The sequence below is a fragment of the Castor canadensis genome, chromosome X (assembly GCF_047511655.1).
Source record: "Castor canadensis chromosome X, mCasCan1.hap1v2, whole genome shotgun sequence".
Taxonomy (NCBI): Eukaryota; Metazoa; Chordata; class Mammalia; order Rodentia; family Castoridae; genus Castor; species Castor canadensis.
Window position 1 is genome coordinate 23,201,003 of NC_133405.1, and position 72,089 is coordinate 23,273,091.

The 72,089-nt window shown below is 38.4% G+C and overlaps 3 pseudogenes; 1 reads left to right on the forward strand and 2 right to left on the reverse strand.

The window, feature by feature from the left end:
- Positions 1 to 18,236: 18,236 nt before the first annotated feature.
- On the reverse strand, positions 18,237 to 18,753 carry LOC109680061 (ADP-ribosylation factor-like protein 5A pseudogene; annotated as a pseudogene).
- A 36,077-nt stretch (positions 18,754 to 54,830) lies between these two features.
- On the forward strand, positions 54,831 to 56,923 carry LOC141419419 (spermidine synthase pseudogene; annotated as a pseudogene).
- A 1,359-nt stretch (positions 56,924 to 58,282) lies between these two features.
- On the reverse strand, positions 58,283 to 58,381 carry LOC141420072 (U6 spliceosomal RNA; annotated as a pseudogene).
- Between the last annotated feature and the right edge of the window lie 13,708 nt (positions 58,382 to 72,089).

Below are 72,089 nucleotides of genomic sequence, written 5' to 3' on the forward strand. Positions count from 1 at the left end.
GAACATACGATTTTTGGTCTTTTGGGCCAGGCTAACCTCACTCAGAATGATGTTCTCCAATTCCATCCATTTACCAGTGAATGATAACATTTCGTTCTTCTTCATGGCTGCATAAAATTCCATTGTGTATAGATACCACATTTTCTTAATCCATTCATCAGTAGTGGGGCATCTTGGCTGTTTCCATAACTTGGCTATTGTGAACAGTGCCGCAATAAACATGGGTGTGCAGGTGCCTCTGGAGTAACCTGTGTCACATTCTTTTGGGTATATCCCCAAGAGCGGTATTGCTGGATCAAATGGTAGATCAATGTGTAGCTTTTTATGTAGCCTCCAAATTTTTTTCCAGAGTGGTTGTACTAGTTTACATTCCCACCAGCATTGTAAGAGGGTTCCTTTTTCCCCGCATCCTCGCCAACACCTGTTGTTGGTGGTGTTGCTAATGATGGCTATTCTAACAGGGGTGAGGTGGAATCTTAGTGTGGTTTTAATTTGCATTTCCTTTATTGCTAGAGAAGGTGAGCATTTTTTCATGTGTTTTCTGGCCATTTGAATTTCTTCTTTTGAGAAAGTTCTGTTTAGTTCACTTGCCCATTTCTTTCCAGGCAAAGACACCTCCAAGAAGGAGAACTATAGGCCAATCTCCTTAATGAACATTGACGCAAAAATCCTCAACAAAATAATGGCAAACCGAATTCAACAACACATCAAAAAGATTATTTACCACAACCAAGTAGGCTTCATCCCAGGGATGCAGGGGTGGTTCAAGATACAAAAATCAATAAATGTAATAAACTAAATTTAATTTTAAAAAGAGCCAACTCTTAAGTGGTTCTTATATTGACTTCACTCAGAATTTACTTTTATTTTTTGTGATTTCTCTTGAAAATTTTCCCATATCTATTTCTGATTCTGTTCTTATGTATGGCATATTTGTATATGTTTTTCTCTCTGAAATAGTTTATGAAATCAGAATTAAAGTAGAAATGCTTTTATGAGCATTAGTGTTCAAGCTTATAATCCTAGCTACTCAGGAGGCAGAGATCAGGAGGATTGTGGTTCAAAGCCAGCCCAGGCAAATAGTTCACGAGACCTTTACTTGAAAATGCCCAGCCCATAAAAGGGCTAGTGGACTGGCTCAAGTGGTAGAGAACCTGCAGTTCAAACCCCAGTACTGCTGGAAAAAAAAAAAGAGGGTCCAGATGGGGCACCTGTCAGTGTTCTGTGTGGGTAGTTTCATAGGGCCTCTGAAGGTCAACCTGCTCAAGGAAGGCTTTCCAGACACTTCCCAGGACCAAGGGAGAATGTACAGGGCGACTCAACTTCTTCTTAGGTCCTTAGTGGGTGAAGCTTATGAGAACAAGCTGCCTTGATACTTCTTGAGGCCACAGGAGGATGGGCATGGCTGCCTGCCTGTTTCCCTAGAGCCTTTGTCAGGTGAAGTTCTCAGGATAGGCTACTGAACTGCTTCCTAGGGTTGTGGGTGGGTGTTAGGGCTGTCTTACAGCTTCCTGGGCATTGTCAGACCAAATTACTTAGGGAAGGCTACCCAGATGCTTCCTGGGGTTGTGAGTGGGTAGACAGAGCTACCCACCTGCTTCTTGGAATCTCTGTGACCAGACCTACTCAAAGTAGGCTGCCCAATTACTTCCAAGGGCTGAAGGTAAATCAGCAAAGCTGCCTGTCTGATTCTCAGGACCACTATAGACTGAAACCACTAATGACTAGCTACTGGCTGGTCTGCCTCTTGGGAGCAAAGGTTGGTGGGCATTGATGTTTGCCTGTTCCTAGGACAGCAAGAGGGTGGACAGAGCCACATGACTCCTTCCTAGTGCCTCTACAGGCTTCCCAGGCATCTCTCAGGCAAACAACTTTTTACTATTATTATGAAAATAGTTTTAATCTTGTGAATTTCTTTAAAGAGTTTCATGTCAAGAACTGTTTTAGGTCTGTAGACCACACTTTTAGTACCACTACTCTAGGGTGACTACTAAAAGAATGGCAAAAAAATGTAAGATAACAAACAAGCTGATGGAGTGAAAAGAGGAAGAAAAATACACCCAAAGACAAGAAAGGAAAGAAAAGAAAAGTGCATATGTAGAACATAGTACATAGATTTACACCCTTCAAATGAGTTCAATCCTTGATCTTCCATGCAAATAGATCATGAGAAATACTCTTAGTCATTGTCTCTGTGTTCTCAGACAGACTTGAAGCCTGGAGCGAGCACAGTTTATCCTTAATCTGGGACTCATGCTTCAAGTGAATGATGGGAACTAACTAACATCATTCTTTAAAGTCATTTGAACAACAAGTTTAGAAAGAAATGTTATGGAAAATGAACAACTCCTACTTTTTTAAATGAAGACGGCAACTCACATCAATTTAGTTGAGAATGGAGATTCAATCCTGCAGGTGAAGATCTAAGATACACACAAAATGTGTTACAGAGAGAAAAAAATCATTTCAGTAGGCAGTGTGTCAAGTTTCAGAAGAATCTCCTGATTGTCATTTTCTTTCTATTTTAAAACAAATCAAAGGACAAACAAAAAGAGGTAAGGAAGCATCCTCTAAGTTACCTTTCTCCCAAGACAACCTGTCTAGTTCGCTGGACCAGGCAGAGCTGGGGTTCATCATGAGCATCTTCACCATCCATCTCCATTGCACAGGTGTGTCTGTCTCATTGATCGGTTGTCCATCAAATCTGAATCTAATCTATCTCACTGACAGGCTATGTCTCTCACAATATGCCTTCATTAGTTTTTTAAGAGGCGTTTGTCAGTTCACTTTGAGCTGAAGCATAGCTCCCTCATAGAATTATAACACAGTAGAGTTGGAAGTGACCTTTGCAGTCTTTTCTGCTAACTGCCTGCCTACCATAGAAGTGTCTTCTACAAAATCTGTCATAGTTCGGATATGAAGTGTCCTCCCCCAAAAAAGGTCATCTGATAAAGCTTTGGTCCCTAATGCAGCGTGTTCAGAGGCAGTGCTTTGGGGAAGTGATTGGATCAAGAGGGCTCTGACTTCATTAATGGATTCATACATTTAACGAATTTATCATTTGATGCATAATTAAGAGGTGGTGGAAGCTTTCAGAGATGGGGCCTAGTTGGAGAAAGTATGTCACTAGGGGCCTGTTCTTGGGGACTATATCTTGTTCCAGGCTCCTCTCTGTCCCCTGCTTTTGCTTCCTGGCTATCATGAAGTGAGATACCTTCTCTGCCACACACTCCCACCACAGGCCCATGGATATGGAGCAGGCCAACACAGTCCGAAACCTCTGAAACCATGTGTCAAAATAAATTTTCCTCCTTTTAAACTGTTTCTCTCTGGTATTTGTCATGATCTCTATGCCTAGGGTCATTCAGCAGGTTCTTAGATACCCTCACTATCTTGAGAAATAGGTCATTTCAATTATAACCTGCTCTATTTCATAGTAACTTCTCTTAAAGTTGAACCAGGATTCTGAATTTTCTTCTCCCTCTTGGTTCTTATTCTGATTGTCTACATCTTCACAAAGCAAGCTTACTCCCTTTTTATGTTAAGTGGCCAGCTACTTTGGGATTTATATAACAATTCTGTTTAACATCAGATATTTTGGGGAAACTAGGTACTGATACCTGGGAAGTGATCTCAAAGAGTCTATGGGGTGGGGTTGAAGAAGAAAGAAACACTTTTTTTTAAACATTATTTTAGTGGACATGGGTAAATGGTGACCTAACACCCATTGTCCCATTTCCTATTTTATAACAGACTTCTTATTTGATTCAGATGTTCATCATCCACTCCCCAGGCACAAAAACCCAATTGACCCAGGGGAAAGTAGACTTGTCATTAATACTAGGAGTGGGTCTTGAGTACCTTAGTCAATCAAGGCAATCCAAACCTTGCCAATGTTGGTTGAGAAGTGAAAATTAAGCTAATAAATGCATGACATACACCTAGAGAATTATCTTACAGTGGTAGACATGTGGCTTTGACCCAATTAGACTGAAGAGAAGTGGTTTTTATTTTATGACTTAGAGAAACATATTTCTCTGCTACTGAACATAAACAAGGAAGTATATTTCCTCAGTGAGTTTAGGCAGTCACCTCGTATGAAGGAAGCCATCCTAGCCCCGTGTGGTGGTACACGTCTGTAATCCTAGCACTCAGGAGGTTAAGATAGGAGAATTGAGAGTTCAAGACCAGTCTGAATGTTCCATTTTCTTGCAGTGTGAATTTTCTGCCATCCTCATCTTACTACACACCCCCATGGAGATAGATTATGAACATTCGGGGGCAGAGGTAGAAATTAGGGCTTCTTTTTTCATGTGAATTTCCAGAATGCAAAAATCTGCCCATCTGTTTCATGTCCAGACACCTATTGGCTGATCGATCTGGTTTCCTTACTCATCTATGAATTCTCTAATTAACCAAATAAGAATGGTTTTCTGTTTATATGTAATGTAGTTTTTAAAAATGGGGAAAACATTCAATGTTGTAATAGCTTTTATATTTAAGGGAATACCGAGATGAATGCTTTTGTTCTATTAATTTCTATCTAATATATACGAACCATGTTTTTTGTATGTGAGACAGAGTCCCTGGAAACCACTGTATTTTGCATTGAAATTAATAGGCTTAAATAGCTTTTAAAACTGAAGATTGAAAGTTGGTTGAAAATTTTTATTAATAAATTTTATTAATTTAGCAAAAAAAACCAATCTGAGCTACACAGTAAGTACAAGTCCAGACTGGCCTACATAGTAAGAGCCTGTCTTTAAAAAAAAGGAAGCCATCCTGAGACCATAGTGTCATACACAGAAGAGGGCTAAGCTAAAAGAATTAGAAAGAAATAGAGGCTGGACATGTAGCTCAAGTGGTAGACCATCTGCCTAGCACGTATGAAGCTCTGAGTTCAAACCCCAGTAGTGGCAGTAAATAAATAAAGAAAAGAAAAAAGAAAGAAATAGAATTGGTGACCTGATTGTACCATGCCCAGAACCTATACTATTTTTGAACTTCTAGTCATGTAGATAAAAATCACTATTTTTTCTTTATTTAAATGCTGATTTTTATTTATTGTGTTTATTATTTCATTAAGATACATATTTTGATTTTTGGCACACCTCCCCCCAGCCCTGCAATTTCGTACAAGGTGAATGCCTTATTTCCCTCTACCTGTTCAGGAAACTAGGAATAGAAGGGAAGCTGTCCTTGACAAAGGTTTATATATCAAGCCCACTACTAACATTGTACTTAATGGTGAAAAACTTAAAGCTTTTGCCTTACAATAAGGATCAGGGTGCGATATTCCATCTCACTACATCTATTCATCATTATGCTGGAGTTCTAACTAGTCTGATAAGGCAAGAAAAAGAAAGGAAACAATAAAACTGCGAGTTTAGTAACATTGCAAGATATAAGTTCAATGTATGAAAAAGAATTGCAAAAAATCACTATTTTTTAAAATTAGTTTGTTTGGCTTTTCTGTTCCTTGCAGTTCAAGGCATACCAACACAATCATCCCTTCCCTTAAGGTGAAATTTCCAACCATCATGCAGCATTGCAGGGGTTTTCCTTTACTGGGTTAGTGCAAGTGTACTAGAAGTTGAAGTAGGGGGATGGAGCCTGTTTGCAGAGGCATAGAGCCATTAAATTTGGACCTTGGCTATAACTCTGGATAACTAGCTTTGGCACAATATTAAGGAAGGAAATTATCATTTTGACTTCTTTTTATGTGCCAATCACTTTCCTATATTACAAGTCATTTAATGCTTATGGTGACCCTGTGACATAGGTACATGTTTTCAGTGTAGAAAGTAAGGTTTACTGAAGTTAAATAAGAATTGTTTAGGATTATGCAGTTAGTGGGTACTGGAGTCAATAATCAATCCAATTCTGGATGGCTCCAAATCCAGTGCTCTTTCCATTATATCCCTTGCAGATAATTCTTTCCTGACAATTCTACTTCCTAAAGAAAACTGTCCAGATCCTTAGAGCAAGACTTCTCTTCAGTAGTGCTATATTAGTGATTAAAAGCATGGAGCAGGAACTCACATGTACATTGGCTCAAATTCTGGTACCAATTATTCAGCTCTAGTTTTTAAATGAAGTTCTTTGCGCTGAGGCCAACCTACACCATTCTCTATCTTTTTGATCTTGAGTGAATTGCCCTCTCTGGGTTTCAATTTTTCTCCTTTGTAAAATGAAGATAATTACTTCACAGTGTTGTGAGAATTAATAAAATAATGCCTGTAAGGATCCTGGAGTATAGTGAGTGCAGAGTGAATCAAGTATGAGGTGGTAGAAGTGGTTTGCCATGAAATGGAAGAGTATCATAAATCAATTTGGTTTATGATATTTAGGTCATGGTGATAATAAAAGGCAAGCTGAGTTTATTCAGTATTACTTATTTTATATTCTGTATGCACAATTCATTCCTTTATTGTCAGCAGTGGGGGCAGACCACGCTGAAAACCCTGTTTTTAGGGCCTCTCTGTGTCTATATACCAAGTATTATTATATTTAAGGACCAAACAGGAAGAGTCTTGTAATAAGGATAGGAACTTTAAATAAATTTATTCTTTGCAGTTTGGATTAAAAGACAATTATTCCAGTGAGCATAGCCTTTGCCTTAGATTATTTGTTGGATTTTTAAAATAAAAATTATATAGCTGGTATAGTAGAAAGTGTTATATATCAGAATAACTATTACTTTCACTTCCAACCATGGGATTCTGGAGATGAAATTTGTTCAATATACTTTAATGCCTAGAGAATGTCTTTTTTATCTGTTTACAGGGGTAGCCCCATTACACAGAGCATAAAAAAATGGTCAAGCAGATTTATTTTGGGAGAGATGACTGCGTATGTGTTTTGGGGATGTGAGTTAAAGCAAGAAATTTTCTATATGGGTTAGCAACAGACTCTAAAAGCCAAAAGGACAAGCCAACACAAAATCCTTCCAAGAGAGCCGAGACTCAAAAACCAAGTCCCATAATCATAGTCATAAGGCAAGTTGGTACCTCCAGACTTTTAATTCTGCTTATGTTGTGTGATATTTCTTGACCACACCTGTTTCAACTACACACAGTTTCCATGATAAACATACACTCTGGCCAAATATTTTGCTCAGGAATTCTCACGTACAAATGGATGGCTGTTTGAATTATATTTGAAGAATCCATTTCTACTCAGTAAGGGCAAATTAAGTTAGGACAAGTCAAGAAGGTGAAATAGTTGAAGTGCATCTAGAGATAATGAAGTGCCTCAGTTGCTGCTGAAGTCCAAAAGATAAGCACATCTCCTAACTTATTTGGTATATGGGTGGGTGATCAGAAAAATTAGTGCAATAAAATAATAATTACTGCTCATTGGCTTATGATATGCACTTTTATATATAACACTCTATCTAATTCTCATGGTAGCCCTGTGAGGTAGTTATGATTCTACCTGATGGCTTTGTAAGAGACAGAGATGAGACAAAATCAAGTAAGAATGACTGGGAGAGCATGTGTGCCAAGGCCAGGAAGGGTAAGACCACTGCCGCAGAGGTCCCAGGGGGCAGAACATCAAGCCACAGAAGATCATTGTCAGGCCTTGAAATGCAACAGAATTTTTCCTACTATGTTGAGAATTTGTGTTAGACTAGTAATTCCTGTATTTCTTCCATTTTCTCGCTTTTAGGATGGCAATGTCTGTGCTATTCCTGTTATACCATTGTACTTTGGAAGTAGATAACTTGTTTTCTAGTTTCTTGATCTGTGGACAGTGAGAAGTTGTGTGCTAGGACAGACGAGATCCAGAGTCCCACTCATACCTGACTCAGTTGATGAGAATGGAATTTTCTTTGAGTTAATGATATTTAGATGCAATTATGGATTTAGACTTAAATTTAGAATAGATTAAGACTTTGGGGGTATGTTGAGATGGGGGAATAATTTTGTATGTGGGGAGAATATGAATTTGGGAGACCCAAAGGATAGAATATACTGGGGTAAATACGGTTCCCCAAAATTTATGTCTACCTGGAAACTGAATGTGACCTTATTTGGAAATACAATATTTGCAGATATAATCAAGTTAAGATAAGAGCTTAGACTAGGGTGGTTCCAAAGTCCAATATGACTAATATCCTTATAAGAGAGGAGTTTGAATACAGAGACACAGATTCATAGGGAAAGAAGGCATCTGAAATGAAAGCAGAGCTTGGAGTGGTGCATCTGCAAGCGAAAGAAAGTTAAGAATTGATGGCAACCACCAGAATTTAGAACAGGCAAGGATAGATTCATTCCTAGGGCCTTGGAAGAGAGTGTGGCCTTGATTTTGGACTTGTATCCTGCAGAGCTATAAGAGAATAAATTTCTATTATTTAGGACCTTCCAATTTGTGATGTTTTGTTATGGCAACTCAAAAAAGTTAGTCATAATTTTACCAAGTAGAGTTCTGGTAATTCAGAGAGGAAAGCTTTGTGTGGTTTGTCTAGGTAGAAGGAACCTTTGACATCTCACAGAGTTCTTTATGCATGGAAGTTGTAGAATGAGTTTCCTGAAAATGGAACTCACAAAGGATTTGGGGAAGCATTGTGTGTCTAAAAAGTTGTAAGCTTCAGATGGCAAAATAGTCTTCCATTCTCGATCATGGGAACAGAAAAATAATTGTCAAGCACTGGTCAGGAATAAACAAGCTGGATCTAGGAAGATTTCTCAGACAGGCAGACGGTTTAACAAAACTCGAATAACAAATGACAAAGGACCGCACACAACAATTAATATGTCAGTGATATCAGATAATACAGAGAAATAAGATTCCAGCCGTGCCTCCCATCCCATTGCCTTTGTAGTTTGCATACCCTTCCAAACTTAGATGTGAGCTTTTATGAAGTGTGGAAGACACTGCAAGTTCATTCACGCTTCTTCCCTACATGGGAAGGTTGCTTGAATGTGAGGAATGCTACAGTCCTGCATCCATTAGTTAGAGTTCTTGGTACAGTTGATTAGGTGTTAAGAAACAAAGATATTGTACTATTAAAATTCCAATTCATTGTTCCTGATTATTTATATGGAGTATAAATGAGTTGGATATGATGGAGCTTGGGGATGTGTAGATATAAGAAGTTGGGGGCTACATGTAATGAGGAGCTAAAAGTAGAATTATTACCTTGACTTAAAATGACTGGAGTTGGTACTTGAGTTTCCCACAGAGTCAAGTGAAGTGGATGTGACAAAGCCATCAGATTGGATCTCTTTCCTGGTGAAAAGTGTTTGAAATAGTTGGGTCTAATTCAAAGTCTCCCTGTGGATCATGTGGTTCTTCCAGATATAGACTATATGGGATGCCCCAGTGGTACTAGCTAGTGCAGAAAATGGAGGAGAAAAACTCACAATGACTGCAAAAAAGGGGGCTCCTTGTGGACAAGTACAGGAAAATTTCTCCACCCTTCAAGCAATTTATTTATGTACTTTTTTTTTTGGTACTGGGGTTTGAACTAAGGGTGTCATGCTTGTTGGGCAGGTGCTCGACCACTTGAGCCACTCTACCAGCCCTGTTTTTGTGTTGGGTATTTTTGAGATAGGTTTCGTGAACTATTTCTCTGGGCTGGCTTTGAACTGTGATCCTCCTGATCTCTGTCTCCTGAATAGACAGAATTACATGTGTGAGCCACTCGGTGCTTAGTTCAAGTAATATATTTAGTTCACATGCTTCCTTGGGGCATTGGTTTGAGGATTTGACATCATGGATATGTAGATCTGAATTTGGAGTGCCATTCAAGTATACCTTTAAGCCAGAATAATTCCATGTAATTCAACCTAGTGCAATCTCTCTCTGATCTAGGAAGAAATGGCATAAATATCCAAAGAATTTAAGAATTTAATGAGTATGTACTGACAGGACCCAAGGAAATCCAGGGAGGAGTACAGGGTTAAAAATCAGGTAGTAACAGAATATAAATTAGGAAAAGAAGAATTCATTGTCAGGGGGAACTCATCTATGCAGGGAAACATCTTAAGATGTTTTAACCTTATTCTAAACTTAAGAAAAGCCACAAAAATGGCACAGAAAATTTTCAGGTTCCCCCAGTATGAATATTTTCCTACATTTGCTTTATTAATCTCCCTCCCTCCCTCCAATTCCATTCTTTCCTCTTTCTTCCTATCCTTCTTTCTTCTTCTTTCTTCTACCACATATGTACTTATTAATAGTGTGAGAGCAACTTAGAGACATTATGCCCTTGAATACTAAATTCTTAATGTGTGTTTCCTAAAATCAAAGGCATTCTTATGCACCTACAACACAGATATCAAATTGAAGAAATTTAACATTAATTCAAATTTTAGCTTATCTATTGACTTTATTCAAAGTCCACCAATTGTCTAATTTTGTTCTTTTGAGGAAATAAAACTGCAAAAAAGTAGCAACTCACAAGAGTTGAATTCAGGTGTGATTCACACATGAATCTGCCACATGCCATAGTGTACTTTATTTGTGAATTCAAATTTAATGTTCTGGGAGGGATCCTAGAGCTGATCCAAATATTTACTTGAATGACTTTTTGAAGCTTTGCCATGCTGATTTGCTACCAAGGTAAAAAAGATGCCTGAACTTTCTTGAATAGTATTGAGAAAGTAAGCCCAGGCAGTTAGAATAGATTTACAATGTAAGACTTGAAAATCCTCCGAATGTCTCTATATGCTAGGAAGACCAGAGGCCACCCCTTTAATAAGGGAATTCACGAGTGATGGGAATACTAGTATCTTTGAGCTCTGTAGGCTATGGTTGATGCTATGAGATTCTGCCATGGAAATGGGCTCTATAATATCAAAATAGATAACGAGATTCTGGAATTACAGAGGGCAGAAGTTACTATTACTAATGTAATAAGTAGCAAGGACTAAATGGTGATTGCCTGCAGTGATCCACAGAAATCTATAGCAATTTAAATAGCTTATGGTGTTCCTAGATGGAAAGTCAGATAGGCTGTTTCTCAGTTTGCTTATAATAAGAAACAGAAAGCTGGAGATTTGAAGGTTGATGTCAGATATTACAGTGGAATATTGTACTTCTTCATACAGTTTCCAGAGCTAAGTTGTTCATAGACCCATTGATTTATAGTGATGTTGGGTCACCTCAAGTATAAACAGTAAATATTCCTTTGGTGTTTCTGCTCTTAGCCATTTCCCAGGAAATTGTTCTAATTGTTCTACTGGAGAAAGGAGAATAGGCACATTTTAGGACTGCACTCCTAGAATATATGGTTGAGCTGACACTGATGACAGAGAACCTAAAACACATTATGCTCTTCTGATTAGTATAGAGGCTCCAAGAGTCAGATATAAAACAGAATTTTGGCCCAAGCCCACCTCATAGTGGATCAAATGGGTCCACACACCCATACTGTGGTCTCTGGTCTCTGAGTATATAATTGGGACACACATACTTAGATGCCAAGAGTGGGAGACCTCTCCCATGGATTCTCTGATGTGTGGATTAAGGACCATGATAACAAGAAGGATTAAGTCAAAACCTCTCAACTTTCTGACACAAATTACAATAAAAAAAAATTCATATTCTTAGGGGCACTGTAGAAATTAGTGTCACTCTGATTAAAGTACAATATATTTACAGGTAAAATGCCAAGGCAAAACCCCACTGAAAAATGAATAGACACTTAAACAATGGAAGACAGGGATGTAATGCAGGTCATTTAAGGGGAGGGTAATAGCAAGAGGGGGAGGGTAAATGAAGAGGGTAAATGAGGGTGAATGTGGTTGAAGTACTTTCTATACATGTATGAATATGGAACATTGAAACCTGCCAAAGTCATTTTAAGAAGGGAGAGGGGGAAGAGGGAGAATAATGGAGGAGATGAACCAAATGGGGTACATTGTATGTATATATGGAAATGTCACAATGAAAACCCCTGTACAACTATTATATACTAATTAAAATGCAAAAATAGAATAAAATAAAATGGAACAAAAAAAATTAGTGTCACTGTCAAAGATGTAAAAGGTGCGATCTGTGCTCTCAATTTTCTTGTGTGATCTCTATAAAATCAGGTGGTTCCTGACCAATGACAGTGGTTACTGTACACTTAACCATATAGAAGTCCTGATTGTGGTTGGTGTGCTGGATGTAGTACCTTTCTGAAAGCAGATCAACTTAGTCTCCAGCACTTAGCATACAACTATGGAATCTGGAAGCGTGCTGTCATCTTTATGCCCACAAGCAGGGAAGATTGAAAGTAAGTCATGTTTATATGGTAAATACAGCAGCTCACAAACACTCTCTTGCCTCAGCACTAAGCTAATTCATGCTCTATGACCTAATATGGTCCATAGGAACCTTGATTATCTTGAAATTCTTGAGAAGCCATTCTTATCCACTTTGTATTAATTGGACCTGCTGAGCTGGAGGTGAAAGTGAGGTTCCTCAGTAAGACACTATATATAAAAAGGTCAGAGATAAATCTCATAAAGATTCATGGTCCTACCATATTGAGGAGGTTAGAAGAGGGTCTTAAAGCTGCTAAGACATTTTCCCAAGTAAAGGCAAATAGTTACACCTTGCATCTTATACCACCAAGAGAGGGAAACACTTGATTTGGCTCAAAGAGGAAAATAATAGTACAGATCTCTAGAGCTCTAGAGCAAGACCATGCTATTCATACCAGAAAAATGCTATTTCAGAATCATTTTCCAATATGTTCCTGGGTAAATTATACTTTCCAAACTAGATTCCCATCATGACCTGAGTGTTATCAGATCCACTATGTCATAAGTTTGAGTAGATATAACAGCTATCCATTTTACCCTCTGCACAATGAAGAATATATTTACACTCACCATAAATGGGTGCAGAAGGTACCAAAAAATACATGAATTAGTGTTTCAGATGCATATGGCACCTAAGTTTGTTGCATTACTGTCTTCAACTCTCATCAAGCAATGTTTAACCTGAAATTCAGGATAAAGAGGTCAGAGCTACCAATGAGAAGCAGATTTTGTTCAGTGCTGGGAATTGAACCCAGGGCCCTGTGCATGCTACACATGTGTGCATTCTACAACTGAGGTACACAACTATCCTTAAAAGCAGATTTTTAAGTTTCTGCCCTGCATAAGTATAGCACATGTCAGGGGACATTATTTATACCATAAGTATCTTGTCCTTTTGAATTTTTCCTATTTTTAAATAAAGTTGTTGACTCCAACGACAGGTAATTTGTATATTTATTACAATAATTGTCTACACACTGTGAAAAATGCCCTTGGCCTAACAAAATTATTATCTGTAGAAACAACTTTTCTACAGTTGGAAGCAAAGTATCTTTTTCTAATACGATGGACACACATGGTTCTTTAGAAAGTTACAATCAAGAGTCAAGTTTGATGACTCAAAAACTTGTTGACCATTAAATAAATTCTAAAATTTATTAATTTTAGAATTCCTTCTAAACTAGGAACTTGTAAATGAAATATAAAAATCTAGAATTCAAATCAAATATGTCATTTCAAATGATACCCACCTGAATTTATTTTCTCAGTAGTAACTGAAGAGTATGTTCTAAAGGCTGGTGGAATGACTCAAGTGGTAGAGTGCCTGCCTAGCAAGTGTGAGGCCCTGAGTTCAAGCCTCAGTACTGCAAAAAAGAAAAGAAAAAAAGAGTATGTTTTAAGTAAAATTAATATTATATTCTTTTTTATGGACACACTGAGGTTTGAATTCAGAGTCTCAAGCTTGCTAAGTTCCACTTGAGCCCCTCCACCAGGTAACATCATACAATTCTATGTCTATATTCCCTTGAAAGCATCAGAAAGAATAAGAAAATATTTCAAGAAAATGAAGGAATATTTTAATGAAATTATTCTTATAGCAAGCAAGTAGTAGTGTCTTCACATTTCTTCCAATTTCTTCAATAAAAGAAATATCAAATAAGAGGAAAGAAGTCTCATTTTGACCACAAATTCTACAATGAGCTCATTTATAATCCAAAAGTAAATGTCAAAATCAATTTCTGTTTTTAATAAATTAGATACAACATAGCATCTTTAGAACAAAAATATACAATAATGGACGATTATCAGTTTTTTCAGTGTTCTAAGTAAGTTACAAGCTGAATTTGATTATGAAAATGTGAACTATTGAAATTAAGTAAAAATTAGAATTAAAATAGACCAATGTATATTCTAAGGAATATTATATTGCTGGAAGATTATCATGTGAGGAACTAAATCTCTTACATTGTTTTCTAAAACTTAGTATGATTGTCCTACATTTTTTAGGCTCTCTGAATATATTTAATTTTCCAATAGTGGGCACCAGTGAAGTATATATAGCTCCTCAAAATTAGATTTTATTACAAATCAGGGTTGGGTATGTGTCTTAGTGGTAAAGCACTTGCCTAGCATGTGTGAGGGCCTGGGTTTGACCCTCCGCACCAAAAAAATTATTACAAATCAGGGGATACAATGTTATATGAAAGACTATAAACTATATTGGTCATGTCTACTGAAAACAAGATATTAGAGCAAATAAACTTTCAAAATCTCATACAATATTTAATTTTATGAAAACAAGAACATATAGCTATTTTTAAATAAATTTTTGTACCATAGAAAATTTGATTTTCTCCATAGCTATAACTAAAATTTCAAATTTACATAAAATCTCTACTGTTTGGGCTATTGGTGACCTTGACCTTTTGTGAAGCAGTTAGGGGGACTGAATACAGGAGAATATAGGTAAATGTAAATTACTGTTAATAGTTGATTTCTCATTTGGGTTTTATGGTTTTTGGTGCTCAATTTTAAGTAGATAAATAGGTAGGTAGATAGATAGATAAATAGACAGATAGACAGATAGATACAAATACATACATGGACTATGATGACAATGAAATACCATGAACCAAAAATTATAATTAATTTCTATACACTGGAGGTCCATCAAAAATGTGTTCTTGAGATAAGATTAAAACAAACTGTAATCCTAAATGATTAGACTTTGCCTTTCTCCTCTGTGTGGCCCAATGGAAACAGATTCAAATGCAAAGCAATTCATGAAAAGTCTACCACAAAGTCCCAATGAGATACTTATAGAATATGGTAGCTCATGAATTGTAGGCAGGAGAGGAATGTCACAAGAACATCAAACTGGAGAGATGAGCCCTGAAAGGAGACAAAAAGAGTAAAAAGGATTGCTGGTTGGTACCAAGACAAATAAGCACAGGAACTAATTAATCTACAAGGATGGCAATATGTGGCATTGATAGCCTATCCCCCAGCACACATTGCTAACAAATCACTCATTCCATCCCACTGAGCTTGGACAATAGCCTCTTAATTCTTTTCAACATAACTCCAGGCAGTTACTAGCAATTGATCAGAATTAACAAATGAGATATAGCTTATTTGCTATCTTCAGTCTATACAAACCAAATCACATTATTGAGAATGATTAATGAATAAGCAGAATACTAACTAAAATCTAGAATGTGGGTTACACAGGACATCAAATTGGAGTAGTATGGCAGACTGGGAGCCAGGGAACAGGGAAGAATTGATTTCAAGTTCACTAAAGATAAGGACTGGCAAAAATTGCTTTAGCTCCTAAGACTTTGAAGCAGATTTAAGACCACCATTTAATCAATGGTGGTTTAGTGCTATATGTGGGAAGATGTTTTAAAATCTAGAGGGAATGTGAAGAAATGGGAAAAGACCTAAAAGTAGTAGTCTTCTTTTCAGTGTGACTACATTGGGAACTCTTTTTATTAAATCAGCATATATTAATTGTACAAGCTGAGAGGTTTCATTGTGACATTTCCATACATGTAAGTAATATACATTGATCAAATTCACCCCCCTTTTGCTCATTTTTATCTCTTCTCTCTCCTCCCACCCCCCTTTTTTAGTTTTTAGAAGGTTTCATTATGTTATTTTCATACATGTATATGATGTACCCCATATTCACCCTCCGTCACCTTCTCCATTGCCCCTTCCTCCTCCCATTGGTTCTGCCCCAACAGTCCTTCTTTCACAATCATGTCATACAATTAGTTTTTTGGTTTTTTTTTTTAAGTCTGCATTCTGCATATGAGAGAAAAAATGCATTATTTGTCTCTTTTTTTTTTTGTGGGCCTGGGGTTTGAACTAGGAGCTTCACACTTGCAAAGCTAGTGCTCTACAGCTTGAGCCATGCCTGCAGCCCATTTTGCTCTAGTTATTTTGGAGATGGGATTTGAGAACTATTCACCTGGGCTGGCTTCGAACGTTGAGCCTCCCTATCTCAGCTTCCCAAGTAGTTACAATTTCAGGTGTGAGCCATCAATGCCTGGCTGCGATATTTGTCTTTCTGAGCTTGGTTTATCTAGTTCAACATGATGATCTGTAGTTCCATCCGAACAATATAATTTTATCATTCTTTGTGGCTGAATAATTCTCCATCATGTATGTGCACTTCATTTTATCTATTCATCTGTTAATAGACACTTAGGCTGATTCCATAGTTTGGCTATTGTGACTAGTGCTGCCATAAACATGGGTATTCAAGTATCTCTATTATATACCGACTTACATTCCTTCCATTTATGCTGCACTAATTTATATTACACTGGAAACTCTTTTTTTTTTAGTAAGTTAGGATTTACTTTTGTAAAAACATGTTGACAAATATTACATGCCATATTTATATTTTGGACATTATAGCACAAAGATAAAGCACAAAACATCCAATGTTAACATTAACCTCCCATGCCCGACTCAGATTTAGATGCTGAGTATTTTATATCTTATAAAGAGAGCTTTCAAAGTTCCATCAATGCTTTTAGTATGTACTGTTATTCCTTACCAAAATCTTCATGAAATTTAAAAGGCTGGTATTAAAAGTAGTTATTTCTTTTCTTGAATATTCTAAAACATGCCAGTTGGGATTAGCCTTCAAATTTTCAGGGCATGAAAGATATACAAATAGAGTACCCACGAATATGTTTTAACACAGTTAAGATCATTTCATTTCTAGTTATGCCAGGAACACCTTCAACTTCTAGCTTTGTAAAATTAAAATACCCTAAGCAAACATAAAAGGTGTTTTAGATCAAGTTATTTCTTAGTACAATCAATTTTCAATCTAATTCTTAAAAGCACTCAAAGAACATTTGCACTTTATAATTGCTAAAACAATGTACCTGTGTGGTAGAAGATACAAGAAATTTTAAAGAAACAAAAAAACCCTCACACTATTCAACTCCTAAAATAAGAAACTTGCAAATTAAGAAATTATCAATATTGCATGAAAATACTCTCAAATTCACTTTAACTGCTTGATATATAATTTAAATAGAACATAGTCAAACTGTTTATTAGTATTTATAGAATGCTACCTTTCTAGGCAATTATGTTACACAGTTTTTGATTAAGAAGAAATCATTTGATAGTTTTAATCACAATTTATGATTGGCTAATTAGCAATTTATTCAGTAATTTAGATGCCATAAAGACAAGGAAAAGGAATAATCTGTCACTTGCTCAATGTCAATTCTGCCCATTAGTAATATAATAGCCGAGAATCTGACTGATATTCCACTCCTTTGGGCTATACATTTCCTTGTGTGTCACTGATCAACAAAAATAAGTATAGAATGTCAAGCCTTTTCCTCTTTCACTCCCTTTTTCAAGAGCAGCTCAGTGATTGGGGGTGGGTGGAGACCAGATTAGTACAATTCAGAGAACATGGGGGGGAAATTACAAACTGGCATTTAACAGCAGTGCCAGTACTTATCCCATTAGGGTAATAACTAAGAGTATTATTAATTTTGAGTTATTTGTTTTTCTTTAGAACATAAATCAAAGCCATTAACCTGAACGGGAGGTATACACAGAATACATACACAACCCTAATGAAAATACTTTTCATAAGTAATATTACATTTAAAAATTGGAAACAATACCCGTGCTGATCTGCATTTTGATTTAGTGGAACAAGAAGTGAACAGCATTCTGCCAAGGAGGATGATACTGATAATAAAGCTCTTAAATTCAAAATGTCTTCCTCTCCCTTTGTACTTACCACAGGCTATACAATGTCAGGAAAGGATTTATTATGAGAAAAATGTCAAACACAACTTTAATAACATACTGTGGAAGGAACTAATGGAAAGCAAATTGTAAGGTGACACTTCAGCTTTGTTTTCAAATAAGTGGTCTTTAATTTTTCTCCTGATAGAAAAAAGTTAAATCAATTTATAACAAGTATATCTAAACCATTAATTTTTGCAGCTTTCGGGTAAAGTCTAGCACTTCATCTATACAAAGTCTGTGATTAGAGGTCAGTAGAGATTGTCTAGTCTTAACTCGTGACGTCATCTACTCAGGTCCTCGGCATAACCCCTCTCCAGTTAGAGCACAGCATGCCCGGATATGCCTCTGGTGATCTTTAATAGAAGTTAGCTTCAAAAACCAGGAGATTTCTGCTATAGTCATGCATTCTTTAACATCTTCTTTATTAGCAAAAATCAGCCATCCAGCTTTCCTTTGGTCCTCCTGTGCTAACATTTTATACAGTTCTTCTCTAGTTGCAGAAATTCTGTCTGTACTGTCCACAGCAACTATTACACATCTGTGCTAAGATAGTAAGTGTTCCAGAAAGAGTAAGGAGATTCTTGGCCACCGATATCCCACATTAGGAAATGTGTATAATTAATCACTAGCTCTTCCACATTACTGCCTATTGTAGGGGATATATGTACAACTTCAATCATAGAAAATTAGTAAAGGATGGTAATTTTCCCTGCATCATTCCAATCCAACAATGATCACTTTGTGCTCCTGTGGATTGAAGTCTCTATACCTTTGTGAAGAGAATTCCCATTCTTGGGCAGCGAACCCCCTCCAACCCCCCAGGCCTCCTGTCCTCCCCTGGCTCAGGCTGAATGAGAGAGAGATGAGCCTCAGAGGTCAACTGTCCTCCCCCAGCTCCTCTCTGGAGGCTGTGGTCCTCAGAACTCTTAATTAAGCCCAGTAATCTTTACTTGAGAGTACCTTTTTTTTTTGGTGAAGATTTCATAAAATTTGTGGCCACACTGAAAGTAAGACACTAACATCAATGTGTTTTTCTTTGTCCATCAAAAGAAGATGACATCAGTTAGTAGTCCTCAGAATTTCTTTGTTCATCAAGGACTGGTCTTACAGTAACACCTCAATGCAGGTGCAGTCACAGGAACTCTCTGGAAGAGAACTATAGATTAGTCTATGGAAGGAGATTACATTGGCCAGATGGGGTTGAGGGTGGTGATGGTGACATTTCTGGGTGAAAGTGTGTAAGTGGGCAGAGCCTAAGGAGGAAAAATAAGTTATATGTGTCTATATGTGGAAGTTCTTTCTATAACTACATACACAAGGAAGCTGAAACTCTGTAGTATTGCCATTCAATAGAACTTTCTGAAGTGGTGGCAATGTTCTATGCTACTCAATATGATCCACTCTAACCACATACCGAGTCCTTGGATTGTGGCCAGTGTGACTAAGAAGTCAAGTTTTAATTTTACTTTATATTAATTTAAATTTAAGTAGTCACCTGTGGCTAGTGGCTATCATAATGGATGACATACATCTATGGAGTGACATATCTAGTAATATTAAATCATTCTCATTTTGATCACTTATTCCTTTTCTCAAGAGTATACTGGTTGAACCTCTGGGGTCAACAGGATTCTGATAAATGAGTTAGAAAATCACATATGTATAAAAATGCATAGTGGGCTGGCAGAGTGGCTCAAGTGGTAGAGAGCCTGCCTAGCGAGTGTAAGGCCCTGAATTCAAACCTCAATACTGCCAAAAACTGCATAGTGCCATATAATTATTTTGATGATTTACTTTGCTTTTCAATGTTTTCAGGTCACTGCCCTCCTAACCATTACCAACTTTATGTATAATTTATTTACACAGATATTTTACCTAACATACTTCCCAAAGAATGGTAGATTTTTGCATAGCCAAAGCATCCAACAATTACAGACTCTGCTTACCTCTTCAAACATAACTCACTATGTCTATAGACAGATGTCTCCAACGGGGAAGTGTTGACAATTTTTGTGTAAGAGGATCTATAGAGGATTTGGCTTATGTGTGTTTATCTTGAAGATGCGGTTCCCAGCCATAATTGACGACCCTGCACATGAGTGGGAACTTTTGGTTCTAAAGACCAGAGGAACCATGTCCAGTGGGCTCAGCACTGGTGACCGTGAAATCAGAAGACAGCAGCCTGGAAAACTTCCAGAGAACTTGGAAGTCCATCCAGTGCCAGATGTGAGAGACCCCATGTTTGGGAACCCTACAGCTGCTTTCATTCTGTTCAGCATGCGTTCCCTTCCTTTTGGGAGACCACCAGCTGTCTCATGTGCCTCAACTCAAGTTACAACAGCAAAGTTCACTTTAGCTCTGGGAAACTGATCTCCCTTAGTAACTCACATAGTAAATTCCTGAACAGATGACCTCAATTACAAATTGTCTCAGTTAAAATACACTTATTGGGCTATGTAGAACAAAACTGTAAGTGTTTCCATTGCATCTGTAAATGGAGTAACATGAGGACGGACTCTTCATACTTGATTTCTGGGACTTTGGTTCACAGAGTATAACTAGAGGCACAGCCACCTACCAGGGTTATTTGGAGGGCAGTTCCTGCAGGCAGCTAAGTAACAGGTGTGATCTTAAAGACAGCTGCATATAAAATACACAGTGTCCACCAGTCTATATGCATGCTCTCTGGAAATTAACTGAATGTTCCTCTTTGTTCTCACAAAAGTCTTTAAAATTGCCTGTGTTATCTTGGACATCTTTTTCCATGTTAATAATGTCACACATAGAAATATTGTATGTCCATTCTGTACATAATGAAGTTGGAAGGGTCGACTGCTAAGGTTGTACTTATGGGAGAGCCACTTAAAGGGTGAAATTTGAGGTACATTGCTACTAGGACATGAGGCATAAGTGGGATAGGTGTGATGGGAGAATAGATTTATCTTTAGGTATGTAAGAAGTATTCGCTGGGCACCTGTGGCTCACACCTATAATCCTAGCTATCAGGAAGATCTCTGCCTCCTGAGTTTGAAGCCAGCTAGGGTAAATAGTTTGCGAGACCCTATCTTCAAAATACCTATCAAAAAGGGCTGATGGAGTGACTCAAGATGTAGGCCCTGAGTTCAAGCCCAGTACCACAAAAAAGAAAAAAAAGAAGTATTCATCCACCTGTGCATAAAATGTGATTTGTGCTCATCCCAGTAGCACTTGTGTTAAAACTGGAATGCTTACAGAGCTCAGTGGGCCTCTATCTGAAGTTCATTGTGATGTGTGGTACAAGTGTTGCCATGGTCTGAGCTCAGACTTACATTCAGAATATAACATATGCTCTTTATATGAGGATGTGACATATCTTCATAAGGACTATAGGGATACATAAAGTGCAGTTGGGAATACAGCATGGCACCAGCTTGGAACAGGATCTGGCCAGAGGTTTTTGTTCAATGTGCTTTCACTGGCTATATAATATGGTCTGATTTGAGATAATCTTTGCATCTGGTATAAACCTAGAGACAGCTGGTTCAATAGTGAAATTAGAAGCAGGGAGGATCCCCTATACCATGTGACTTCAATATTTATAGGTAAGGCAAGTGCATTTGAGACATAATTCCTGCATTTGGGGACACAGGACAAAGCACATACATAATGGAACCACAAGATAAAAAACCTTAGCTAACATTAAATAGGTACATGACAGAGGCTGGGAGCATTCAGAAGGTAATAGTTCTTCACTTGATTTAAAATGAAAGCTCCTTATAAATAAATATATTTATCTGAGATTGGGTCTTGATATGTAGCCCTGGCTGGCCTCAAACTAAACATCCTTCTGCCTCAGCCTCCTGTGCTAGGATTTCAGACAAGTACTAACGAGCTAATACAAAAGATTTTATACATTGGTGTGGTAACCTGAAACAGTGATTGTTTGGAAATATTTGGAAACTCAAGTCACAGTGACAGTAGACGGTCTGCCTGGTATAACTTCAGTTAAAAAAAGAAAGAAAAAGAAAAAAAAAAGAGGCAGGGACCAGCTACATCACCATGAGGCCAGTCCTGCAGAGGGCAGCAGAGCTTGGCAAAAACATTATTATATAGGCACACACAACCACCTGCCATTTATTGAGCACCAACAACCTTCCTCTCTTGATGGCATTTCATTTCATCTGCTTTTGTCTAGTATTCCATTTAATTTGCTTGCTGCCCTTCGTCTTTTCAGATCATCACAATCCCAACAATCTAACCAGTGACCACCTCTGCTTCTCTATACCTAGGCTTCTGAGTCTTGAGAAAAACACCGAAAATTTTCAAGGTTGCTTTCTTTCTTGTTTTTTCATGCAAATGTAAGGCTCTAAGTTAAAAGATTTTATGAGTTATTTTAAACATGTAACAAAAATATACAAAAGGTATATTAAGGGTATGGTTTTTTAAAAATAAAAGGTAAAAAAAAATACTTTTGGATAAAGACAAGCTCCCCCAACGAGTACATATTAAGTTGTCACAAAGATATAGATGCATATGTAAATGATTAAGTTAACTAAAATCTAAGAGTTACATTAAAGGTTTTGTAAGGTCAAAATTTAGTGTACTGATGTTAAACTAAAACTTAATTCTCTAAGCGCATAACAACAAGGCTATCTTTAAAATATTGTATTGTTCTTGATAATGTTTACAAAAAATTGTCTTAAAAAGGTTTTTGTTTTATCAGGTTTTTGTTTTAACAGGTTAATCCACAAATTTGGCAAGACAACAAGAGTTTATCAGAACACAGAAAAACAAGAGGCACCTGAACACAGGGAGTACTGCTGCACTGATATAAGGGTTGAGACAGATTTACTCATGTAAAGCCAAAGTGCACCCTTCAGATTTAAAAAAAAAACTCAAAAAGGAGCACTACACTGGAAGTCAAGACCTCCAGTTTTTATTAGATCAACAGAGTGGAGATGTTAGTCCTACTCCTTCTACATGGCAGGCGGAGGAAATTCTTGCCCTGGGATGACCAGATTGGTCCTGTTATTTTAGGGGCCTCCATTGACTACAGGTTGGTGGGATCCTGCTGTATGTCATGAGCCATATGTTAATGTCAACAATCTGGAATGCGATCCCTTACCAACACCTGAGCCATGATTCTTGGCCACTATGTTTCCTAACTCTACACTTAGTCCCCATAAATATTTACCTGTGTTCTCTGATGATTTTTGTTGGGGTTTTAACTACTAAGGTAACTGAATCATGTTCACTTAAGAGTTGGTTTATGTTGGGGTTAACAATAAGGACAGCCATGTTAGGACTAGACCTCCTCCCCCTTGCAAATGGCTTATCTTTATCTCCCTGGATAGATGCCAAGGACAGTGACCTAACTATAACTTATCTTTCTTGGTTGCCCAGCAACAATATCCCTTAGCGACCTTCCTGGTACTTTTCCACTAGCCCCCTATATCTAGCCCAAGCCTGTGTGTGGAAATAGGCTCTAGCTCTCTTGCTGGGGTCTCCCTCCACAGGGCTCCTGCCTAAACAATAAACCCTGTACTGGTGTTTGAGCCATCTCTCTGCCTCTTCCATGCCCTTATTTTCTAACAGTTTATGTAAAACTTTCTAGATGACCTCATGGTTAAACAACTGTTGTCTTGGGTGATTCTAATACAGTTGGTATCCTATATGTGTTTGTGACTGTGCTATTTGGCTTTACTAAAACTGTTCTTTCCCCCTACAACTGATTAAAAAATCTAAGGTTTTACTTCAAAAACAACTAAACTAATATGTATACATAACATCTGTAGAGTTGTGATGCTGTTGCTGGTTCCTAGATTTATGTTTTTCAAGTATATCAAGCCTTCTAAAAGACAAAATTTAGATAAACACAGTAACAAAAAGTTAGTGGTACTGATATACTGTTCTGTTAGTTGCTAAATTGTCCATCAGAATTTTAACCATGACTCTTAAGTTTTTGCCATTACATTTCTGATCCTTCTGGGGCATTTACAATCAAGTCCATAAAAAAAAGACTCTAATAACTACTTATATGTCAACCAGGTTAGTTGTTTAGACATCTGCTTTTATTAGATTTTGTTTTGTATTGTCCTTGTCTAGAAGCCCACTGCCTAAGAGCCACTCCTTCTAAGCCTCTTTGTTGCTTAAATTTGGCCAAAAGGGTCTTTTTGGCACTGACTCCCACCTGATCTATTTGCTATTTCCCCCCACCCCAACATGAGACCAAAACCAACCAAACAAACAAAATCCAGGAAAGAGCAACCAATCAAGAAAGATCTTCAGTCTATGGCCATACCACCCTGAACATGCCTGATCTTGTCTGGTCTGAGAAGCTAAGCAGGGTCGGGCCTGGTAAGTACTTGGATGGGAGACAGATACTCAGAAGAGACTGCTCAGAGACAGTTTGGAAATAAGAGGGGAATGCCATCAAAGTTCAAATGGAGTCACTTGTGCCAGACCTCTCAAAAATAACCAAAGCCGAGGGGATTAAAGAAATGGTTCTTATACGTGTGTGGCTCTCTGGCATTAAAGCCCTTCTAGACACAAACTCATATTTTTAGACAGGGTCTTCTACTTAAATAGGGACAAAATAACTATTTTTACTGGCTCTAAACATGTCCTTTGATACTTAAAGATGGTAGTTTTTACTGTTTTTAAACAAGTTTTCTTGGACGTATATACTAACAGTATATTGCTGCCAAGGTAATTCTACTCAGTTAAAAAAAAAGATACTGTCTGGATAATAAATAAATAAGTAAATAAAATGTCCACCCATTAAAACCCCATTGGAAGGGACCTTTGTTGTTATCTTGTCTACTACTCCCACCACAGCTAAAGTAGCAGTGATTGCTCCTTGGATTCACCACAGTCAAGTCAAGCCAGCTTCTCTTGAGTGGGATTGCATCCCTGATCCAGCTTCACCATGCAGGATCACCCTCTGGAACCTGAACACCCTCCCTCGGCAGGACTTTGCTTCCCAGGAAACCACAGGGGACCAAGAACGATGGGATGACAGCCTTGTTCTAGTCACCACCAAAAGTTGACTAGTCTACACTTGGCAAAAGCTTGAGGAGTCAACTCTCCAACAGGACAAACAGGCTGTTTGTCACACTAGTTATTTCACTGTAATGCATTGTTTCTCCTTGTCTGTATCTCATCCTAGTCTTCGCCATAGGCTTGGCAAAAACTGCCCCCACTGACTGGTCTCACAGTGAAAAGTTTTTATTTGCTCTTTTCTATCTCTTTTAAGCAAGATGCATAATTACTATTTATTGTTACTGATCTGGTTTAACAGAGGGCTAAATGCGCAGCCCTCCTTCACAAGGGGAAAGCTGCTCTTTTTTTTTTTTTTTTTTTTCATTTTTCTTTTATTATTCATATGTGCATACAAGGCTTGGTTCATTTCTCCCCCCTGCCCCCACCCCCTCCCTTACCACCCACTCCGCCCCCTCCCGCTCCCCCCCTCAATACCCAGCAGAAACTATTTTGCCCTTATCTCTAATTTTGTTGTAGAGAGAGTATAAGCAATAATAGGAAGGAACAAGGGGTTTTGCTGGTTGAGATAAGGATAGCAATACAGGGCATTGACTCACATTGATTTCCTGTGTGTGGGTGTTACCTTCTAGGTTAATTCTTTTTGATCTAACCTTTTCTCTAGTTCCTGGTCCCCTTTTCCTATTGGCCTCAGTTGCTTTAAGGTATCTGCTTTAGTTTCTCTGCGTTAAGGGCAACAAATGCTAGCTAGTTTTTTAGGTGTCTTACCTATCCTCACCCCTCCCTTGTGTGCTCTCGCTTTTATCATGTGCTCATAGTCCAATCCCCTTGTTGTGTTTGCCCTTGATCTAATGTCCACATATGAGGGAGAACATACGATTTTTGGTCTTTTGAGCCAGGCTAACCTCACTCAGAATGATGTTCTCCAATTCCATCCATTTACCAGCGAATGATAACATTTCGTTCTTCTTCATGGCTGCATAAAATTCCATTGTGTATAGATACCACATTTTCTTAATCCATTCGTCAGTGCTGGGACATCTTGGCTGTTTCCATAACTTGGCTATTGTGAATAGTGCCGCAATAAACATGGATGTGCAGGTGCCTCTGGAGTAACAGTCTTTTGGGTATATCCCCAAGAGTGGTATTGCTGGATCAAATGGTAGATCGATGTCCATCTTTTTAAGTAGCCTCCAAATTTTTTTCCAGAGTGGTTGTACTAGTCTACATTCCCACCAACAGTGTAAAAGGGTTCCTTTTGGGGAAAGCTGCTCTTAACTGCACCTGTGGCACCTGTAACCCTGTAAATTTCACTGTACTTAAGCCATTGGATTAAACATGGGAAAAAGTAATTAGTATAAAAACAAATAAAAAGGGTCTTGACCCTAAGAGTCTGATACACCTCAAGTTAGTAACTGTTACCCATGAGAGGTCCTCATACCAAATTTTTCACTCCTTTTATAAGGAGATGAGGAGTGAATTTTCCATCTCTGCCAAAGCTAAAAACTTGTTCCTCTCATTGGCTTAGTTTATAGCCCAGACACTAAATGTCACTTCATGCTATGTCTGTGGAGGGACCAACTTGAGAGTCCCCATATATATATAAAAAGATTAAGTAGACAAAAATGAGGTGCCTTACAAATTGGCAATTAAAAAGATGACAAATGGCCTCTTGAGTAAATCATCCTGTACTATGGTCCTGCCACCTGGGCAAAAGACTGTCCTGGGGCTATCACACCCCTATATATATGCTCAACCACATCATCAGGCTGCAGGCTGTTGAAATTATAACTGATAAAACTACAAGAGCTCTCAATTTGCTGGCAAAACAAAGCACTAATGTAGGCAATGCCATCTATCAGAACCGCTGGGCTTTAGACTATATTTGCTTGCTTCTAAGGAAGATGTTTGTAAAAAAAAAAAAAAAAGTTTAACCTAAACAACTGCTGCTTACAGATTAATGATAAAAAAAGGGGGGGGGGTTATGAAAAGATCACAGACAGAATGAGAAGGCTTGCCCATGTCCCCGTCCAGAAATTGGAGAGGATGGGATCCCAATGACCTGTTTGGAGGATGGTTTTCTGCCTTAGGTGGATTCAAAGTCCTGATAGGGGCAATAGGCCTAATCCTAGAAACATGCTTCATACTGCCCTGCCTGGCTCCCCTGATGCTGTGGTTTATCAAAACTATTATAAAGACCATTATAGAAAGAAAAATGGCCACACATATAATGATGCTATAAAAATACAAACCCCTAAATAAGGATGATGCTCTTTGACCTTAAGTGGGTCTGAGCATCAAAGAGGGGAATCATGTAGCAGGGAGGAGGATCAGAAGAAAACAGACTAAGCCTGAGTCCTGAGAAAGTAGCAGGGAGGTAGGGATGGCATAGCAAAGAGATAAAACCTTGAGAAATCTGAACATGAGGAAGGTCACGTAGCACTGGGGAGGGGAAAGTCACGTAGCACTAGGGTAAAGTAGCTTATAAAATTGAATATCACCATATATGGATTAGGCCTTGCTTTTTGCTTCTGTAACCTGCTTGCAAGGGTATATAAGGTGAGACCCCTTTGTTCTCGGGGCTCAGCCTTTGGACACGAGTCCGCTGGGTCTGTGTTGGCACAATAAAACATTGCTTCCTGCTAAACTGCCTCACAGTCCCATATCTCAGCTAGCAAACTCACGCAACATGCTTACTGGCAATTTCTCTCTACTGCTTTTAGACAGTGATTCTCCTAAACTAACAGCATTAGCATCACCTGAGAACTTGCTAGAGATGCAAATTCTTAGGCCTCACCCCAGACGTGAATGAAAAACCCTGGGGGTGGAGCCCAAGATTATGTGAGATATATACATATATATAGTTGTATATCAAGTATGGGACATATAGTGAATGTTAATTATACAAAGTCAGGGGATTTATTGTAATATTTCCATACATTCATATAATATATTTAGATCACATTTACCCCCTCTACCATTCTTTCTTAACCCCTCTAACCTCTACCCTACTTTCTCACTTTCTTACAAATTTTTACATGGGCTCATTATGACCTTTTAATTGGTACAGTGTACTTCAATCATATCCTACCACCTCCTCTATTTTAGCCCTGCCACCTCCTGCTGGTTAGCCACCTCCATGTAGTCCCCCTTTTATGTTCATGTCCTCAACAAGCCCTCCAGGTAATGATGATGCAGGACTAGCCTTGTCAACTCCTTTCCCTCTCTCCCTCAAACCTATGACAAATTTTCTGTACCAAGCTATACCCTTTTCCTATCCACTTTTCTGAGTGGAAGAGGACACCTTTCAGCTACTTGATGAAAATCCATTTCTCTCTCTCTCTCTCTCTCTCTCTCTCTCTCTCTCTCTCTCTCTCTCTCTCTCTCTTTCTCTCTCTCTCTCTCTCTCTCTCTCTCTCTGTCTCTCTCTCTCTCTCTCACACACACACACAGTTCCAGCTCCTCCTCAATGACCTTCTTTCACCAAGTCACCATATTCTGATGAGCTGTGAACCTACTGACTTTTTCTTCACAGTCCATAAGTCCATTTTTCCTGTCTTGAATTTTTTCCTGTGTTCCCAACAAAATCCTGTATCTTTGTCCCTTTTATAGCCTAAAGATGTATATTAGCTGTTTGCCCTTCTTTACCTGCATTTGATCCACACTTCACTGCAGGCTCACACTTTACCCCTATGCTTCTTTGAAACTGCCTTTCCAAATGATCAATGACATGAATGCCAGGGAGAGAGTTACAAATTTTAATGAAGCCATCAGGAAAACCCTCCATGGAAAAGTGAAAAATTTCCTCCTATGTCTCTAACTACCTCTATTTATTCTACTTTCTGAAGTAGTTTGACTTCCTTCCTTCCCTTAAATTTCAATGTTTGCCAAAATTCTCTGGCTCCATCCTCTTCTCATTCCTTTCAAATTTGTATCAGCAAATTAGAACTCTCCAGAACTCCAGGCAAACATGTTGAATCAATCAGAAAACATTTCAGTAGCTATTCCTTGCCTCAGGCACCACTGTCCTTAGCCTTCACCTGGGAGTCATTCTTCATAGTCCCCCACCCCTTCTGCCCTTGTACCCAAGATCCCACTGAGGAAATTTTTCACAACACTTTTGGAAAAGGTATGAAAATTCACAAAGAGAATCAGATAAGAATTGAAAAGGTTTGATCAAGAAAGACAAACATTCGCTCAAGAAAAGACTGGATTTGTGTTAGAACAGTAATAGGACAGAGCAGGAAGGAAGAGACTCAGTTTCCGGTGCCATATAAATGTGCTATTTCAGAAATCTTCGGGAGCTAATTAGCCAAGACAACAATGGAAAGGATGAGGTAAGGTATGTTCCATATATGGGATCTCACGGGGAGAGGAGGAAGAGAATCACAATCTTGGCTCTGACTCTCAGCAAGAGCATAAACGCCAGCCTTATAAATGTGTATGCAGATTGCCAACCGAACTGGCCAGAGGGTTGCTGAAGCACAGAAGGGAAAGAATAATAATTTCAGTTTATCTTTTTTATGAAACCTGATGTGATGGAAATTTAATATTTGTGGAATCAATGTTGAGAAAACATTTATTAATATGTATGATATGCAAATTACTTTAAAATAAGAAATTATAAGGATAAAGAAGAAGAATATATATGATAGTGCTTCCACAATGATAAAGTAGTTTCCATACAAAAAATAATTCTTATCACGAGATGGAATCACTTTAACATGGGGTTTGAAGGTTCAAAGAGGGTAAGATGTCTGGAAATGAGATTTGAGGAGGAATTTCTAGATCATAGTTGCATAAACTCTATCTTGTGTATTAATTCCATTCATCTTATGTGACAAGTACTAAGAAGGTTTAGGTCACAAAAAAATATTGTCCTTTATACTCTGAACAAGAACCTCTGCCAGTGTGCTGCTGAGAAGGGAATGGGCACTGCTACTCTTTGATACCCTGGTTGGGGTTTGCTTGTGCTTTTAAGGCTTAAAGTGGTTCCCAAAATGCTTGTATTCTTCCACTAATTGAGATAAATGCTAAAGAGTATTTTGTTCCATTTTGCCGTGACTTTGTAGAATTTATACCAATGTGTTAGACTCTATTGTGCATTTGGATAACTGCTTGAAAAAGGGCGTTCTTCTCTTTTCATTTCAGGACCTAAGAGGGCAAGGGAAGGCTGATACAGCTGATTAGGCTATTAGATCCTGAAGACAAGTACTTAACCTCGGTTCTATTATATCAATATTTCTGATCAATTTCCGGCCACAGTCAAGCATACAATTAGTATTATTAATCTCATAATAACATAACTGGATGATTGACTAAACTTTAACATTTTTGTATATATGATATACCTCCTCACAAAGTATTTTTGCCAGTTTTTAAACAACCAATTTCAGTAATTTTTTGAATTTTAAACTTAAATAACCAGGTATGATACCAAAAGAATGGCTTGAATTTCTTTGCTTTTTAAGAGCTGGATTTCAAGCTGTCATTTCAAATACAACCTAACATGGCAAATGATGCTATCTATCTGTTGCTAAAATAAGCAGTCAATTCAGTGAAAATCAAATGAGGAAAAATGGCATGAAATAAATCAAATATCTGTTGGATTAACTGAAATCTCAGTCTTTGCTCCATTGTTCTGTTATCTGTCTTCAACGAACAGACTTAATATGTGTGCATCCTCTGTCTCCAAATAAATGCAAATAAAATATTTGATCAAAATGATTTTACAAGGGCAGTGTTATCAGAAATTCTGAGATGGAATTTGGTAAATTTGGGGGTGCATGCTCCCAGAAACCACTAGAAAAAAGAACAAACCCAATCAGGATTGTGTGGTTTAGCAGGATATTATAACAGATGAACAAAGGAGACTCACTTTTAGAATTTTATCTAGATATATCAAATCCCTACAAATTGTGGATAAATAAAATATGGTACATCTATACAATGGAATATTATTTGGCCATAGAAAAGAGTGAGTTACTGATACATGCTATGACAAGGATGCATTTTGAAAATACTATGCTAAGTGTAGGAGCTAGCCACGGAAGACTATACATTGAATGATTGCATATATAAAATGTGCACATAATAAGAGAACTCATTTTTTAGCATCCAGGATAATCTATAGAGATGGAGATTAGATTAGTAGTAGTTTAGGGCTGAGGGAGAACAAGAAAACATGCAGGTGATAGCTAAATAGTAAAGGGTTTCCTTTTGAGGTGATGATAAGATACTAAAATTAACTAAAAATTGCACAACTCTGAAAATATTAAGCCATTCAATTTTATAATTTAAAAGGGTGAATTGTATTATGTGTGAATTATTTATCCATAAAGCTGTTATTTTTCTAAATGTCTATCCTTTGTTTTGATGTAATGAGGTCACGTCCAACTGTGTTCTGGGATTCCAGAGGCTATGTGGTGAGGTAGAGAAAAATGAGCATAAATGCCTTTTTACATTAGAGTCCTTTGTATCTGGACTCTCATGCCTGCTTAGCTACAATGAGCTACAGAATCTTAGAAAGTCAGTTTCCTCATACATAAAATAAGAATGTCACGTAGCCTGTTGCAGGATTGCTCCAAGTATAAGGTGAGGTAATTTCATAATAAGAGCCTAGCACAGTGCTTGGCACAGGTATAGCACCACAAGAAACGCTTGTTCCCTCCCCACTTTCACGTCTCATGTGGAATTTCTCTTCTGCTTTTATGAGCTTGAGCCAAAATACCATTTCATCCCGTCCCACCTTGTGAGTTTACCCCAATCGCACCATCAGACAAAACAACCCGAAGTTTCAGGTTGGAAAACCACCTACAGTAAACTTTGCTGTGTAAGTCATTAAAATGTGTCTGTGTGTAAGTGGGAATGACACAAAAAGAGATGACAAATTAGGGCTGGAGGACAGCAACAGAGAAGTGCACCTCATTCATAACAGAAGCATTTTGCAGTTGGTGACACCCCCACAAATGACTAATCTCCAAGAAGAAATTTGATTCCTTCAACTGCAAGGAAAAGAAGTTTAATACAAGCAGCTGTGCTAATAAATCTTGCTATCAGTTGTGGTTATAAGGCTGGAAAATCTTGAGTTACTGCACTGGTGAATCATGCACATTTATTTCTGCTTGTTTAAATATATTTTCCTTTATTTACACAGAGATGGTTTGTAATAAAGCCACCATTAAACACTGGTGTCAGAAAACCACCGATGAGAACTCATTTTTTAGCATCCAGGATAATAATACAGATGCCAATTCATGATATGTAGTTCTGCTTTCTCTGTACAAATATTAAAATAATATTTCTACTTGAAGTGCTCAAAGATACTGTTGCCTTGATCTCAGCCACAGAAAAATAAATGGAGAGGACTTTTTGATTATATGTAGAAAATTTTAAAAATTGGTGTTTGCCAAAATGTACAGTTTACACACAGACCCCAAATATTTAATTAGCCTCAAAAGAATCTTGAATACAAACACAACTAAGCAGAATCTTGCAGTGACTTAAAAATTCATAACCTCAGTCTTAAAATATTATTTCCACTGTAGGAACCTAAGAGAATGTGTCCCCGCTTTGCAATTGAGTTGGTTAATATGCAGAGGGGTGTGTGTTTGGGAAGGAGTGCGGGGGAGAGAAGAAAAGCACAGTATGGCAGTGGACAAGTAGCAGTGCTATATTTAGCTAACTGAAAGTAATGCTTGCTTTTATCTTGGTGTGTTTAATCAGGATTTCCAAGAACTGTTACTTTCACAGTGAGTCTGGGGACAAAATATCTGATCTTCTAAGAGAAACTCTTTTTGCCTGGGGAGGTGGTCATTCATTCATTCTCTGACAGGTAGACAGTTAAGTAGTGCTATGAGGAATTGAATTGAGAATTTTATTTTTCCACCTTTATTCAGATATAATTGAAAAATAAACATTGGTATCTAAGGTGTACAGCACAACATTTTATATACATGTGCATTGTGAATTGATTACAACAGCTAAGCTAACTAAAATATCCATTGCATCACAGTTACTTTTTTTTATTGTGGCAGTGATATAAGATATATTCTCTTGGCATATTTCAACTAGAAAATGCAGTGTAATTAATATAATTATCATGCTGTCCATTAGATCCCCAAACTGAAACGTTTTAAACTTTGACCAATATCTCCTCATTTCCTCCATCCCCCTGCCTCTACAAACCACCCTTCTGTTGTCTGCTTCTATGAAATCAACTTATTTTAGATTCCACATATAAATGAAACCATGCAGTGCTGCCTTTCTGTGCTTAGCTTATTTCAGGAAGCATAATGTCTTCCAGGTTCATCCATGTTGTCATAAATAACGGAATTTTCTTCTTTTTGAAGGCATTCCATTGTGTGCGTATGTCTATGCACATTCATAAAACCCATTCATTGGTTGATGGCCACTTTAGGTTGATCTATTTCTTGGCTATTGTGAATAATGCTGAAATGAATTTGTAGTGTGCATGTCTCTTTGACATACAGATTTCATTACCTTTGGATATACACCCAGAAGTGGGATTGCTGGGTCATATAATTCTACTTTTAAGGAACTTCCATGCTGTTTTCCGTAATGGCTATTCCCATTTACATCTCTAACAAACAGTGTAAAAGGGTTCTCTTTTCCACATCCTTGTCAGCACTGTCCTTTTTCTATTTTATAATAGCTAGTATAAGTAGTGAGGTGCTATTTCATTGTGGTTTTGATTTGAATTTCCATTATTTCTGGTGCTGAGTGTTTTTTTCTTATACCTGTTAGCTATTCGTATATTTTCTTTTGAGATATGTCTATGCACATTCTTTGCCTATTTTTATTTATTTACTTTTTATTTTATTTTTTAATTTTTATTGTTTTATTATTCATATGTGCATACAATGCTTGGGTCATTTCTCCCCCCTGCCCCCACCCCCTCCCTTACCACCCACTCCGCCCCCTCCCTCTTCCTCCCACACCCTCAATACCCAGCAGAAACTATTTTGTCCTTATCTCTAATTTTGTTGAAGAGAGAGTATAAGCAATAATAGGAAGGAACAAGGGGTTTTGCTAGTTGAGATAAGGATAGCAATACAGGGAGTTGACTCACATTAATTTCCTGTGCGTGGGTGTTACCTTCTAGGTTAATTCTTTTTGATCTAACCTTTTCTCTAGTTCCTGGTCCCCTTCTCCTATTGGCCTCAGTTGCTTTCAAGGTATCTGCTTTAGTTTCTCTGTGTTGAGGGCAACAAATGCTAGCTAATTTTTTAGGTGTCTTACCTATCCTCACCCCTCCCTTGTGTGCTCTCGCTTTTATCTTGTGCTCAAAGTCCAATCCCCTTCTTGTGTTTGCCCTTGATCTAATTTCCGCATATGAGGGAGAACATACGATTTTTGGTCTTTTGGGCCAGGCTAACCTCACTCAGAATGATGTTCTCCAATTCCATCCATTTACCAGCGAATGATAACATTTCGTTCTTCTTCATGGCTGCATAAAATTCCATTGTGTATAGATACACCATTTTCTTAATCCATTCATCAGTGCTGGGGCATCTTGGCTGTTTCCATAACTTGGCTATTGTGAATAGTGCCACAATAAACATGGATGTGCAGGTGCCTCTGGAGTAACAGTCTTTTGGGTATATCCCCAAGAGTGGTATTGCTGGATCAAATAGTAGATCAATGTTTAGCTTTTTATGTAGCCTCCAAATTTTTTTCCAGAGTGGTTGCACTAGTTTACATTCCCACCAACAGTGCAAGAGGGTTCCTTTTTCCGCGCATCCTCGCCAACACCTGTTGTTGGTGGTATTGCTAATGATTCTTTGCCTATTTTTAAAACCTGGTTATTTGGGTTTTTGCAATTGAATTGTTTGCATTCTTTATATTTTGCATACTATCCTCTTATCAGATGTATGATTTGAAAATATTTTCTCCCACTCGTTAGGGTTTGTGTGTGTGTGTTCTAGGGATTGAACCCAGGGCCTTACACAGCTGGACATGAACTCTACCTTTTTGAGCTACACCCTGAACCCTTGGTTGTCTCTTGACTCTGTTTTTTCCTTTGTTGTTTGGAAGCTTTTTGATTTAATATAATGTCATTTTTTGGCTTTTACTTTCTGTGCTTTTGGAGGTTAAATTTAAAAAAAATCACTGCCCAGATCAACCTCAGTAAGCTTGCTTTCTTCTAGTAGTTTTGCAGTGTCAGATTTTATTATATTAAATCTTAAATCCATTTTGAGTTACTTTTCTGTGTTTGGTATGATAAAAAGGGTCCAATTTCATTCTTCTGCATGTATAAATCCAGTTTGCCCGACACCGTATTGAAGAAACTGTTTTTCTCATTTTATGTACTTGGTACCTTTGTCAAAGATCAACTGATTATAAATGTGTGATTTATTTCTGGACTTTTATTTTTTATTCTACTAGTCTATATGTCTGTTTTTATATCTATATGTCTGCTTACCATACTATTTTGTAGTGCATTTGGAAATCAGGTAATATGATGTCTCCAAATTTGTTTTTTGCTGAAAATTCTTTGGTTTTCAGGGTCTTTCGTGGTTCCCTATGAATTTTAGGATTTTTTTTCTATTTCTGTGAAAAACACTATTGGAATTTTGATAGGGATTGCATTAAACCAGTAGATCACTTGGGGAGTTTGGCCATTTTAACAATATAATTTCAATCCATGGGCATGAATTTCTTCCACTTATTTGTGCCCTCAGTTTCTTTCACTATAGTTGATAATTTTTAGTATACAGAACTACTTTTCTGGGGACAGTACTAGGGTTTAAATTAAAGGCTTTGGACTTGCTCAGCAAGCACTGCACCTCTTGAGCCATGCCAACAACACTTTTATCTCCCTTCTTTTTGAAATGGGGTCTTGCTATATGCCTAGGCCAGCCTGGACTGTGATCATCCTATTTGCACTTCCCTGTGTGGCTCGGATGACAGGCATGTGCCACCACATCCAGTCATTGGTTGAGATGGGTCTTGCAAACTTTTTCTTCCCAGGGCTGGCCTTGAACCATGATCCTTCCCAGTAGCTAGGATTATAGGCATGAACCACCATGCCTGGCTTAGATCTACATTTTTATCCTCAGTCACTGCTGGTGTCATGTTTCTCTTATTATTTGCAAGCCCTTTGGCATTGCTTTGGTGTCTGCACATTCAAAGAAATTAGAACTTCTTCCTACTTAGGTCTCTACAGATTGTTTTCAGCAGTGAAAGCCCTCTCCTAGTCAACCTGACTTGTGGGCTTGTCTGCTTATCTGGTACCTAGGTCCATGAGAAGATAAGACTGATGCCTGGATCCACAGGAGCTGGTTGCTGGGGCTCCCTATGGTGTGCCTGGTGCTGGGGTCTACAGCAAGTCTGTTGTCCACCTCTCTGAATCCCACACATTGAAGGTATCTCTGTCCATATTTTGCTGTGATGGGGATAATGTGAAACTATTCTTTCTATCCTTTTCATGTGTTTTATTTTTGTATCCACTCAGGTCCTGTAATCTCTCGCCTGGATTCCTTAGCTCTTATGAAAGTATTTTCGTGTGTTTGAATTGATGTTTCTGTGAGTGGGTGAGCACTGGAAACTCCTAATCTGCCTTCTTGCCAACATTAACTCTCTCAGTGTTCCCTGAATTGGCTATTTCTAACATTCTAGATGTCTACTACCCTACTATGCTGGCTTGACCTTCCCGTTACAGTTCGAGTGTTCCTAACAAAAGTCAGGGTGATACTTAATCCGAACTTTTAGGTATCAAGTGATGGAAACAAGTGGGACCTCTAAGAGGTAATTAGTTCATCAGGACTCTGCCCTCATTAATGTATTAATCTATTCATGGAATAATAGCTTAGCCTAATGGATTATCTTAAGAGTGGGTCTGTGATAAAAGCCAGTTTGGCTCTGCTTCTTCTATGTACTCTGTCTTACCATTTGATGCTCAGTGCTACTTTGGGACTCTGCAGAGTCCCCATCAGCAAGGAGGACCTCACCAAATGTGGGTCACATCTCCGCCTTGGACTTTCTAGCCTCCAGAACTGTAAGAAATAAGTTTCTTTTCTTTATAAATTTCTCAGACTCAGGTATTCTGTTGTATAAATAGGAAAATAACTAAAATACTTGCTCAACTTTTAAACCTTTGGGATCCTGATAATAATCAGATTTTCTCTGAAGTATGATTATGACTTTAACTCTTAGAATATTTATTTTTTAAACATAAGGCTGTCTAGGCTCTATAATGGAAACTAATTTGAGCCTATACTTTCTGAATTTAGTGCAACTTGAACTTAGACACCAAATCTGTTTAATTTCTGTTCTGTTTGTAACAGATTCAAATTTATCTTCATGTACAATATATACATATGTCATATATGCAGTCTAAAGTCTTGTGTGTTTAAAAGTATCTATTTCTATCTATATGCATATGTGTATATAAATAGAATATATGTGCATATATATGTTTTAATCTCTCTACTTTGTTTTGTCATTACAAATTTTATTATTGATCTTCCATAATTTATAGAATCAAGGTCTTTATTACTATTTCAGATTATGGTATTTCCATCTGGAAAATTTCAACTGGCCAGAATAGAGAGAAGAATATAAAGAATCCCTATGAACCCATGTCTAGCTTCAATAATTACTAATATATGACCTGTTTGTTTTGTTGATATCCCTCACCCAATACTTTCCCCTTGGGCCTTGATTACTTTGAAACCAGTTCTCACACATAATGTAATTTCATCTGAAAGTACTTTCTCATTAAACACAAAACAGCCAAGATGTCCCAGCACTGACGAATGGATTAAGAAAATGTGGTATCTATACACAATGGAATTTTATGCAGCCATGAAGAAGAACGAAATGTTATCATTCGCTGGTAAATGGATGGAATTGGAGAACATCATTCTGAGTGAGGTTAGCCTGGCTCAAAAGACCAAAAATCGTATGTTCTCCCTCATATGTGGACATTAGATCAAGGGCAAACACAACAAGGGGATTGGACTATGAGCACATGATAAAAGCGAGAGCACACAAGGGAGGGGTGAGGATAGGTAAGACACCTAAAAAACTAGCTAGCATTTGTTGCCCTTAACGCAGAGAAACTAAAGCAGATACCTTAAAGCAACTGAGGCCAATAGGAAAAGGGGACCAGAAACTAGAGAAAAGGTTAGATCAAAAAGAATTAACCTAGAAGGTAACACCCACACACAGGAAATCAATGTGAGTCAATGCCCTGTATAGCTATCCTTATCTCAACCAGCAAAACCCCTTGTTCCTTCCTATTATTGCTTATACTCTCTCTACAACAAAATTAGAGATAAGGGCAAAATAGTTTCTGCTGGGTATTGAGGGGGGGAGCGGGAGGGGGTGGAGTGGGTGGTAAGGGAGGGGGTGGGGGCAGGGGGGAGAAATGAACCAATCCTTGTATGCACATATGAATAATAAAAGAAAAATGAAAAAAAAAAATAAACACATTTTTGTAGTGCTGGATATTAAACCCACAGCCTCATACATACGAGGTAAACGCTCTACCACTGAACTACACCCTCAGCCCTAAACACATTTTTTGTTTCTTTGAGACAGAATAGCACTATGCAGCTCAGGCTGGCCTTAAACTCATGAACATCCTACTTCAGCCTCCTGAGTTCTGGGATTGCAGGCATGTACCACCACACCTGGCCCTCAATACAATTTTATATTGCCAAATATAGCAATAGTATATTAGTATCTTACTAATTCAGGCAGCTTATAGAAATGAGTATTCAGAGACAACTTAGGAAAGGTAGTAGCTGGTAGAGTGGCTCAAGTGTGAAGCTCTGAGTTCAAACCCCAGTACTACCAAAAAAAAAATCACTTAGGAAAAGTAATCTCTACTTTGGATAGAAAAGATGTGTACATTTTCTGGGAAATGATCAGACAGAGTTTGATTTGCTTTCGTAGTTAGTAAAGATTTTATCATGGGTGGTAAAGACTGAGACTCTCTTGTAGTAGCTCGTGAAAGAAACGGTAGTGGCTTGGACTAGGTAGGTAGTAGTAGATATGGTGGGAAACTGAAAGCACAGCCCATAAGATGTTCTGATAGATGGATGTGAGAAGAAGAGGGAAAGGGTAGATGGAAGGAGGTTTTGCCTAGCTAGAGTGATAGAGTACTGGGCAGGACCATGTTTCACTTACAAGTAATTTAAAACTGAACCTTGCTTCACTCATTCAAAAAAGATTTACTGAGCACTCACAATATGCCATGCTCTGGGCTAGGTGCCAGGTGTGGAGCAATGAACAAAATAGACACAGTTCATGACCTCATGAAGATTGTGGTACAATGCAGAACACTGACCCTAAGTCAGACAAACTGATACTTACAGAAGAATCCAGTGAGCAGTATGATATTGGCAAGCACAGAATGCTATTGAAGTTTGGAGGAGAGACAGCTAACCCAGATTTGGGAAGCGTTGCATTATGAAAACCCTCCCAAAGGTAGTGAGTTCTAGGCTAAAACCTATGGGATGAATTGGAGTTAAATGAAGAAGAAGAGAGAAATGATTCAAGTAAAGAAGGGAGCTTGATAAAAGAGAGAAAGACCATACAAAACACAGGGAACTGAAAAACATTTAGCATGCCTGGGCAGAAGAGGAAATAGCAAATAGCAACAACACATCCTCATCCCAGATCTTAGGATCCATACTCTCCAACCTTTTTTTCCTTTTTTTTTTGAAAAAAAAACTCTTAGATGCACACCTCTAATGCCAGCTCTTAAGAGACCGAGTCAGGAGGGATGAGGCTATCTGGCAGATCCAGAAGAAGTAGGCAATTCATCCCATCCCAAATCATTGCTCTAAGAGACTTGTTCTCTTGCAGAAAATCTTTGTGTGTGTGTGTGTGTGTGAGAGAGAGAGAGAGAGAGAGAGAGAGAGAGAGAGAGAGAGAGAGAGAGACAGGGAGAGGGGGAGAGAGAGAGAGATCTTTGAGACAGGGTCTCACTATGTACTTTAGGCTGGCCTGGAACTCATTATCCTCGTGCCCTCAGCCTCCTGACTATTACAATTACAGGCATGTACCACCATGTCTGGCACACAAAATCTTTTAAATGAATTCATCTGAAGAAGTTGCTTCCTAAGATGCCCATCCTTCTCAGGATATATTCTCAATACTTCCAAATGAATCAAGGACCATATTTAGAATTTGATACCCAGTAAACTACAAAAGAACTACCAGGCACATTCAGAGAAGATATAGTGCATATTCTAATGGAGTTGCAAGGTGTTCCAATTTATATCAGCAGGAATTTGAAGAGCAGGTGTGAGAATGTATTTAAAGAGTATTAGAGAAGATGTTGGGTTAGAAGCATCCATGGTTTGAATCCATGAATGGAAAGACTCAGCCAACACAGCAGAGATTGTTAGAAAGACAGAAAGATTCAGAATCATGAAAGAGGTAGAAGGACAGCAGAAAAGCATGAAGAAAATAAGGCAATTTAAAAAGGCAGCAAACAGTTCCAAGCTCAACCCCAGATCCTCCGGAAGTGAGGAAGACATAAAAACAAGGTAAGCCAGATGTCCCTGGCAACAGATTGGCAATTCTAGCTGCATGATAAGCCCATACCTCCTTCAATCCTTAAACGTAGTGCAGGGATTTGGAGAGACACTAACTGTTCCCGTGTGGAAGGTTAGCTTTGGTAAAGAAAGACATCATCTCTCAGAGGTATAGCAAGGAGCCATTTTGAGAAAAGACCTATTATTTGAGACTGAATTATACTGGAGGCTAAAAAACAAGGAAAAAACATGGCTCACAGATTCTTGGGACACCTAGCCAAAATATCAGGATATGAGATAGCCAGGAGAGGTGTTCGTGGAGAGGGAGAGGGTTTGATGTGGTCCAACAGAGAAGTTCAAACAGCAGGGAGCTCCAGCAGCAAAGGGTGTTTTTGGTCAGAAGTTCCACCCTCCCTAACAAGGAAAAAGTCCTATGGCCTGAGGGTCAGAGCAGAAGCAAAGTACTAAGCCTATGACCAGTGATGTATTCACCCTCCAGAGCCTGCCCCTTAGTTGTGCATTTGACTGCCAGGTAGGTCTCAATAGCCTGAGCCCATACCCTCTGAATCACATGATATCTACAGCACCCCTCCCCTCCACAGAGACATGAATATTGGGAAGGGTCTCAAATCACTAAGGCCTCAAATCATCCAAGAGCTGCATCCTGGTAGGTGCTTAATGCCAGGAAAATCTGAGGGTCTAGAGCCCATGCCTTCCCAAACAAGTGATTTCTACAGCCTCCTCCCCCCCAAAACGATGGTGAAATGCCGGGCAGCATTTGCAGGCACTGAGACTGACCTCCAGGAATAGAATCCCAGCATGGGTTTGCTGCCAGGTGGGACTCAGAGCCCTGAGTCCAGAACCTCTAAATCACAAGACTTCCATATCCTCTATCCCCCTCCTCCCAACAGGGAGCCTAAGAGGCAGAGTACTTAGGTACCTTAGTTTTTCCCCTGCCAGGTCAAATGTCAGTGCTTTGTTTGCTTCACTCACTCTGACACATTTTGGAGTCATCCCTAGGATTGGTCACTTGGTGCCCCTGGGGACACAAGCTAAAGGGCTGGTAGAGCAAGTGGAAACCTGTTACATCCTTATCTCTCATCCCATACAAAAACTAATTCAAAATGAATCAAGGATCTAAATATAAGACCTGAAATTGGAAACTACTAGAAGAAAACACTGGAAAATCCATAAAGATCTAGGTATAGATAATGCCTTTCTGAATAGGACTCCAATTTCTCAGGAAACAAGATCAAGAATTGACAAATTGGATCATATCAAATTAAAAATCTTCTGCACAGCAAAGGAAACAATAACCAGAATCAAGAGACAACCTACAGAATGGGAGAGAATCTTTACCAGTTATTCATCAGATAAAGGATTACAATCCAGAATCTATAAAGAGCTCCAAAAATTGAGTGCCAAAAGACAAAGAATCAAACTAATGAGTGGGTAAATGAATTGAGTGGACAGTTCTCAAAAGAAGAAGTCCAAATGGCCAATAAGTGCATGAAGAAATGTTCAACATCCATAGCCATAAGAAAGTGCAAATCAAAACCACACTAAGTTTCCATTTCACCCCAATCAGAATGGCTGACATCAAGAATACAATTCGTAATAGTGAGACTGTTTGAGGGGACGAAGGAGAGAAGGGAGAAGAAGAAAGAATATTAGAGAATGAATAATGATAAAATACTTGCGTCTGTATAGGAAGAGGGCATAATGAAATGCACTGAAACCTGTTGGATCATAGGGGGTAGGGGAAGGGGAAGGAAGAATAACAGAGGGGGTTAACCTTATTAAATTACAGTATATTCTTGGGTGAAATGCTATGGTGAAACTCCTTTGAACAATGAATATACACTTAAAAATGAAGAACAGGAATGTAAAATAGGTCCTGTTACGGTTTGGGTAGTAGTAGAAGGGATGGGTGAATGGAGAGCATAAAGGAGGGTGAATATGTTTTGGATACTTTACATGATTATATGAAAGTAGAACAATGAAATTGTTTTAAGTAGAGGAAGAGGGGATGAGAGAGAATGATGGTTGGGTGTGAATCTGACCAAAGCACATTGTAAGTATATATGGAAATGTTATAATGAAACCCTCCTGTACAACTAATATAGTTAATAAAAATATTTTTTAAAGAAAACAACAACTGTTGGTGTGGATAAGGGGGGAAAGGAAGCTTTATACACTGTGTGAGTATAAATTAATGAGCCACTATGGAAATCAGTATGGTTCTTCAGAAAACTAAAAATAGTATTGCCACATAATCCTGCTATACCCACTCTGAAGTGGGTATATCTGAAGGATATACAAGAGAGACACCTGCACACCCATGTTTATAGCAGCACTGTCCACAGAAGCCAAACTATGGAAATAGCCTAGGTGTCTATCAACTGGTGAACAGATAAAGAAAATGTATCTATATACAATGTAGTATTATTTAGTCATGAAGAAGAATGAAATTATGTCATTTGTAGGAAAATGGATAAACAGAAATCATCATGCTAAGTGAAATAAGCCAGACTGAGAAAGACAAATATTGCATATTCTCTTTCATATACAGAATCTAGATCTAAAAAAATGACACAAATGTAAAACAAGGGGGTAGAAATTGCGGGAGGTGTGATAGCAAAAGGAGGGGGTGAAGGGTGGGCAAATATGATCAAAGTACTTCATACACATGTACAAAAATAGAATAACAGAACCCATTAAATGTTTTTTTTTTCATGATAAGTTACAGGTTTTATTTTCTTTTAACACTACAGTGTGCTATCATACATCTTGGTCTGGGAGAATAAGGGCAAAATAGGAACAGGGAAATTATTTCATATTCAGTATTTTTCACTTATTCACACATTTCTTCAGCAATGCATTTATTCAACAAATATTTATTTAATAAAGTTTTAGGATTTCATATTATTATTTTTTTATTGTTTTATTATTCATATGTGCATACAATGCTTGGGTCATTTCTCCCCCCGCCCCCACCACCTCCCTTACCACCCACTCCACCCTCTCCCTTTTTCTTTTCCTGTGGTTTGGTGCTGCCTGTCTTTTCATGGTTAAGTTGGGTTTCACTTTCTGTGTGCAGAATCCTTTGAAGAATCTTTTGTAGTGGTGGCTTTGTGGTCACATATTGTTTTAGTTTCTGCTTACCATGGAAGACTTTTATTGCTCCATCTATTTTGAAGGATAGTTTTGCTAGGTAGAGTATCCTGGGGTTGAAGTTATTTTCATTCAGTGCCCAGAAGATCTCACCCCACGCTCTTCTTGCTTTTAATGTTTCTGTTGAGAAGTCTGCTGTGATTTTGATGGATTTACCTTTGTATGTTATTTGTTTTTTCTCTCTTACAACCTTCAATATTCTTTCCCTAGTTTCTGTACTTGTTGTTTTAATGATGATAGGCCATGGGGTAGTTCTATTTTGATCTGGTTTGTTTGGTGTCCTGGAGGCCTCTTGCATTTTTTATGGGAATAGATTTCTCTAGATTTGGGAAATTTTCCATTATTATTTTGTTGAATATATTACGCATTCCCTTCGCTTGCACCTCTTCTCCTTCTTCGATGCCCATGATTCTCAAGTTTGGTCTTTTGATGGAGTCAGTGAGTTCTTGCATTTTCTTTTCACAGGTCTTGAGTTGTTTAATTAGTAGTTCTTCAGTTTTTCCTTTAATTACCATTTCATCTTCAAGTTCTGAGATTCTGTCTTCTGTTTGTTCTATTCTGCTGGATTGGCCTTCCGTTTTGTTTTGCAATTCTGTTTCATTCTTTTCTCTGAGATTTTCCATATCCTGGGTGTTTTCCTCTTTAATGTTGTCTATTTTTGTCCTGAGTTCATTTATCCGTTTATTCATTGTGTTCTCTCTTTCACTTTGGTGTTTATTCAGTGCTTCTATGCTTTCCTTTATTTCTCCTTTTGCTTTTTCAAATTCTCTATTTTTGTTGTCTTGGAATTTCTTGAGTGTCTCCTGTACATTTTGGTTGACCCTATCCAGTATCATCTCTATAAAATTCTCATTGAGTACCTGTAGTATGTCTTCTTTTAAATTATTCTTGTGGGCTTCATTGGGTTCTTTTGCATAGTTTGTCTTCATTTTGTTGGAGTCTGGATCTGAGTATCTGTTTTCTTCATTTCCCTCTAGTTCCTGTACTAATTTTTTGCTGTGGGGAAACTGGTTTCCCTGTTTTTTCTGTCTTCCCATCATTGCCCTTGGTGTTGTTATTGTCCTTGTACTGTATGCAATTAAGTATTTTCTGTCTTATAAAAGTAGCACTAGTGATATTTAGAATGGAAGGGTGAGAGGGGATGGAAAGCAAAGAAGTTAAAGGAAAAGGGAAAAACAAATAATCAAGTAGAAAGAAAAAAAACAAAACAAAGAAACAAACAAAAGAAGTTTCAAAGATATAAACAGGGAGAGACAGTGCACTAATCAACCATAAGCTGAAAAAGCATTAGAGACAGCACTATTCACAATAGCCAAGTTATGGAAACAGCCAAGATGACCACTGACGAATGGATTAAGAAAATGTGGTATCTATACACAATGGAATTTTATGCAGCCATGAAGAAGAATGAAATGTTATCATTCGCTGGAAAATGGATGGAATTGGAGAACATCATTCTGAGTGAGGTTAGCCTGGCCCAAAAGACCAAAAATCGTATGTTCTCCCTCATATGTGGACATTAGATCAAGAGCAAACACAACAAGGGGATTGGACTATGAGCACATGATAAAAGCGAGAGCACACAAGGAAGGGGTGAGGATAGGTAAGACACCTAAAAAACTAGCTAGCATTTGTTGCCCTTAATGCAGAGAAACTAAAGCAGATACCTTAAAAGCAACTGAGGCCAATAGGAGAAGGGGACCAGGAACTAGAGAAAAGGTTAGATCAAAAAGAATTAACTTAGAAGGTAACACACATGCACAGGAAATTAATGTGAGTCAACTCCCTGTATAGCTATCCTTATCTCAACCAGCAAAACCCCTTGTTCCTTCCTATTATTGCTTATACTCTCTCTTCAACAAAATTAGAGATAAGGGCAAAATAGTTTCTGCCGGGTATTGAGGGTGTTGCGGGGAGAGGGAGGGGGTAGAGTGGGTGGTAAGGGAGGGGGTGGAGGCAGGGGGGAGAAATGACCCAAGCATTGTATGCACATATGAATAATAAAACAATAAAAACAAACAAACAAACAAACAAAAACAATAAAGATGAGAATAAAAATAAAAATAAGTAAATGAAAGAAAATATATATATATATAAATAAAACAAAATGAAAAAAAAATCCTCTAAGTTCAAATGCAATGAAGTTTCAGTCTTAATAATTTTGGCATCCATCTCAGCCTCCAATCCTGGAGATGGTGCCTCAGATGTTGTTCTGTAGTTGTCTCATCAAAGGGGACACATAAAGTAGAACAAAACTCCACAAAAAAAGCAAAACAAAACAAAACAAAAAAAACCTCACAAAGTGTCCCAAGTTCAAATGCAATACAGTTTCAGTAAGTTTTTCAGCATGCAAGTGTAATTTGGTTGTTTTCTCATCAATGGTAGGGAGAGAGAAAAAAAAGAGTCTGGAGAAAGGTCTGTGAATGGCTATCTGTGGCTGTGTCTTGCCTGCCCACTGCTGTCAGCCTGCTGTTGCTGGAGTCATTATTTATGCAGATCTCTGGGGTGAGCTTAACATTCACCTGGCCCCGCAGGCTTTGTTTACTCAGAATTGTCCTGTGTGCAAGCCACTGTTACAAGCTTTTCCCTTTCCAAGCACACTGGGGGAGGTGACACTACACCCACTTTTTCTGGCCTGTGTGTTTGTTTACAGCTCACATGGGAAGTGGGTCCTTCCCCTCTCCTGTGGAGTTTTCCTCCCACCACTGCTTTTACAAGCTTTCCCGCTCCTGATTGCTGGGCGTGTGCCACTGCTCCTGCCAGCCAGCGTGTTTGTTTACAGCTCACATGGGAGGTGGGTCTTCCCCCCTCTCTTGTGGAGTTTTCCTCCCTCCCCAACTCTCACAAGTTTTCCCACTCCTGGTTGCTGGGCATGCGCCCCCACTCCCGCCAGAGCCTCTCTGGCCATGCCCGGCTTGTTTATTTACAGTTCCAGGAAGGATTCCCCTCCCCCCCTCTTCGGCGCTCAGTGCACCCCACCCTCTTTGCAACGTGTCTTTATTCTTATTGCTTATTACTCAGTTTCTCTTTTTCCCCAGGTGGAGGTCGGTCTGTCTGGGGGTTATGCTGATCTGGCCCAGGGCTGTCTGTGGGAGTACTGCATACCACTTAGCTTACCTTGTCTGTGTCTTCCCAAGCCATCTGGGCACGGGCAACTGGCAGCCTGGGGACCCCCCTGGTTTCTCTGTTTAACATGAAGTGGAGATTCTCTGAGCCAGCTGGAGGTGTGGAGGGGTCAAAGTTTTCCCTCTTCTCGGTGTTTATGCTGCAAGGTGTGTCTCCAGTGTCTCTCCAAGATTTCACTATAGGAGGCACACTTTCTGCTTCCTAGCTGCCATCTTGGAATTCCTCCCCCCATTAAATGTTTTTAAAAGGGGAGGGAAGATAAAGAATTATAGAGGGAAAGAATTCAAGCAAAGTACATTATATGCAATATGGAAATACCACAAAGAAATTCCTTTTACAATTAATACACATTAATAAAAAGCAATTAGAGGGGATGGAGCAAGATGGCAAATTAAAAGTCTTTACCATTTTGACTGCATGAATGAGAGGAGTCAGGTAACATGGAAGAAGCTATGTTCTGAAGACAGAAGTAGAGGAAGAGCATCAGGATTCACAAAAGAGGTAGCAGGACAGCAGAAAAGCATGAAGAAAGCGAGGCAACAGAGAAAAACGGCATATAGTTCTGTGCCTCTTTCCTGGCTCCCCAAGAAATGGGAAGCCAAAGATACAATCACAAGGTAAGCCAGCCCTGGCAACAGACTGGAAATTTTAGCTGCACATGCCTGCACCTCCCACAAGCCTTAAATCTAGTGTGGGGATTTAGTGAGACAATGACTGCTCTGGTGTGGAAGGCTAGCTGTGGTGAAGAAAGACACTCTGTTGCTCCCCTCATCTCTGAGAGTTATAGTGGGACACCATCTTAGAGATTGAATTACACTGGGGGCTTGAAAACAAGGGACAATCATGGCTCAAGGAGTCAACACCCAGCCATGGTGTCTGTGTGAGAGATGGCTATGAGAAGTGGTCCTAGGGAGGGAGAGGGTCTTAGGTGGTCCAGCAGAGAAGTTCATGCAAAGGAAACTCCCACAGCAAAGGACATAGTCTTTGGTAGCCTTCCCTCTCTGGCAAGCAGATCGTCCCATTGCCGAAGGGTGGCAGCAGAAGCAAGGCACTGAGCCTGAGACTTCCATAGTATTCTATCTCTGGGGCCTGACTTCTAGCTCCCTGTTTTGGCTGCTTGATGGGTCTGAGGTCCCAGATCCTCTGAGTTGCATGATTTCCCCAGTCCTCTCTCCCACACAGAGAGGTGACCTGCTGGGCAGGATCTGAAATCATTAAAACCAGCCTATGGGCCAGCACCAGTGGCTCACACCTGTAATCCTAGCTACTTGGGAGGCAGAGATCAGGAGGTTTGTAGCTTGAAGCCAGTCCAAGCAAATAGTTTGCGAGACCCTATCTAGAAAACCCCCAACACAAAACAGGGCTAGTGGAGTGGCTCAAGTGGTACAGGGCCTGCCTAGCAAGTGTGGGGCCCTGGGTCAAACCCCAGTACCGCCAAAAAAATTTTTTTAAATACTGATTTTTAGTAGGGCACTGGTGGCCCACACCTGTAATCCTTGTTACTGGGGAGGCAGAGATCCGGGGGATCATGGTTCGAAGTCAGCCTGGGCAAATAGTCCACGAGACCCTTTCTCAAAAATACCCAATACAAAAACAGGGCTGGCAGAGTGTCTCAAGTGGTAAGAACACCTGCCTAGCAAGTGTGAGACCATGAATTCAAACCCCAGTACCACCAAAAAAAAAAAAAGAGCAGCCTGTGGGAACTTCATTCTGGTTCCAAGCAGGACTGAAGGCCCTCACAATCATATGACTTCCACAGCCTCCTCTACCCCACAAGGAGGTGAACTGCTTGACAGTGTCCATAAGCATTGAGACCACCAGGCAGAGCAACTAGGTTCCTCAATTCTCCCCCAGCCAGTGCAGAACTCCATGCTCTGTTTGCACCACCCATTCTCTGACATATTCATGGGTCACCTCTAGGCTGGGTCACTTGTTGCCCCTGAGGACACAAACAACTGAGGCACTTGAGGAGCAAGTAGGAAACTGCCCAGCCAATAAGCTATAAAGTTTCCTGTACCAACAGTAACTACCAGTACACAGAAGGGAAGTTTCTATAATGAAAGCAAAAGAAAATAATGACAGTAAACTGGGAGACTATTTGGGGGTGGGAACAAATGGGGGGGAGAGGACAAAAAGAAACAATAGGGTAACTATGATTGAAGTACTTACAGACATATATGAAAATAGAATAATGAAACCATTAAATTTGATTTAAAGGGGAGAAGGGCTATGAAAACATAATAGATGGGATGAATTTGATCAAAGTACATTATATGCATGTATGGAAATATCACAATGAAACTCCTTTGTACACCTAATAAATGATAATAAAAATAAAGAGCACTAGACTGAGACTAAAAAATATAAATTTGTATTTAGTTATATTTCTTGCTATGGGAACACCTATCTGGAATTCTGGATATATTGTGTTGACTCAGCACCTAAGAATATTGTTTAAAGTCTTTTGAATAGGCTATTTAAAAACTAGTGGTGACATGTAGAAGACTGTAGAGCCCTGCTTCTCACGCTGAAGAAAAATCAATTCAAAATGAATCAAAGAACTTAATGTAAGACTTGAAACATTGACATTGCTAGAGGAAAACACAAGGGAAACACTTCAAGATGCGGGCATAGGCAATGATTTTCTGAAAAGGACTCCAATGGAGTTGCATCAAATTAAAGAGCTTCTTCTGCATAATAAGAGAAACAATTGTCTCTGTGAAGAGACAGCCTGCAGAATGGTTAAAAAAAATCTTTGCCAGCTATCCCTCTGACTGGGGATTAATATCCAAAATATATAAGAAACTCAAAAATTAAACACCAAAATCACAAATAATCCAATTAATAAATGGGAAAATGAACTGAACAGATGCTTCTCAAAAGTACCAATGGCTAATAAATACACAATAAAAAGTATTCAACATCTTTAGCCATCAGGGAAATGCAAATCAAAGCTACATTGAGATTCCACCTCACCCCAGTCAGAATGGCTGTCATCAAGAAAACAAACAACAAATTCTGGTGCAGATGAGTGAGGGAAAATAAACCTGTATATACAATTGGTTGGTTGTAAATTAATCCCACCATTTCAGACATAGTACTACTATGTGATCCAGCTATACACTTCCTGGGTATATACCCAAAGGAATCAAAGGCAGCAAACAGTAGAGACACCTGCATACTCATGTTTACTGCAGCGCTATTCACAATAGCTAAGTTATGGAATCAGACTAGGTACCCACAAACAGATAAAGGAATAAAGAAAATGTGGTATATGGAGTATATTATACTATTGTATACCATAATATTAAGCCATAAAGGGAAGAAAATGGTGTCATTTGCAATAAAATGGATGGAACTGGAGATCATCATGTTAAATGAAATCATTCAGACTCAGAAAGACAAATATTGCATTCTCTAGACTCTCCCACAGGTAGAATCCAGACTTTTTAAAAAAGTCATGAAAGAAGAAGGGAGACTATTTGGAATGAGGAAGGGGACCAGTGGGAGGGGTTAGTGGGGACAAGACAAGGCAGTGAGGGGGGGAGTGAATATGATCAAAGTACACTGTATACATTTATGAAAATGAAGCCCATTATTTTGTACAACTAATAGACACTAATAAAAATATTTGTAAAAATCAGTAGTGAACAGTCATTTAGATTAAGATACCAGGCTTCCTTAGCATGCCTTTAAGGAAGGAACAAAAAATGGAAAAGTTGATATATCAGTCACACCCTATAGCCTTTGAGAGCGATTAAAAGACAGTCTCTCCAATGCATTATGAAATGCGTGCTAGAAAAAAACTCTGCAATGGTTTTTCTCCACGTGCTGATATTATCGTGATAGATGCCAACATGGAAACAGGTTCCCTGCTTTCAACAGTAAGAATCACAGAAGTGTGCTCACAGGTAGTGTGCTCACAGGTAGTGTGCTTCAAGATCATTCACAAGGTGGTCAAATGACCACAAGAAGCCTAAGAAAGAATATGGGTAAATAAGGTTTCCAGACCTGCAGTGATCTGATCTGTGGTGGTAGGCTAGTTAATCACAAGTCTCGTAGACATGGATGAGATGGGCAACCTCTGCAGGTGCTATTAGACTCTCCAAGAGCAAACATTTTAGTACAAAACCAACTCAAGTTGCCATGGTGAGAAATCATAGCGTATTGTTTGGTCCCCAACCTAAGCAGGTTTACAATGCCAGGAAATTGTTGCTTGTACTGGAGGCCAGGTCTCTTTGCCAAAGAATTCTACCCCGTATGACCACAGTGTATATATATATATATATATATATATATTTTTTTTTTTTTAGGGGTGCTTTTTAACTTTATATTTTTTTTGGTGTGTAAGAGTCTTTATTATATCTTTTTTTTCTTTTATTCATATGTACATACAATGTTTGGGTCATTTCTCCCCCCTTCCCCCATCCCCTGCCTTACCCCCCCATCCTCGCCCTTTCCCCCCCAACCCCCTCGATACCCAGCAGAAACTATTTTGCCCTTATCTCTAATTTTGTTGAAGAGAGAGTATAAGCAATAATAGGAAGGACCAAAGGTTTTTGCTAGCTGAGATAAGGATAGCTATACAGGGAGTTGACTCGCATTGATTTCCTGTGCATGTGTGTTACTTTCTAGGTTCTTTTTGATCTAACCTTTTCTCTAGTTCCTGGTCCCCTTCTCCTATTGGCCTCAGTTGCTTTAAAGTATCTGCTTTAGTTTCTCTGTGTTGAGGGCAACAAATGCTAGCTAATTTTTTAGGTGTCTTACCTATCCTCATACCTCCCTTGTGTGCTCTTGCTTTATCATGTGATCAAAGTCCAATCCCCTTGTTGTGTTTGCCCTTTATCTAATGCCCACATATGAGGGAGAACATACAATTTTTGGTCTTTTGGGCCAGGCTAACCTCACTCAGAATGATGTTCTCCAATTTCATCCATTTACCTGAGAATGATAACATTTCATTCTTCTTCATGGCTGCATAAAATTCCATTGTGTATAAATACCATATTTTCTTGATCCATTCGTCAGTAGTGGGGCATCTTGGCTGTTTCCATAACTTGGCTATTGTGAATAGTGCTGCAATAAACATGGATGTGCAGGTGCCTCTGGAGTAACCTGCGTCACATTCTTTGGGTTATATCCCCAAGAGGGGTATTGCTGGATCATATGGTAGATCTGTGTTTAGATTTTTAAGAAGCCTTCAAATTTTTTCCAGAGTGGTTGTACTAGTTTGCATTCCCACCACACAGTGTGTACTTTTTGTTTGTTTTTGTTTTGGAGATTTGGGGGTGGTGGGTTTTTTTTGAGATGGAGTCTTGTTAAGTAACCCAGACTGGTCTTGAACTATGTTGCCCAGGCTGGCCATGAACTTGTGATTTTCCTGCCTACACCTCCCTAGTGCTATAATTACAGGCATGTACCACCACACCCTGCTAGTATATACTGTCTATGGCCATACCACCCTGAACGCACCCAATCTCATCTGCTAGTATATACTGTTATTGTTCTTCCAAGCCTAATCCAGAGAAAAATACAACCCTTTACTGGGACTACTATGCATTGGGAAAAGGGAAATTTCCTGTTTTTGCAAAACTCATTAGATAGTGTTCATTAACTTTGATACCCAAAATATGACCTGATGGTCAGAATGGCAGTTTCTGGAGATCAGGGGATAGAGAGTGTTCACCCAAGTTAATTTAGCAGTGGGTCCATTGGGCTCACAGATCCAAACTGGGATTATTTGTCCAGTCCTTTAATATTTAATGAGAATAAACATATTTATAAGCCATCAGAATCACCATTACAGTGGGAAGGGCCTAGGTGAAGATCCTAGGAGCTATTATCTTCCCCCACTCCTTCACCAAAATAATAAATCCAAATCAATAAGGTTGTCCCTCAGTACCCATAAAGGACAGGTTCCAGGACCATCGGTAGGTGCCAAAATCCATGGATGCTCAAGTGCCTTATATAAAATGGTACAGTATTTGTATAGAACCTTTATACCTCCTCACGTACACTGAAAATCATCTCTGGATTACCTGTAATACCTAATACAGTGCACATGCTATAAAAGTAGTTGTTATACTGTATTCTTTATGGAATAATGACAAGAAAACAAAGCCTATATATGTTCAGTACAGATATAGCTGGGTTTTTTCAAATCCTTTCAATCTGTGGTTGGTGAGATTCATGGGTGTGAAACTCATAGCTATGGAGGGCTGGCTGTATTTTATCTTTGGAGTGGAAGTGCAAGTATCAGTGGCAGGATCAAGGCCTCGAAAGAAGTGTGTTGATTCCTATAATGTTCTTATTTAATTCACTTCTTTGTCCAGTGCAAAAACCATATGGATCTTGGAAATCACTGTGGATTATTATTAACAAAATTAGGCGGTGATGCCATTCACAGCTGTTGTTTCGAACTTGGCGTCTTTACTGGAGCAAATTCAAATAGCTTTTGCCACTTATTATGCAGCTATTTTCCTAGAAAATTCTTTCTTTTGAAATTCCCATCAGAAAAGATTATCATAAACAGTTCCCCTTCATCTGGTAGGAATAGTGGTCCACCTTCTCAGTCTTAAATCAAAGTTTATTTTCTTGTTCTCTGTTATAATAAATCCAAAAGAATCTTGATCATCTCAGTATTCTATGAAACATTCTGTTGGTCTGTGATACTGATGTGATTATGCTAATTGACTGATAGTGGAGTAACAGGTACTTTGGCTGTCCTTAGTGAGAGAAAAACGCCATGAAAGTTCAGAGGCATTGGACCCAGAAGATGTTTCTAGGCATGTAGTATACCCTATAAAGTGAGAGAGAATTTTTCGTAGCCTCACATACCCTGTCACAAAGAGTCATCCTATTTAATGGGCCTCTGAATTGTGAAGGAGGCAAAATATATCACACCTAGTTGTGATACCCTACTCCACTTTCCAGATAGCCTAGTACAATTCTAATTTTAAAGATTTTTTTTTCAGGACTGGGATTTGAACCCATTGCCTCATGCTTGCTAAGCAGGCACTCTACCACTTGAGTCACTTGCCAGTCCTACAATTCTAATTTTAAATAGAAACCAGCATTAGGAGAAGTTTTGCTGCAAGTTCAAACTGCAGTGCAAGCTTCCCTGTCTATTGTGATCATGATTGGTAGATCCAATGGTATTAGAAAAATCTGTGGCAAACAGATATGGAGTTCTAGAAGTTGAATCATGACAGAGACTCTTAGAATTTGCAGTTGAGCTGTAACTTACTCTCTCCAAAGTATTCTCTATTTATAAAGTGACTTCTGCTTTGTCACTGAGCCTGGTAGGGACTAAATGTCTGATTATGGGTCACCAAATGACTGTGTGATTCTGAAGAAATTGGATATGCCTAGGAACTATTATAAAACGTAAAGTAGTACCATGCAGACGAAGTTCAGAAAGCATAAGTACACTGAAGTAAGTGACAGGTCTTTAAGAATCCACCTGTGTTTGCTTGGCTGCCTCTTTCTCCAAAAAAACCTGTGTCATAGGGCTGGGGATATAGCTCAGTGGTTAAGTTTTTGTCTAGCATGCACTAGACCCTGGATTTGATCCCCAGTACCACACACACACACACACACACACACACACACAAAATCCTGTGTTATCATGAGGATAACCCTCTGAGCAAGTATAAGAAAAGAAATTAATAGGCCTAGTTCAGGAGTGGATATGTTAAGTACACTGACACCTGATAGCAGTGGATGGGCACTGCATTATTGCCCCACTCTGTGTTAGCTCTGAAGAACTCAAGAAATCCTCCCTCTGTAGACATGTGGGTAGTATATCTGCTTGTCTCTACTGCTTTATGAGAAATGGCTAGCAGATTGGATGGCTGGGGGAGGATTTGGGAAGAATGAGAGTTTTTTGAAAAAGGATGTCTCAGGAAAAAGTGAATGAGCCTTTCTGAAAGAGACAGGGTGTGAATATAACCATATTCTATCTAATTGCCAAGCAGAGAGCATGCACTACAAGATGAGGATGTCAACAATCAGGTAAATAAGATGACAGGATGTGTGAATATCAGTCAGCATCTTTTCCAGGGCTATCTTGACCCAATGGACCCTTGTATGAAGTAGTGATGGAAATGGTGAAGGAGGCTGTCCTTTGGGCAAGACCAAATACTTCCTCTCACCTAGGCTAATCTTACTGCCAACACTGCTGAGCTCCCAATATTACCTGAACAGAGACAAATGTTGATTCCCCATTTCAACACCATTCCCTTTTGGAGACATGTCAGTCATTTGGGACCGGTTGACTCCCCCATAAAAGGAGGATTGAGATATGTCCTCATAAAAATAAACACATTTTTGGATAGAGATTTGCCTTCGCTGACTACAATCTTTGGCTACCACCACTGTATATAAACTTTAAAATAGCTTATTTATTGCTAGGATATTTCATACAATATTAATTCTGACCAAAGAACTCATTTTATAGTGAAAGAAGCGTGGCAATGTACATACACCCACAGCATTCACTGGTCTTACCATTTGTTCCATCACCCAAATGATGGAATGGGGGAATGGGTTTTTGAAGGCTTATTCCAGTTCCAGGAGAAATAATCTGTAAGCAGGGTGTTATCTGATAAGATGTAGTATATGGTCCAATTTCTCCCACCATCAGACCCCAGGTTGGAAGTGAGAGTGGCCACCTCATTATTACAATAATGGCAGGTTTATAATTTTTTTGCTTCTTGTTCCAGCAACCTTGGTTTTGGTGGATTTGGAGATCCTAGGACCTAAGGTAGTTATGTTTTAATTTGGGATCATGACCACGATTATGTTAAATTGGATGTGAGTGTACTCAGATGATTTTGGGTATCTCTTGCTGCTACATCAAAGAATTTACTTTGCTGTTAAGGTGATTGATCACAATTACTAAGGGGGAAAACTAGAGTGCTATGATAGATTAGGGCTGAGAATACTACATCTGGACCCCTGAGGAATTTACTAAAGAGCCTCTTAACTACTCTTGTGGCAGAGATAGGGAGGATGGCAGTTCAAAACCAGCTTGGGTGAAAAGTCCAAAAGACCATCTCAACCAATAAACTGGACATAGTTGTGCACACCTGTCATCTCAGCTATGCGGGAAGCATAAATGGGAGGATAGCAGTTCAGGCTGTCCTGGCATAAACTCAAGATCCTATCTCAAAAATAACCAAAGCAAAAAAGAATGGAGACATGCTCAAGTGCTAGAGCTTCTGCCTAGCAAGTGTGAGGCCTTGAGTTTGAACCCCAGTGCCCACAAAAAAATAACATATGTAACATTAAAAATATATAATTTTATATATAATATATAGAAACTATATATAAACTGTAACAACTCAGCAAAGATATGATCACTGAGAGCTAAGGTGCATCAGACAGGTTGAGAAAAGAAGGAAACTAAGTAAGCGGGGCTCAAGTGGTAGAGCACTTATTTTGCAAGTGTGAAGTCGTGAGTTCAAACCCCAGTCCCAACATGGATTATAGTAGCTGCATTTAGTTAACCTTTCTTTTAAAGAACAGATTTATTGTCCTTATTTTCTGCAGTGACTTATGGCAATGTGCTAATGCTGGAGGGTGTCATCAAGTGCACAAAGAGATGAGTTCTACCAGGAGGTGATAGCCAACTTGCTTCTCTTCAGTCAACGCTACTCTGGAAAGGTGCTGGTCATATGGGCAGACATAAGGGTGTCTTGTGCAAGGTGGTGACACACCCCTCCATAGAGTTTGTGGTCCAGTGCACCATTGAGAAGGTTGTCATCCAAGTTTCTAAAAAGATGGTGTTCTCTGTTGCCAGGATGAGTGCCAGCAGCTGCTGGACTTCATCAAGGAGATGTGGCAGTTCTGTAAGTCACTCTTCCCTATGGTGAGTTATGCTTACTGCACCATCCTCACCTACCCCAGTGGGCTTGCAGCAGCAACCCCAAATCCAACTTCTTGGAGGCCTTGCAGCAGCTGACACAGACACAGGCAGAATGGATGCAGCCAAAGTACTACAACTCAGATGTGTACCCTGAAGCCTTTGTGCTGCCAAAGTTTTCCCACAAAGTGGCAAATGACGTTAGCTGAGTCCAGGTGCCACTGCCAACCCAGCTCACATCTCCAGACCATACAGCCTCCAGGGTGCCCTGATCCAAACCCTGAACCCCAGCAGGCTCTTGCCCACCAACTATTACAAGCCCCAGAATGCTGCCTGGCCTGCCCTACTTGCCCTCTCTTTGTCATTCTCTCTGCATAGAGTTCAGCTTCCAAGCATATACAAACTGTACAGCACCATCTCTCTGAGTTCTGTTGTCCCTTAGCAAACAGGTATATTTATAACATAAAGAAAGATAGAAAGTTCCAGGCACTGTGGTGCATACCTGTAGTACCAGCTACTGTGGAAACTGAGTCAGGAGGCTTGCTTGAGCTCAGGAGTTTGAGACCAGCATGGGAAACATAGCAAGGCAAGGAAGATAGAGAAAGATGGAAGGGAGGGAAGGAGAGAGGGAGAGGGAGGAAGGGAGGAAGACAAGAGAACTGTCGCAACATTTATGTTCAAGTCATTGTATGGATGTGCACTTTCACTTTTTTTGAAATGCTTTGGAAAAATATTTTTATTATTATTTTTGCCACTAATGAGGTTTGAACTCAGGGTCTCATGCTTGCTAGACTGGCACTCCATACTTCCAGTTTTCTTATAGAAGTAAGAGTGGAGTGGCTGGATTATATGGCAGATGTATGCTTAAATTTTAAGAAACTGCCAGTTTTCCAAACTTGTGCTATTTTACATATCCACCAACAGAATATGAGAATTCAGTTGCACCATTTTCTTGCCAATCATTGGTATACTCAATCTTGTTCATTTTTTGTGCATCGAATGAGTGTGCAATGGAACACACACTGTTTATAATTTGCATTTCCCTCATGAGGAATGAGGGTGAGCATATGTAGTTAGGCTTAGTGCCATCCATTTGTCTTTCTGGGTGAAATATCTCTGCAAATATTTTGCCCGTATTTTAAAAATCAGATTATTTTATTCCAATTTATGTATTCTGAACACAAATACATCTGGATGTGAATTTTAAATATTTTTCATATAAATCTTTTATCATATCACCCTTTTTTCCATTCTATGGCTTGTGTGTTCTTTATCTTAACAGTGTCATTTAAAGAAGAGAAGTTTATAATTTTTTTGGTGGTACTGTGGATTGAACTCAGAACTCAGAACCTGGCACTTGCAAAGCAGGCACTCTATCACTTGAGCCACTCCACCAGCCCAAGTTTATAATTTTGATGAAGTTTGTTAATTTGTTATTTTATAGATTATGCATATCTAGGAAATTTTTGTCTAATGGAGGTCACAGAGTTTTCTCCCATATTTTTCTAGAATATTGATGGTGTTACATATAATATTTGGGTCAACAACATATTTTGTTGATTATTTTTTAAAATATGGAACACAATGAATTTGTGTGTCATCCTTGTGCAGGGGTCATGCTAATCTCTGTATCATTCCAAATTTTAGTATATGTACTGCTGAAGCAAGCATAAACATTTTTTTGGTGATACTGAGGTTTGAACTCAGGGCCTTGCACTTGCTAAGCAAGCACTCTACCACTTGAGCCACACTCTCAGTCCTAATTTATTATTTTTATATGGTGCAAGATATGGATTGAATTTCTTTTGCTGCATATGAATACACAATTGTTCTAGCATTGTTTGTGGAGAGTTTATCATTAGCCCACTAAATTGCATTTGGGCCTTTGTCAAAAATTGCTTGTCAATATAAGTATGTGGGTATATTCTTGAGTTTGGTTTTATTTCATTAATTTGCCTATTTTTATACCATTATCACATTATCTTACTTATTGGAGCTTTATACCATTCTTTAAATCAGGGAGTGTTAATTTCAACCTTTTTCTTTTTCAAGGTTCTTTTGGCTATTCTAGGTACTTTAAATTTCCGTTTGAGCTTTGTAAATCACTTAGTCATTTTTTAACCAAAAAGCATGTTGAAATTTTATTTGGGACGGCATTCAATCTATAGATCAATTTTGGAAGAATTGTTCAAGGAGGAAGAAATGAAGGAAAAATTAAACCTGTAATTTAATTTTTAATTGGAAGTGCTCATAATACAGAATTTACCATCAAAATCACTTTTAAGTGTGTAGTTCATTGGTGATAAACACACTTACATTGCTGTGTGACTGATCTATAAGACTCAATCTTGCAAAATTGAGACTCTATACCCATTAAACAAGCTTTCTATTCCTTGTTGTACCAAGTGTTTGCCAAACACCATTCTGCTTTCTTTCTCCATGACCTTGCCTCTACTAGGTACTTCACATAAATGGAATCATATGGTACTTGGCTATTGGTGGCTGGCTTGCTTTATTTAGCATAACGCCCCCAAGGTTCATCCAGGCTGTAGCACATGTCAGAATTTCCTTCCCTTGAAAGCTGAATAATATCCCATTATATGTATACACAACATTTTGTTTACCGGTCAGTAGACACTTGGGTTACTTCTACATTTTGGCTGCTGTGAATAAAGTGACTGCAAAAATACCTCTTCAAGACTCTGCTTTCAAGTCTTTTGGGTAAATATCCAAAAGAAGAATTGCTGGATCATGTGGTTGTTATATATATATTTTTTTATTTTTGAGGAGATGTTATACCATTTTCAATAGTGGCTGCATGATTTTTCATTCTTATCAACAGAACATAAGGGTGACAACTTGTCCACATTCTACCCGGCACTTGTTATTTTTCTCTTCATCTAAACAGTAACCATCCTACTGAATGTAGGTGCTTATTTTACTTTTTCTCTACTGACAGTAAGGGAAGGAACACCTGTGAAATATATGACAGCAATATTATAAAAGACGGGAGAGAGGGCATGTTAATACTCTGTTATAAGATACCTGAGATCCCTGTGCTATTTGAAACAACACTTAGATTAGCTGTGAAAGTGATTTTAAAACTATGGCTTTTCTCTAAAAAGTTTTTTTTTTAATAGGCATAATTGATATTTAAAAGAGAAAAGAAAATAGAACCATATAAAATGCTCAATTAAAACCACAAAAGACCAAATAAAAAGAATAGAATACAAAAAAAAAGAAACACCAAAGGGCAGTGAACAGAAAACAGTTACAAAACTAGTAGATATTTACCCAACTATATTACTATTCACTTTACATATGAATGGCCTAAAACACCAGATAGGAGATAGAAACTGTCAGAGTATAAAAAATGCAACCTGAATACATGTTCTCTACAAGGTACCTACATTAAATATACAGACACAGATAGATTAAAAGTCATAAAATGGAAGAAGATATACTCTGCTAACAATAGGCAGAAGAATGCTAGAGTAAATATATTAATATTTACAAAGCAGACTACTATCAAGAAGAATTTTCATGGGTAAAGTGTGCCTTTACATAATGATGAAAGGGCTATTTTCAAAGAAAGCATGATAACACTGAATATAATACTCCTAACAATAGTGTTAAAATTACATGATGCAAAGACTGATAGAACTGTAAGGAGAAATAGACAAATCCACTGTTATAGTAAGAACTTCCATGCTCTTCTATCAATAATTGACAGGTACAGCAGGCAGAAAAATAATGATGTACTTGAACTGAGCAGTATCATTAATCAATTCAATCCAATTGACATTTACACAGTACTTCATCCAACAACACCAGAAAATGCATTCTTCTCAAGCTCATATGGTATATTCTCCAAGACATAAAACACATTGCATCAACTCCAAAAGAATAGAAATCATACTTGAGCTGAGCTCATGGTTCAAGTGGTAGAATACCTGCCTAGCAAGTACAAGGCCCTGAGTTCAAACCCCATTACCACCAAAAAATATAGAAATCATGCAATGTATGTACTCATACCACAGTGGTATTAAACTAGCAATCAAGACTAGAAAAACATAGCTAGTGGAATGGCTCAAGTCGTAGAGTGCTCACACTAGCAAGTGTGAGGCCCTGAGTTCAAACTCCAGTGCCACCAAAAAAAAAAGCAGTTGAAGGAATAACACAACCTGACTTAACATAAAGCTACAGTAAGGAAGGCAGCATTACATTAGCAAACAAATAAACAGGTGAAACAGAATATAGAAACATGAAATGGTGCACACAAATATAGTCAACTCATCTTTGACAAAGGAGCAAAAGCAATTGAATATAACAGAGACACTATAGGTTTCATGTTTTCAAAGCAGGAACTCTACTTCTTGAACCACACTTCCAGTCCATTTTGGTCTGGTTATTTGAAGATGAGGTCTCACAAACTATGTGTCTGGACTAACCTCGAACCATCATCCTTCTTATCTCAGCCTCCCAAGTATCTAGGATTACAGGCATGAACCACCAACGCCCAGATGTAACATTCTTACTAGAAAAGCACTTTGGAGTTCTGAAGCTTTTATCCAAACTACTTTTAAATAACAAATGAAAACTGTTCAGCTCAAGAAGAAATAACAAATGTGAAATTTAGAGCAGAGAGACATTCAGCTTCAGTTTTTACATACCACAAGTGAAATGTTAAAACATCATATGGAGACATTGACATGGTGATTGCTCACCTGCAATACTGTGGACATTTAACATTTTGTCCCTTTTTCAGTAAAACAATAAAAGTATTCATCTACCACCATTTTTATTTGCTGATTTTATTTTATTTTTTAATGGCAATATTCAATCATTATGACAGTATTGCAACCAAAATGTCTTTACCACCTTGACTTTAGTAGGTATAGAAGACAATGGATCCCATCTTTATTTCTGAAATGTGGTAAGCATTATATAACAGCAGAATCTAGTTTAGTTATTTCAGGTGGAAAGCATTCCTATATTCTTTTGAGTTTCTATTGTGAATGTGTTTGGAATAACAATTAACTCCTGATGTCTACAAAAAAATACAAGATAGGGAAGATTCCAAGATGGCGACAAGAGGAAGGAAGCAGAAAGCATGCTTCCTAAAGTAAATCTTGGAGAGATGCTAGAGATACATCTTACAGGAAAAACCACCGGGAAGAGGCAAAACTTTGACTCCTCCACACTCTCAGCCCATGCTTAGCAGCTCCACCTCATGTTAAATGGACAAACCAGGAGGGCTCCCACGCAGCTGCCAGACACCAGTGCCCAGACTGCTTGGGAAGACACAGACAACAAGGTGAGCTAAGCGGCATGTGGTACTCCCACAGACAACGCTGGGCCAGATCAGCATAGCCCCCTAGACAGACCATCCCCCACCCAGGGAAAAAAGAAAAAAAAACTGAATAATAATCAACAACAAAAAAAAGACATGTAGCAAAGAGGGTGGGGCACCCTGAGTGCTGAAGAGGAGGGGAAGGGCAACCCCTCCCAACAAGCCAGCTGGAGAAGGCAGGAGTGGCAGCACACACCCAGCAATCAAGAGTGGGAAAGCTTGTAAATGTGGCAGTGGGAGGAAAACTCCACAGGAGAGGTGGGAAGGGACACTTCCTACATGAACTGTAAATAAACAAGCTGGCCGGAGAAAGTGGGTGTAGCGCCACCTCCCCCAGTGTGCTTGGAAAGGGGTAAGCTTGTAGCAGTGGTGGTCGCGCCCAGGAAAATTCTAAATAAACAAAGCCTATGGGGCTAGGTGAGTGCTAAGCTCACTCCTGAGATCTGTGTAAATAAAGCCTCCAGCAACAGCAGGCTGACAGCAGCGGGTAGGTGAGCCACAGCCTCAGATAGCCATGCACAGAACTGTCTACAGACTCTTTTTTTTTCTCTCCCTACCTTTGATCAGACAACAACTGAACTACACCTGCATGCTGAAAAACTAACTGAAACTGTATTGCATTTGAACTTGGGACATTTTGTGGGGTTTTTTTTTGTTTTGTGTTGTTTTGTTTTGTTTTAGTTTTTTTCCCCTTGGATGAGACAATGACAGAACTACTTCTGAGACAACATCTCCAGGATTGGAGGCTGAGGGACTAACACCAAAATTATTAAGTCTGAAATTTTATTGCATTTGAACTTGGAGTTTCTTTTAATTTAATTTTATTTTTCAATCCTCTCTCTGTCTCTCTAATACCTGTTTAGCCTACTGCTCATTAGTACACTATCTCTTCTTGTTTATATCTTTGAAAAACTTTTTATTGTTTTGTTTTGTTTTACTAGTTTTTTTATTTGTTTTTCCCTTTTTCTTTACCTTTTTTGCTGTCCCTCTCCTCTCAGCCTTCCATTCTAAATATCACCATTGTTATTATTACAAGCTAGAAAATACTTAATTGCACACAGTAGAGGAACATAACAATACCAAGGGCAATGATGGGAAGACAGACAAAAAAGGGGAACCAGTCTCCCCACAGCAAAAAATTAGTACAGGAACCAGAGGGAAATGAAGAAAACAGATACTCAGATCCAGACTCCAACAAAATGAAGATAAACTATGCAAAAGAACCCAATGAAGCCCACAAGAATAATTTAAAGAAGAAATCCTACAGGTAGTCAATGACAATTTAATAGAGATGATACTGGATATGGTCAACCAAAATGTACAGGAGACACTCAAGAAATTCCAAGACAACAAAAATAGAGAATTTGAGAAAGCACAACAAGAAATAAAAGAAACCATAGAAGCACTGTATAAACACCAAAGTGAAACAAAGAACATGATTAATAAAGAGGTAAATGAACTCAAGATGAAAATAGACAACATTGAAAAGGAAGGCATTCAGGATATGGAAAACCTCAGAAAAAAGAATGAAACAGAATTGCAAAACAAAATGGAAGGCCAATCCAGCAGAACAGAACAAACAGAAGACAGAATCTCAGAACTTGAAGATGAAATGGTAATTAAAGGAAAAACCAAAGAACTATTAGTTAAACAACTCAAGACCTGCAAAAAGAAAATGCAAGAACTCACTGACTCCATCAAAAGACCAAACCTGAGAATCATGGGCATTGAAGAAGGAGAAGAGGTGCAAGCAAAGGGAACGTGTAATATATTCAACAAAATAATAACAGAAAATTTCCCAAATCTAGAGAAATCTATTCCCATACAGATGCAAGAGTCCTTCAGAACACCAAACAGACCAGACCAAAAGAGAACTACACCATGGCATATTATCATTAAAACAACAAGTACAGAAACTAGGGAAAAAATATTGAAGGCTGTAGAGAGAATAAACAAATAACATACAAAGGTAAACCCATCAAAATCACAGCAGACTTCTCAACAGAAACTTTAAAAGTAAGAAGAGTGTGGGGTGAGATCTTCTGGGCACTGAATGAAAATAACTTCAATCCTAGGATACTCTACCCAGCAAAACTACTCTCTTCAAAATAGATGGAGCAATAAAAGTCTTCCATGATAAGCAGAAACTAAAACAATATGTGACCACAAAGCCACCACTACAAAAGATTCTTCAAGGGATTCTGCACACAGAAAGTGAAACCCAACATAACCATGAAAGGGCAGGCAGCACCAAACTACAGGAAAAGAAAAAGCAAGAAAGTAGAGAGTAACCTCAATCTAGGTACACACAATCAAACCTTCAAACAACTAAGACAACTAAATGACAGGAATCACCACATACCTATCAGTACTAACACTTAATGTTAATGGACTTAATTCCCCCATCAAAAGGCACCATTTGATGAAAAGGATTAAAAAGGAAGATCCAACAATTTGTTGCTTACAGGAGACCCATCTCACCAACAGAAATAAGCATAGGCTTAGGATGAAAGGCTGAAGGAAGAATTACCAAGCCAAAGGCCCCCCAAAACAGACAGGAGTAGCAATATTTATCTCTGACAAAGTAGACTTCAAACTGACATTGATCAAACAAGATAAAGAAGGACACTGCATACCAATAAAAGGGGAAATAGACCAAAAGGAAATAAAAATTGCTAACTTACAAGCACCCAATGTCAACGAACCCAATTTCATCAAACATACCGTGAAGGACCTAAAAGCATATATTAATGCCAACATAGTGGTCGTGGGAGACTTTAACACCCCATTATCATCAATAGATAGGTCATCCAAGACTGGGGTTTAAACTCAGGGCCTCATACTTCTTAGGCTTGCTAGGCAGGCACTCTAACAATTGAGCCACTCTACCAATCCTCAGAGAATACATTCTCTTGGCCACAATGCATGAATGATATTAGTGCACACTGGTTGTTCAAGAGAATATTGTTTTATACAATATTGTAGTTATACAAGTACTAACAAAGTCTTTATTCTTCCCCATTAGACTGAAGAAAGAAAGGTTTAAAATTTGGAGGTAGAGAATTAATCTTTAGACCTTGACATGAGAGTCTGTCTGAGAATATAGTTAACAAAGTAGACAACAACAGAGTTAAGAGCCTGCAGAGAAATATAAGAAAATAGAAATTATACCGTGCATACTATCCGATCACAATGCAGTAAAAGTAGAACTCAACAACACAAGTAAAGACAAAAAACATGCAAACAGCTGGAAACGGAATAACTCATTGCTTAATGAACAATGGATCATTGATGAAATAAAAGAGGAAATTAAAAAGTTCCTGGAAGTCAATGAAAATGAAAATACAACCTACCGGAACCTATGGGACACAACAAAGGCAGTCCTGAGAGGAAAGTTTATAGCCATGAGTGCATATATTAAAAAGACTGAAAGATCCCAAATCAATGACCTAATGATACATCTCAAACTCCTAGAAAAACAAGAACAAGCAAATCCGAAGCAAATCAATGAAATAGAAACCAAAAAAACCATACAAAGAATTAATGAAGCAAAAGGCTTGTTCTTTGAAAACATAAACAAGATCAACAGACCTCTGGCAAACCTGACTAAAATGATGAGAGAAAAAACTCAAATTCATAGAATCGGGAATGCAAAAGGGGAGATAACAACAAACACCATGGAAGTCCAGGAAATCATCAGAGACTACTTTGAGAACCTATATTCTATAAACTCAAAAATCTTAAAGAAATGGACAGATTTCTAGATACATATGATCATCCAAAACTGAACCAAGAGGAAATTAATCACCTGAATAGATCTATAACACAAAATGAAATTGAAGAAGAAATCAAGAGTCTCCCCAAAAAGAAAAGTCCAGGACCTGATGGATTCTCTACTGAATTCTATCAGACCATTAAAGAAGAACTGACACCAATCCTCCTTAAACTGTTCCACGAAATAGAAAGGGAAGGAAAACTGCCTAATACATTTTATGAAGCCAGTATTAGAATTATCCCAAAACCAGGCAAAGACACCTCCACAAAGGAGAACTATAGGCCAATCTCCTTAATGAACATTGATGCAAAAATCCTCAATAAAATAATGGCAAACCGAATTCAACAACACATCAAAAAGATCATTCACTACGACCAAGTAGGCTTCATCACAGGAATGCAGGGGGTGGTTCAACATATGAAAATCAATAAATGTAATAAGCCACATTAACAGAAGCAAGATGATCTATTGATCATCTCAATAGATGCAGAAAAAGCCTTTGATAAGTTCCAACACCATTTCATGATAAAAGCTCTAAGAAAACTAGGAACAGAAGGAAAGTACCTCAACATTATAAAAGCTATATATGACAAACCTACAGCCAGCATTATACTTAACGGAGAAAAACTGAAACCATTCCCTCTAAAATCAGGAAATAGACAAGGATGCCCACTATCTCCACTCCTATTCAACATAGTACTGGAATTCCTAGAAAGAGCAATTAGGCAAGAAGAAGGAATAAAAGGAATACAAGTAGGTAAAGAAACTGTCAAAATATCCCTATTTGCAGATGATATGATCCTATACCTTAAAGATCCAAAAACCTCTACTCAGAAGCTCCTAGACACCATCAATAGCTACAGCAAGGTAGCAGGATATAAACTTAACATAGAAAAATCATTAGCATTTCTATACACTAATAATGCACAAACTGAGAAACAACATATGAGAACAATTCCATTTACAATAGCCTCAAAAAAATCAAATACCTAGGTGTAAACTTAACAAACGATGTGAATGACCTCTGCAAGGAAACCTATAAACTTCTGAAGAAAGAGATTGAGGAAGACTATAGAAAGTGGAGAGATCTCCCATGCTCATGGATTGGTAGAATCAACACAGTAAAAATGTCTATACTCCCCAAAATAATCTACATGTTTAATGCAATTCCCATCAAAATTCCAATGACATTCATTAAAAAGATTGAAAAATCTACCATTAAATTTATATGGAAACACAAGAGACCACGATAGCCAAGGCAATACTCAGTCCAAAGAACAACACTGGAGTATCACGATACCCGACTTCAAACTATATTACAAAGCAATAACAATAAAAACAGCATGGTACTGGCACAAAAACAGACATGAAGACCAGTGGAAGAGAATAGAGGACCCAGATATGAAGCCACACAACTCTAATCAACTTGTCTTTGACAAAGGCGCTAAAAATATATGATGGCGAAAAGACAGCCTCTTCAACAAAAACTGCTTGAAAAACTGGTTAGCAGTCTGCAGAAAACTGAAACTAGATCCATGTATATCACCCTTTATCAATATTAACTCAAAATGGATCAAGGATCTTAATATCAGACCACAAACTCTAAGGTTGGTACAGGAAAGAGTAGGAAATATTCTGGAATTAATAGGTACAAGCAAGAACTTTCTCAGTGGAACCCCAGCAGCACAGCAACTAAGAGATAGCATAGATAAATGGGATTTCATAAAACTAAAAAGCTTCTGCTCAACAAAAGAAATGGTCTCTAAACTGAAGAGAACACACACAGAGTGCGAGAAATTATTTGCCAGCTACACATCAGACAAAGGACTGATAATCAGAATATATAGGGAACTTAAAAAACTAAATTCTCCCAAAACTAATGAACCAATAAAGAAATGGGCAAGTGAACTAACCAGAACTTTCTCAAAAGAAGAAATTCAAATGGCCAAAAAACACATGAAAAAATGCTCACCATCTCTAGCAATAAAGGAAAGGCAAATTAAAACCACACTAAAATTCCACCTCACCCCTTTTGGAATAGCCATCATTAGCAACACCACTAACAACAGGTGTTGGCAAGGTTGTGGGGAAAAAGGAACCCTCCTACATTGCTGATGGGAATGTAAACTAGTACAGCCACTCTGGAAAAAAATTTGGAGGCTACTTAAAAAGTTAAACATTGATCTACCTTATTATCCAGCAATATGACTCTTGGGGATATACCCAAAAGACTGTGACACAGGTTACTCCAGAGGCACCTGTGCACCCATGTTTATTGCAGCACTATTCACAATAGTGAAAACAGCCAAGATGCCCCACTACTGATGAATGGATTAAGAAAATGTGGTATTTTTATACAATGGAATTTTATGTAGCCATGAAGAAGAACGAAATGTTATCATTCGCTGGTAAATGGATGGAATTGGGGAACATCATTCTAGTGAAGTTAGCCTGGCCCAAAAGACCAAAAATCGTATGTTCTCCTCATATGCAGACATTAGATCAAGGACAAACACAACAAGGGGATTGGACTTTGATCACATGATAAAGCAAGAGCACACAAGGGAGGGGTGAGGATAGGTAAGACACCTAAAAACTAGATAGCATTTGTTGCCCTCAACTCAGAGAAACTAAAGCAGATACTTTAAAGCAACTGAGGCCAATGGGAAAAGGGGACCAGGAACTAGAGAAAAGGTTAGATCAAGAAGAATTAACCTAGAAGGTAACACACATGCATAGGAAATCAATGTGAGTCAACTCCCTGTATAGCTATCCTTCTCTCAACTAGCAAAAACCCTTGTTCCTTCCTATTATTGCTTATACTCTCTCTTCAACAAAATTAGAGGTAAGGGCAAAATAGTTTCTGCCGGGGGGCTAGGGGTAAGAGGGGGTGGGAGGGTAAAGGAGGCGGCTGGGAGAAGGGGGAAGAAATGACCCAAACATTGTATGAATATATGAATAAAATAAAAATTTTTAAAAAATACAAGATAATTGTTCCAACAAATGGCATTCAAGCAATGGATCCAAATACAGAGCATATATGTATCTTTTACAAAACTAACTCAAAATGACTTAAATAAAAATGCAAACTATACAATTCCTAGAAGATTCCAGGAGAAAATCTAAATGACTTTGATTTGATGACAATGTTTTAAATACAATAGCAAAAGCATAACCTATGAAAGAAAATGCTGATAAATTGAACTTTATTAAAACAAAAACTTCTGCTCTGCAAAGGACACTGTTTAAAGAATGAAATGACAATTCAAACTAGGATAAAAATGTTTTCAAAACACTTGTCTAGTAAAAAGACTATATCCAAAATAGACAAAGTATGCTTAAAATAGCATCCTTTTGTGGCCTTCCATGCTCTGTGAATTCTGTGTAGAACTAAGTCCTGAAAATGCTCTGTTAACCTTAGTCTTCAGTCCTAGTGTTCTCTGAGAAGTCTACATTTAAGTCTGCCAGATTTTATATTCCCTGACCCTGGGGTAAAAATTTTGCAAATATAACTATAAGGTATTAGCAATTAGTAGGAATTAGCATCCGTCATGTCAGAAGTTCAGGTTTTCTTTATTGAGACCAACTCCTACCACACACTGACAGCAAGTCACCCAAAAGCAATTCAATCTCCTTTTGTACCAGAAGTTATGATTAACTGTAGCTGCTTCATGATGAGAAATTCAGGTTGAATAGATATTCGGCATTTCATATTCTGATATTTAGTCTTAATGTGGGCATAGTAAGAGTTCCTTTGCTAATCAATAGTTGGTGGCAATGGAGGGCATTCCTTCCTTAAAATCCTTTGGAGTCTGTGCAGTAATTCTCCATTTAGGCCTTGCTAGAGGCTACACAGAGGACTTTGGTCTTCCATAGACATTTCGACACTTCTAAAACCCTTGGGTCTACTGAATCATAAGAGTCAAGCAGCAGAATGGAGTTATTATTGGACAGGGTTCTCCAGAGAAACAGAACTAATAGAATATACAGAGATTTTTAAGAGAAAATAAATAGGTAGGTAGGTAGGTAGGTAGATAGATAGATAGATAGATAGATAGATAGATAGATGATAGATAGATGATAGATAGATGATAGATAGATGATAGATAGATGATAGATAGATAGATAGATAGATAGATAGATAGATAGATAGATGATATAGATAATGAGGGAATTGGCTCATGTGATTTTGGAAGTGAAGAAATTCCATGATCTGTCACCTGCAAGCTAGAGAAGCAGAAAAGCTGATGGCATAATTCAGTTTAAGTCCAAAGGCCTGATAATGGAGGAGCCTATAGTTTAGGTTCTCATCCAAGGTCTAAGCTTCTGAGGGGCTGTTGGCATTAATCCCAGAGTGCAAAGATGTGAGAGCCAGGAGCTCTGATGTCTGAAGGTAGAAGATGTATGTGATCACTCAGAAAAAGCAAGACAGAATTCACTCTTCTGCTATATTTTTGATCCACTCAGGCCCTCAAAAGATTTAATGATGCCCACACATACATAGATACTTTACTCAGTCTACCAATTGAAATGACAACTGTATCTGGAAATCTCCTCATAAATATACCACTAAATAGTGTTTTACCAAACTACCTAAGTATGTCTTAGTCCAGTCAATTTGCATGTGTGTGTGTGCGCGTGTGTGTGCGTGCGTGTGCGTGTGTTTGGTACTGGGGCCACTCCACCAGCTTTTTTTTGTGAAGGGTTTTTTTGAGTTAGGGTCTCACAGAACTATTTGCCTGGACTGGCTTCTAACCACAATCCTCCTGATCTCTGCCTCCTGAGTAGCTAAGATTACAGGCGTGAGCCACCAGTGCCTGGCTAGCACAGTCAATTTGACACATAAAATTAACTGTCATAAGTCCTCACTTTGTCAGCTTCACGTCTGAAGGCACCGCCTTAAACTATACTTAGTGTGATGGTTAATCTCGATTGTCAATTTGATTGGATTGAGAGATGCCTAAGATATTAGTAAAGCCTACCCCTGGGTATGTCTGTAAGGACATCTCCAGAGACAATTAGCTCATAAGAGCTCTGACCTAATCCATTGATGGATTCAAAATTCAAATAGACTATTCAGAGGTAGTTGAAACTGTAGATGTGGGACCTGATTGAAGGAAGTATTTCCTGGAGGCATGTCCTTGGGGTCTTTATCTTCTCCTGACCTCTTCCTATTACTGCTGCACTCTGCTTCCTGGTCACCATGGGGTGAATGGTTTTCTTTGTCACATCCTTTTTTAAAAATTATTATCATATTATTGTTGTACTGGGGGGGTACACTGTGACATTTACAAAACTGTTAACAATATATCCTACTTAGTTCCACCCCCTCCATCATTCTCCTTTGTTCCCCTCCCCCCATTCTTAGAATAGTTTCAGCAACTCTCATTTTTACATTTTCATATATGAGTACATATTATTTCCATTATATTCACCCTCCTACATTCTTTTCTTACATTTTCCTCCCTCCCACTGGTACCAATCCTGAGGCAGGAACTGTTTTACCTTCCTGTTCTCCATTTTTGAAAAAAAGACATTTTGTTTGTTTAAGAATAGCTATACAGAGAGTTTCATTATGACACTGCCATGTATATATGTATTATATCCCAAATTGGTTCATCCCCTCCATTTTCTTCTTTCTACCTTAGTCCTCTTATGGTGATTTCGGTGGGTTTAAAAATTCTACATACATTCTTATGTAGAAAGTACATCAACCATATTCACCTTCTTAACTTCCTTCTTTTACCCTCCCTCTCTTCCTGTTAGTGCCCTCCCCTTAGCATGACCTGTTTTTCATCCTTATCCTTTGTTGTTTGGGTGTCTGTTCATTGTTCAGTGGGATTTTTGCCTTGGTATACCTGTACATGCATTGTACTTAAGTCAATGTTACCCCCTCCACTGCACCTTCTCACCCTTTTCCCTGATCCTGTGTTGTTTAACAGTTTTTAGAGTGTTTACTTGTGTCTTGTTCCTACAAAGATGCAGTGTACTTCATTATTATTCACTATCTTCCTTTCTTTCTTTTCCTCCTCTCCTGGTCTCCTCTACCAATCCCGCTTTGGGACACATGATCTGTATATATTTTCATCTGCCATGATGTACTGCCTCATCACAGACTGAGAAACATGAACCTACCTCCAATGGACCAAAGACTCTGAAACTATGAGCCAAAATGAATCCTTTCTCCCTTAAGTTGTTTCTGTCTGGTGTCTTGTCTCAGAAATGCAAATAACTGACTAATGCACTT